General features: G+C 54.2%; 2 protein-coding genes across 7 annotated transcripts in view; both read right to left on the reverse strand.

Moving 5' to 3' along the window:
• Positions 1–715, reverse strand: part of LOC144942675 (bombesin receptor-activated protein C6orf89 homolog) — a 17,133-nt gene extending 16,418 nt beyond the window's left edge. For all 5 annotated transcript variants that reach the window (XM_078869478.1, XM_078869479.1, XM_078869476.1 and 2 more), the window contains exon 1: positions 254–715. In XM_078869478.1, the coding sequence (XP_078725604.1) occupies positions 254–571 (318 nt within the window). In that variant the 5' untranslated portion in view covers positions 572–715. The remainder of the gene's footprint in view (positions 1–253) is intronic.
• Positions 716–4,105: 3,390 nt separating this feature from the next.
• EFHD1 (EF-hand domain family member D1) lies at positions 4,106–60,549 on the reverse strand. 2 transcript variants are annotated; one of them, XM_078869839.1, is made up of 4 exons: positions 60,465–60,549; positions 56,651–56,798; positions 45,771–45,905; positions 4,106–4,433 (listed from the first exon to the last, which is right to left on the reverse strand). In XM_078869839.1, the coding sequence occupies exons 1-4, from the start codon at positions 60,482–60,484 to the stop codon at positions 4,299–4,301; spliced, it is 438 nt and encodes a 145-aa protein (XP_078725965.1). In that variant the 5' UTR covers positions 60,485–60,549; the 3' UTR covers positions 4,106–4,298. The 2 variants fall into 2 exon arrangements, with proteins under 2 accessions (XP_078725965.1, XP_078725966.1); XM_078869840.1 differs by lacking the exon at positions 60,465–60,549 and adding an exon at positions 60,303–60,387.
• Positions 60,550–68,049: the final 7,500 nt, after the last annotated feature.

Here is a 68,049-nt window from a genome sequence, read left to right on the forward strand (position 1 = left end):
CAGGGGGGAGGGGTGTTAACGAGCATCTCATATTGCACGGTCCGCTACTTACGGTGCGAAAGAAGTTTAACAAACAGTACCCTACATACATTAGGGCCGGTACGGAACTCCAACGGGTGGTGCGGCGGCCACCACGCCCGGCCGCCTTTGTCTCCCCAATGTTGATGGTTGATTACACATCACACTTAACCGCCATGACTGTAGCTGTTGTGCCAGGCTAGGTGCGCCCCGAGACACGCGCCTCCCTCCTCGCCTTGAGGGCTCTGCCCGCGCTTCCCGCCTCGAGGCCGCGCTTCGCGGGTCCCCGCGAAAGACGCCATTCCTCCTCCTCTCTCTCCTCCCCGTCCTCTCTCTCCTCCCCGTCCTCTCTCTCCTCCCCGTCCTCTCTCTCCTCCTCGTCCTCTCTCTCCTCCCCGTCCCCAGGGCCCCCCGCGTGGCGGCTCAGCGCTTCGCGGAGCCTGCGGCGCAGCACGCGGAGTGGGGGGCCCGGGCCCCACGAGTCGCGCAACTCCGCGGCGCGGCGAGGGACAAGGAGGAGGAGAGCGGAGCGAGACGGCACGGGGGGCCGCATGGGAGGGGTGGGGGTGGAGGAGAGTGGCGTGAGATGGGGTGAGTGTTGTGAGAGTGGAGAAGTGTGAGATTGATTGAGAGTGATTGTGGAGGAGAGACGTGAAGTGCTGGCGAGAGACCGACGGGGGGAGTGGATTGCACTGGGCGAGACTCACGCATCGACGATCCGATTCGTGCACGCGGAGCCCGGAATCGCGACGCGGATCGGATCGCGAGCGGCCGTCGCCAGGATGCGAGGATGTGGAGCTGAGTGTGTCGATGACCGGTACCAGCGGTGGCCACATCGACCTCTGTGGAGGAGGACGCTTGTGAAGGACGCTACTCGGCAGTGCCATGCTAGGTGCACGGTGAGGCTACTGGGCAGTCGCCCTCGAACAACAGTGGAGGACCGGCGCTCACAACGAGTGGAGCGCTGGGCGAATAAAACGCAAAGTCGGGGGGTGGGGCACAGGCGGTGCATCTCTGCCAGTCAACCCATGGCACCTAGGTCTGTCCCGTGATCTGTCAGCAGCGAGCTTTCCACACTTCACATGGCCTCAAGGTGCACGTGGCCTGGCACAAACTCGATGGGAACGTTACCGCCACCTGGTGGCGACCGGCGACTGTTGTATGCGACGAGTGGAGTCCGGTCGGGGCCGCGTGACGCTCAACTCTGGTGGCGATCGTCGTAGTCCGCCAGAGCCGTCCCGAGGGGTGCAGCCATTCGGGGCGACTGCCCGTGCCCTGCGCATTTGGAAGAGGGGGGCGCATCGCGCTTCAACGTGAAGATGTTAGATGGAATACTTCCTCTTTGAAGGGGGATCCCGCACTCCCCTCCGATGGACGGCCCTGTTCACCACCATCTCATCATTGTGCTTATGATTGATAATATTGATGAGAATGCCGATAAAAAATTTAGCGTGTATGTTGAACTTCGTTCGCACCATCCGTAGCCAACCATTGATAATCGGAGGCGCTGGGGTTGCGCAGCAGCTGTGACGAAGCGCTTCATAGCTAATCGGAATCATCTCTCCTAAATAATGATTCTGACCAGACATTGCAATAATGTAACGTGTGCAGTGTAGAGCAGATGTGTGGCTGTGAACACTGAGACGCGTGCATCAGAGGTGACCCCTGCGTGGGGAGGAAACGCGTCCACGACTGGAACCACCCATTCGAGCTCAGAACAGCATCAGCGTGCGCGGTGGAGTATTAGGATTGGCACTACTGATGTGAATGACCGTACATAGCCAAACGCTGCTAATCGGAGGTGCGGGGGAAGGATAACAAGCTAAACACAAGGCAGTTCTAAAGAAATCAGTTTTCAATGTATATTTAAGAGTACACAGCTCCCAGTGGCTTCCTAATATCGGAAGAGCGTTCCAGACGGCCGCAGAAGCGCATCTGAAAGCGCGCGGTGCGGTGACAATTTTCGTTCGCGTGATGGTTTATGACGAGAGAACGATGACGACGAATGCTGTCGCTTCGTGGTGGCACTGGGGGTTCGTGGTGGCACTGGGGGTTCGTGGTGGCACTGCTGATGAATCGTGGATGGAGTGCCCGTGGACTCACTGCGTGCTGTACAACCCTGCAGATCGGTATCTCTTAGCGACCCACCACCGTGCACCCAACACACTCCTCAGTAGCACTGCGTGCAGACGTAAATAGGGGAACAAATCATAAAAGGCGACGTTTTTGGGCAATAGCCCTGAGCACATCCTGAAACGCGATTGCCCGATTCGTCACCTGTTATATATTAGATTTAAGGCGACGCAGCGTCATTGGTACCATTAATATGCATTGACGCTGATATATTACGCTGTTACGTGTGATGTGACTTTTATTAAAACTTGCGTTGTACTGTACAGCGCTCTGGAATCTATTTGTGGTCTGTTGCACTTTGTAATTATTTGAAACATAAAAAATTGTGAAGTTGGTTGTGCTTGTGCAACACTGCAAACGCAGCAGCATCAGACGCTGGAGTTATCCCGCCGTGGCGCATTGCCACAGCGCCTTGCACTCAGACACTTTGAGAGTTCAATACCCGACCACGGCTGTTATCATTGGCGAATTGTATCTGAAACGAACGGACCTATCGGCGCTCATCCGGAAATTGAGCAATCTGCACTTACCATGGTGGGGGAGTATGGTCGAACTGCCCCATGATTGACAGGCAACATGGAGAGACCCTGATTTTCATTTGACATTTATTTAAAATGTAAAAACTTTGAACATGTTACAACAGTACAGATGCCACGGTGCTGGGAATAGTTTTCGGTTTTGAACGAGCAAATCAACCTGTTGTCGATCGCCCATCCACGTGGACTACGCGTGCTGCACATCATCCTGGCTATCACGACCCTAACTAACCCCCCGGATATGACTTACGGTCAAGGGAAAAAGCGTGAACCAATAAGCACATATGTCCCTGCACATAATATAACAAATGTAGTTGTGTTACACTTCCCATCAGCCGCACGGCCTTATGGAAGTGCATCACTGCAGCAGAATTGGTTCAACAAAAAAAACTGGACCGGCTTCGATATTCAGTGGACTCATCAGCAGTCAGGCTTGCTTGGGCCAATGCTGGAAACTGCCAGATGTTCGATATGGGTCCTAGTTTTGACACAAAACTGTATTTAACACACGAAACACAAATGAAAAACGATTGTATGTTGAACTTCTTTCGCACCGTAAGTAGACAACCGTGCTCATCGGAGGTGCAGGGGTTGCGTGTCATGTGTCAAAGAGCTTCATGGCTCATCGGATTCCTCCAGTCTAAATAAAGATGACGATTCTGATCACATACATTATATAAAATGTGCAGCTCAGAGTAGATGTGGGGCTGTCAACACTGAGACGGGACGCGTACATCAGAAGTGACCCGTGCATGAGGATGAAACGCGCCCACGACTGGAACCACTGATTCGGGCTCACCTGAGCCCAGCAGCATGGGTGGTGGAGCATGCCAGATGGGTCCTGCCCACGGCGGAGGTTAATCTCCCATTTCTGTTGTTCATGACCACGGTGCCAGCAGATGGCAGTGCAGCACTCATCACCAAACTCCATTGCTGCACTTTGCTATACAGTACCCCCAACTACTACTGCCCCCCCTCCTTCATCAACCCGCACTGACCAGCGTCGTGAAGTATGGTCAAACAACACACGCGAACCGCACGGTGTGGGGAGGCCCTCATCCAGCAATGGACTGACACGAGGGCAGTGCGTTGTTTAAAAATAGGTCAACCGTCATGGGGACTCGGTTTAAACGAGGTCACTGCTCAACTCCATCGGCAGCACGGATAACGATTAGTAAGTAGTAGTAATAGATCATGCAGCCACCACCACCGCACACAGTCAGAGTTCCCCACAGTAATGAGCACCGCTCACGCCAGGAGGGCCAACTCACTCCACGGTGGTGGCACTCAAAGCGAGGATTTCTCGGCAGCTTTGTGTGGTGCGATGCGTGAGCTGACCGCTGATGCGTCTGAAATAGAGCGAGCATTCGTATCAAGTGCAACAGCCGTGGCGAGCTGAGTAACAGTCCCTTTCACTGCCACTCTAGACGCATGTATTTAAAATATACATGAAGTATACGCTGCTCCCCAGTAATGTGTTTTTTTTGGAAGGGACTATACATTCGTATCCACCATCACCCAAACGTGTTGGCCATTCAAATAAGCAGTGCATTGGAAAGCCGACATGAGAGACAAATGCCGGTGGCAGCGATGCATCGATCCCCCGGGGCTTCAGTTCGCAAAGGCCGACTGGAGCTGGCGGAAGGCGGCGCGGCGCTGCTGCTGCTCCCCCGCCTGGCGCCGCTTCTCCTCCTGCTCCGCGCGGATCTCCGCCTCGAAGCGGCTCGTCTCCGTCATGGCCTGCACCTGTCGGCACGCACCACGCACGCACAGGCGGCGTCCACATCCAATGCCCTCCTCTACAATGACACGCATTACAATATTGTTGTTAATAAACTCCTTTAAAAACAAGGGTTTTATCAACAACTTCGTTTAACTCACGGTCGAGAAGTTCGTCAATGGCGCCTGAGACACGTGGTGCCGGCTTTTTGTGCGAGCCGATTCCACAGTTTAGGGACCGCGGCGTTTTTGACCTACACCAATATATCTAAATAATAGGGCGTCCATAGAAAATGTGAATTGCTTTAAAGTAGCGAATTAATTAATTAATTGATGTCGATTTTCATACAGGCATGCATTGTCACCGGATCTTAGAACGTGTGCAAAATGTGGAATTGATTGAACAACGGGAAGTGGACGACATTTTTATTACAAGATTTGACCACGACAAACAGAGGAATCAAGTTAAGTAAAATCGTTGAAAATAAGTAATATTTAAAATACTTTTTTTTAACTCGCTTTAATGAAATGTAGCGTACGAGTAATAGCAGAACTACACGACTCCAGGAAGTGGCCCCGAGGCTTGCCATAACGTAAGGGGCCGTGGTGATTTACAGCCAAGGTCAGTTGAGCGTGGACAATTAGATCCAAGCCGAAACATAACATAAAAAAGATGGTTAAATTTTTTTTTAATGATAGAATATAGTATTGCCACGAGTATGACATACGTATACCAAGTTTGCAGTCGATAGCACATTGGGAAGTGGGTTAAAATTGAGTTACAAGATTTAAGGATACAACAACAACAACAACCGAGTGAGTTAAATAAACGCGTGTAATAAAAAGGTATAAATTTCTCCCCCAACTTTATCTCGATTGTGCTGTCAGGGTCCGCCACGGGACAACCTATACAGAGATGCCCGTTTCAAATAACCTCCGGGTCACGCAGTAGAGGGCAGCACCTTCCCAGCCGCTCTGCACTGAGCGAATTTTTCGTCGTGTGACAGTAAAGCCGATATTTTTCATTTCCAGAGCTAGAATTTAACCAAATCAGTGGCAAAAAAAGAATTCAGTGAGATGGCTTTTTTGTAATCTTCTTCTTTCGTATGGCATTTTTGGGAATTGCAACTGATTACAAATTGATGTCGATATTTGATTTCCATTCCACTGCTTCAGGAGTAGCCGCGTGGATTTGTTTCAAATCGCCGGCAGTCCTCCACGAGATGTTGCACAGTCTGAGATGTCACACCACAGTCACAACAAAAATATTACCAATATTTTTGTAATGATTTGTGATCTGGCTGACACCACCCCACTCTTTACATTTGAGGACTGTTTAATCACAGGCAGTTGCCTGTATTCAAACCCAGGATTGTCAGAGGTGCCAGCTCAGCACAATAGCCTTTGAGCTACCTGAACACTCCTCACATAGAACATTTAAATATGAGAATATTAATATTTCAAACTCCACGGATAAGTTTGGAGCAGTTGGGGCCATGGCTGAAATGACGGTATATGTTCATCGAGTGAATTGATACTACGCTCCTCCTCCATCACCTTCAGTGAATTCTGGCTATCGCCAGATGAAGCTGGTTGTTGTAATCGCCAGATGAAGCTGGTTGTTGTAATCACCAGCGAAACGTACTCGAATTGTAAATGGTGTGGGTTTACACTCCAGAAGTAATAACTAATTGGCACGTTTTGTGTACGTGACAAACCTTACGACTGTAATTGGCTGTCGGGTGGTGGCAGGTTTATATTTACGCGCTCTAACCCAAAAAAACCTTTATTATGGATACTCAGTATGCCCGCTGGAGGTGGCGTCGTCAGCCATCACCTCCATGACTACGAGAAGGGCCACATCACGTCTACAGCAGACGCATATCCAGCCGACTCAGCATTGGTCACACGAAAAACCCCATGAACTTTAACCTTCTTTTTTGCACTTGACTTTACTAAATGCCAAATCCAAGAATTTAAAATATCAGATTGGCCGTCTTTCGCAAAGAAAATTACTCTGTCACAGGGTGGGTAAGAAGGTGCCGCTCCCTGATGTGGATAAGAGTTCATCCGAATGGATCTGTAATAATCCTTCCAGAGACGGCTTCGGAATCGGTCCTTTTATTTCCACTCCACAATACACTTTGCTCACTCACTCTCCGTTGCTGGCAGACAACGGAGAGAGGACAGACCACGCACTAAGTCCCCACCGCGCACGTGGCAACCCCAGCCCCCGTCCGCGCGTGACCCTGCTCTCGTTAGTTCCAGTCTGCTCCCGATCGTTCCCCTCCACTCGCTCTTAATCCCTTCATCACGTGGTTCCCCCAGCCAATCGTACATGGACAGCTTCGACCATTCTCGATGGTTCCCTGTCAATCCCGGGACCACGCCCCTCATCCGGCTCCCCATTGGCTGGGGCCCCGAATGGCTAGGCCAATCACTCCTGATGACCTGTCGTGATGACGCATGGGCCATGGTCCCTATCTCAACCCTTATTGGCTACAAGCAGGACCGGCAAGCCAATCCCCACGTGAACCCTCTATGGCTGTTATTACATCACCCCACCCCCCCGGTGAAAAAAATTTAGCCGTCTCGGCTGGGAAAAGGGTGAAGAACCAATTCCGCAACATCTTATTAGGGCACCAAGGTGCGTTTAACAATTTGAGGGTGAACCGGCGTTCCCGCGCCTAACAACATTCAAAACAGTCACCCATAATAAAAAAAAAAATCACAACATACATTAGGGCGCCCCTGCAGCGCGGTAACGACAGGGAATGAGCGAAACGATCAAACGTTCACGAAACGGAAGAGATTTCGACCGCGTACGCGACGCGGGACCCTCTCCGCTCCCAGCGCAAGGTCGCTTTGCTTCCGGATGGACAGGAGGTGGCAGGCTCGAAGAAGAAGTCGGTTGTTGGTGCTTGGTCACGTCCAGGGCGGGCCCCGTTGGAGGGGGGGCAGCGGGGGCTTCCCCAGCCCTCAGAACCTGTTCATCTGCAGGAGGCACAACACAATCCCCCCTGGGATCAACGGGCGTGTCCAGCGGCGTAGTCGACCCAGCAGAACCCGGCAGGTCAGCTATTGGGGATGAAGGACCGACACGCGCGTCAACATAGGGTTTAAGTCGCGAGGAATGAACATACCACCGACGTTTGCCGTATTGAACGCGGATACTTTGCGAGTTCCGAACGTCTACGAGCGTCACAGGCCCCCGCCATGGCCTGTGCAGTTTAGGGGATGTGCCCGCTGGTACCTGGGGGCAGTGGAGCCACGCCAGGTCTCCCACTGACCAAGGCATGCGAGTATGCGATCGACGTGCGTACCGCTCGTTCCTTGCCTGAGCACGGGCCGTCGCACACCGGGCAGCCTCTCGCGCTTCCGTTACTCGTTCAAGCGAGTCACGCACGTGGTCAGGCAGGGAGCGGGACGGTTGTTTACTCGGCGTACCCAGTTGCACATCGATGGGTGGAACATTTTCACGGCCATACATCAAAAAAAACGGTGAGTATCCCGTGGACGTGTGCGGAACCATGCGGTATGCCGCCAAAACGCCTGGTATGTGCAAGTCCCAATCGGTTTGCTTTTCACTGACCGTGTGACAAAGCATAGCGGAAAGGGTACGATTGAATCGTTCCACCATACCATCTGTTTGTGGATGATATGGGGAGGTGCGAACTTTCTTTGTACCTAGCGCGTCACAAACTTCCCTAAGCAATTTAGAGAAATTCCGGCCTTGATCTGTGAGCAGCCTTTCAGGTGCCCCCTTGTCCATGACATACCCGTTCAAGAAAGCGTCGGTGATGGACGCTGCCGTTTGGTCGGGCAGAGGCCAGGCCATCGGCCATCGAGAAAAATATTCCACCCCGACCAGAAGGTATTTATTGCCCCTAGCCGACGGGGGAAACGGCCCCAGAATGTCGAGAGCCACTAATTCGTTAATACGGGACACTTCAATGGAACGCAACGGTGGTACATAGCGGTTCCGAGGCGGCTTCCTTTTCGCACAGTCATGGCATGAGCGGACAAAATCATTGATGTCCGCCGTCATACCGGCCCAGAAAAAATCCTTTTGCATCGCGGCCACAGTCTTTTGGACGCCAAGGTGCATCAACTTATCAGCGTGCAGAGCACGGAGCAGGTCGTAGCGAAGCGAAGTAGGCACCACCAAGCGTGGTCGGTCAGACACCCCGTCAGTACACATTAGCAATCCCACCTTACCCCGGAACATCTGCCACTTCCAGCCCGCCAATTGCGATTTCTGTTTCCCAACCAATTTACGTAGTGGAGACAGCGAGGCATCGGCCTCCTGCTCGCGCAACCAGACCGCGTGCGGCAGCCGTAAGGTGTCATCGGTGTCCACCGACACTTGCTGGTCCTCCTCTTTCGCTTTCGCCCCTGCGTCGTCCTCATTGGCTATCGCCCCCATAACCGGGCAGGGCGACGTGGGCGGTGCGGCGCAGCGGTGCGTGCCCGTCAGGCAAGTGCACGGAGGAACGGGCGGCAGCCTTGAGAGCGCATCAGCGTTCGCATGACGGGCTCCCTTTCGGTACGTTATATCGAAGGAAAATTCCTGTAACGATTCCAACCACCGGGCCAATTGGCCTGACGGCTGATCCAACTTGAGGGAATATTGCAAAGCCGCATGATCAGTGCGGACCAGGAATTTCCGTCCATACAGGTACGGTCGGTACAATCGAACAAAATGGACAATTGCCAAAAGTTCCCGCCTTGTCATGCAATATCGCGTTTCCGCAGGGGACAGAACCCTGCTGCCATACGCCACCACTCTCTCAACCCCATCCTTACGTTGTGACAAAACGGCCCCAATGCCGATATCACTAGCATCCGTATCAAGGATGAACGGCTGTGAAAAATCTGGGTAATCTAACGTAGGCGCCGTGGCGAGGTGGTCCCGAAGTGCCATAAAGGAACTTTCTTCCTCCGCCCCCCATTTAAACCTTTGATTTTTGCCAGTCAGAACGTGTAATGGTTTTGCCAACGTCGCAAAGTTCTTAACGAAGCGGCGATAATAGGAAGCGAATCCAATAAACCGCCGAACATCACCCACTGAGGTGGGTGTGGGCCACTCACGTACACACTTCGTTTTCAGAGGGTCAGTGGATACGCCGTCCGAACTGAAAATATGACCCAGATAACGGACGGAGTGTTGCAGGAGGTGGCATTTCTTCGGTTTAAACTTAAGGTCAGCCGCCCGCATTCTTTGAAAAACTGTCTCAAGGCGTTGGAGGTGTTCCTCGAACGTGCGGCTAAAGACAATTATATCGTCTAGATATATGAGGCACGTTTCCCACTGCAGTCCCGCCAACACCAACTCCATGAGCCGCTGAAACGTGGCCGGAGCCGCGTTCAGGCCCATCGGCAACCGATTAAATTCAAAGAGGCCTTGCGGCGTGCGGAATGCCGTTTTGGGTTTTGACTCGTCATCGAGGGGAAGCTGCCAGAAGCCCGAGGACAGGTCAAGGGTGGAAAAGAATTTAGCACCCGATAAAGCATCCAATGAGTCATCCATCCTCGGTAAGGGGTACGCGTCCGCTACCGAGATTTTGTTCAACCGGCGGAAATCAACGCAAAACCTCGTACCACCATCTTTTTTCTTAACCAAAACGACGGGCGCGCCCCAAGGACTGTTGGATGGCGAGATAATATCCGCCGCCAGCAATTCATCTACCGCCCCACGCACGTGTTCCCTTTCCGCCGGGCTCATGCGGTGAGGGTGCATACAGACAGGTGGCGATGCACCGGTTTCAATATGGTGCGACAAAAGCGATGTGCGTCCGAGGTCCAAATCATTCCTGCTGAACACATCAGCGTACTGCAGCAACAGCGAACGCAAGGCGTTCCTATGTTCATTTGACAAGGAAGAATTCTCTCCGCATAAATCCGCGATCCAGCGTTCTTGTGAACGATCATGCGGAGACCCATCAGCAGGCATCCGAGCGCGCGGCGGTTTTTCACAAGAGGTGAAATTGGTAGTGGCGTGAGCCAGCACCGATCCCTCCGGAACAACAACGCGATCAGGTCCCCCATTCAAGACCTGTATGAAAGGTGCCTGATCTGGGCGCACAATCGTTTGTGCCGCCGCCAAAGAAAAGGATTTCGATACGGAATTGGATGGGGATAATAGCACGCCTTTCGCACCCCTTCCCATTTGAAGCGGTTTTCGGTAACGTAGCGGAATGAGCATTTGCGCTCCCGATGGAACTTCCACCGTAGCCGCAACTACAGCAGTAACTGCGTTACCTGTAGGCGCCTTGGCCAGCAGGGAAGGCAGGAACGCCATCCTACGACCCCCCGGCATTTCCAAACAGTCCTGGTCGACCCGTATTCGCAACGGCATCCGGCGCGAGAAATCCGTCCCCAACAAGCATGGAACAGCTAGCGAGCGAGAAATTAACACAGGTCCCGCGGCGGTAATATTTCCGATAGCGATGCGCACATCCACCTGTCCGCAGATACCCATGCTCCCCCCATTGGCGGCAACACACGCATCATTAACCTTGCGTATTCTCGATGCAGGAATGGACAACAAATGAAAAATTACATCCGAAATGATGGTAGCCGATGCGCCAGTGTCCACCAAGATACGGACGTCAACGCCGTCGATGGTACCACGTACCGTCGACGAGCCCGACACCTCAGCCACAATCCTGCGAGCCAATTTCTTCCACTGTGTAGCAGAGCGTGTCAATGGAGCAGGAGAAGTAAAATCGGCCTTAGGAGTGTAAGAATGAGTGCGAGTGGATGAGTGATGTGACATGACCTGCCGGGTGTCCGATTTGTGCCGACTCGCCCGAGGTTGTTGCAGTTCCACGGCAGGTAGAGGAGATGGATGTCCCCTTGGCGGAGGAGGCGACAGCAGAGGTCGGCAGCGGCAGTCACGGGCGAAGTGGCCCCGTCTGCCGCACTTAAAACATGCGGCCGACGTCGGCCGGTGGTCGGACGACCCGGCTCTCGCACGCGGTCGGGCCGTGTAGTCGTCCCGCTGGTCACGCAGCCGCCGGCCCGGAATCCTACGCGGGACAGCAGCAGCCAGCATGTCGTCGTCGCCCGAGTCGTCGGAGCAGTGGACAACCAGTCACGGAGACCACCCCAGAGGCGGCCTGTCGATCTCGGGTTTCCCCGTCCACGCCGGCATCTGGTCCCACCGCTTGAGATTAAACTTAGCGTCCAGGCAGCGCGCCACCCACCGCGATGAAAGCGGTTCGTGGCCGCACACTGGTAGAGAGATGTTGAGCTCCTGAGACAACTCCAGCATGCGGGAAAGGATGAGTGGATCCAAATGCTCGGCCGTTGCGTCGGGGTAGGCGGCCATGGCCATCGCCATCAACGCCCCCCGATAGGCCAACGGTGATTCCTCCGGTGCCCGGCGACGCGACATAAATTTTCTGGTGGCCGATGTCGGCGGGTCGTAAAATTCTGCCATCTCTGTGAACGCATCCTGCAGTGTCTTCTTCTTGGACGCCGAAATGGAGCGGAAGACTCCCAGAGACACATCATCGAGCAGCGTAGGTAGCGCTCCCAGCACTTCTTCCTCCGTCCAGTTGACAGATCTAAAAGCCGACTCGAAGCGCCACGTAAAAGCACTCCAATCGCCCCCGGCGATAAATTCTTTTATTTGTGGAAGGCGATGTCCGCGGTGGCAGGCGCGTGCCGCGGGCGTCTCCGGCCGCCGTTCCCGCTCTCCGCTCGGTACAGACAAAATGGCGTCCGGCGTCCGCGTGGTAGCAGGCGCGCCCAAAATGGCGGCCGACGACTCCGGCGCAGCCGCCCCACCCAAGACGACGGCGTCCTCCCGCGTGGCAGGAGCAATGGTGGGTCCCGCTTCTATAGCAGGACCCCTTCCTGCGGCGTCCAGCTGATCGGCGATCTGGCGACCCACGGCTGGTGAGGACGCCACCGCGGTCACCAGGCTTAGCAGAATTACGCTCAACGACTCAATCTGCTCCGCCATCAGCCGCCATTCGTCTCTCGGTCCTGCGGTGGTCGCATCTTCCCGCGGTCGACGCTGAGAGGCGTCGAGGCGAGCGTCGTCAGTCGGCGGCACCAGGGCTGTAGCTCCCAACAGCTCATCCTCCTCCGTCTCGGCCTCTTCCTCCGACAGAGGCACGGGCAGGTTCTTTTTTCTGAGGTGTTTAGACATCTTGACGATCGTTCAAACAGTCGCAGAATTACTTCTGACACCAGTGTAATAATCCTTCCAGAGACGGCTTCGGAATCGGTCCTTTTATTTCCACTCCACAATACACTTTGCTCACTCACTCTCCGTTGCTGGCAGACAACGGAGAGAGGACAGACCACGCACTAAGTCCCCACCGCGCACGTGGCAACCCCAGCCCCCGTCCGCGCGTGACCCTGCTCTCGTTAGTTCCAGTCTGCTCCCGATCGTTTCCCTCCACTCGCTCGTAATCCCTTCGTCACATGGTTCCCCCAGCCAATCGTACATGGACAGCTTCGACCATTCTCGATGGTTCCCTGTCAATCCCGGGACCACGCCCCTCATCCGGCTCCCCATTGGCTGGGGCCCCGAATGGCTAGGCCAATCACTTCTGATGACCTGTAGTGATGACGCATGGGCCATGGTCCCTATCTCAACCCTTATTGGCTACAAGCAGGACCGGCAAGCCAATCCCCACGTGAACCCTCTATGGCTGTTATTACAGATCTTAGAAGTGGTTCTGTGATATCCGCTGTAATACGTATACCATTTAAAAAAATGTTGAGGATAATAATGCATTAGTTCCTGTGCTTGCATAACGTTTTGTTTCTTCTATAAGTGTTTTAATTGAAAGGAACTTGGCACCACAGACAGGAGACAAACTTGACTTGAGAGCTATGTAACACTGAGAAGCCTGTAGGAAGGCCTTTAGGTTGGCTCATAATGCGCCGGAGTGATCCCCTACTACTCCGGGTGCCCGTTGTAGTGGTTGGCTGCGCCGCACCAGGCGTGGAACACGATGCCACATGCTCGTAAACTATGACCCCCGTCTCTCCGAAAAAGGAGCATGGATTTGATGGCCAGCCTGTTGGGGTGAAATCAAATTGGTAAAGTCTCCCAATACTTCACAAAGGAGAGAGAGTACTCCTCTTTCTCATGGAAAAGATCGGATAAGAAATGAAATAAATACTTTGCATACATTGGTCAATTCACAATGCTGGTAAATCCAGGCATGCCACCACTGAACTGTGGGAAGGCCAGCAGTGGCGAGGGCACCGCGTGGCTTGTGTGGGTCGAGCGCGGTTGCCCGTGGCTCTTAGACGGCCACCCCATCATCAGGAGACCCGGCTGTATGCCGTCAAGACAGAGAGACACCACTGGACGAGTAGTGGGAGGCAGTGGAGAGGAAGAAGAGGAGGAGCTGTCACACGGCCGTAATGAGTTAATAGCGGTAAGCTATTGAGGAGCTTCAGGAGCAGTGGAGCTGTGGAAAGAAGATCTGAAGAGTTGACGTTGCAGAAGCATGAACGTGCAAAGAGTTGTCGGTGACTCAGTGGAGGTAAGCGCGACTCGGGGAGAAGATCCACAGGATAGCTTTGCCGGGCGGCAGGGCTTTTGACGTCAGTTTTAGGATGAGCAACTTATTGCAGCGCTTCCTGACATGGTTTGAGGAAAAGGTAGGCGAGAGGACTCTGTCGCTGCTCAAACTGCAACTGTTGTCAGAACTGGACGCAAAAATGGTGACGGTTTTTCTGTATAACGAATCACTACTAGACCACGATGTGGAGGTGTGGTTGTGACAGCACTGCCTTTTGTTGTCGAGTGGCAAGCATGTCCAGGACTCGCTGGGCATTTGGACAGGGGCTAGGCAGTGGTGGGTGAGATTAAAAGCTGTGGACGGTGCCCTGCAGCAGATCCCGAGTGCCCTTAACATCAGGGGCAGCAGGGGCTACGTCATTACGAGGGCCAACCCAAACTTTGCAGGAGGTGTGGTAGACGAGGCTATCTGGCGGCGGTGTGTGAAGCACGAGTGTGCTATCGCTGAAAATCACTGGACCACATAGTAGATGAGTGCCGCATCTCAGCACAATGTATCCTTTGTGGGAGCAAGGATCATCTGTACCGGAATTGCCCCGAAATCATACGCAAATATGGTCCGGGCACATAAGGACCAGACTACCAATGGAGGGAGCAGGGAGACAACCAAGGCCAGGTCGGCGCACACGCTGCATAGCCGAGCAACAGATGATGTGGGTGGTGAAATTTCTGACCAGAGAATGCCCCTGTTGGACGAGAGGGAGGAACTGGAAACGCCATCCGTAGAAGGGGTAGAATCCACGAGCCGGCGGGAAGATGGGCCCAAAGCCATGAGATGGAGGAGGTGGCCTCTAAGCCAACAGTGGCTGATTGGGCGGAGGAGGTGGAGGCGACAGAGGGCAAAGGGGTGCAACAGAAGAAAGGTGACAAGAGGGGATCTTTCGAGAGGACAGCAAAGAGGAAGTGGAGGACACAGAGTGCTTCACCACGATCTGCCCCCTGGGAAGGCCCTCGGCCATCAGACTCTTCAACAGACTTGGTTACATCTGAAGAAGTAACAACCAAGACGAGCCAGGAGGGGGTTTTCCCCAAAACCCATGAGTGCTGAATGTCTCCTGGACTTGGTCGACAAGAATTGTTATTCATTGCTGGAGGACGTTTCTGAGCCTATCTAGACACCCCTGGTTATGGAGCTCTCCATAGCATCAGTCAATTTGAGGGGACTTTGGGGTGTGGCTAAGCGTAGAGCAACGGTGCATTATACTGGTAGGAACGAAGTGGACCAGCCACCAATTAGATTATATCGTCCGTCCGTTTGTCCGTCCGTCCGTCCGTGTAGCAACATCGCCCCCTACTGCAAACACTTGGCATGACCCTACAAAAACCGAGACCTAGGCCTGAAACTCTCCCTTCGTATCGTACCCCCGCGTGTGTAAAGGGGAGTTAATGTTTAACAATGTTACATTCGCTGATGTTTTTAAATAGAAACATTTACATTTAAAGCTTTTACATAAATAATTAAAACATTTATATTAACAATTAACTCACGGCGGCCTAAGGCCTACAGCTAGGCCTAAAGCCTAAACCTAGGCCTCAAACTCTCCCTTCGTATAGTTCCCCCGTGTGTGTGAAAGGGAGTTAATGTTTAACAATGTTACATTCCCTGATGTTTTTTTAATAGCAACATTTACATTTAAAGCTTTTACATAAATAATTAAAACATTTATATTAACAATTAACTCACGGCGGCCTAAGGCCTACAGCTAGGCCTAAAGCCTAGACCTAGGCCTCAAGCTCTCCCTTCGTATAGTTCCCCCGTGTGTGTGAAAGGGAGTTAATGTTTAACAATGTTACATTCCCTGATGTTTTTTTAATAGAAACATTTAAATTTAAAGCTTCTACATTAAAAACAACTCCCTACCCCCTCCCTCGTCGGCGGCTCTCCAGCCGAGCCAGGCCTGAGAATCTCTCCCCCGCTCGGGGTGTATTGGGCGGGGCAACGGCGGCAGGGGGCGTGGGCACGAGGTGGAGGGCGGGGCTACGCGGGGTTGGGGCGGGGTTATGGCGGTAAGGGGCGGGGCAACGAGCTGGGAGCGGGGACACCGAGATGGGGCGGGGCCACGGGTGGCCGGGGCGGGGTTACGCGGGTGGAGGGCGGGGCCACGGGGCATCCACTTATTGGTGGCCATTTTTTGCCATTTCATTTTATTATAGCCATTCAATTGTTCGGTCCTACCAGCCCACCCCACAGGGTCCTGTTCTGCGAACTTTAAAGAAAGACATATGTCCTGCAGGAATGCCACCTGCCATACTTTCTCGGCCGCGTGAAGCTGTTTGAGCCCTGGGATGGGCACTCTTTCTGGTCCTGGGGCAACGCTAATAAGTGTACTGGGGTAGCCATCCTCCTAGGACCGTAGAAGGGTCGAGGTACAGGAGGCACTGGCCATCTGCAATATGTCAACGCCACATACGACGGAGCTGCAGTACGCCTAATTAACGTATATGCCCCCACGCGGTATGCGGAGTGAGTGGAACTATGGGGTAATATAGCTGCCCTGCTGATTACGCAGAGGCATGTCATATTGGGGGGGGTGATTTCAACTGTCCGCTCGGCCTGTCAGATGTGCTGTCTACTTCTGGGGCAGGAGGATAGACCCCTCTTCAAGGAAACTCAGTGACTTGGTTATGGATTTTGATTTAACTAACGCCTTTCGGTTGCTGCACCCAGCATGTCCAGGTTTCACTTGGGCCAGTAGTTCGGGATCTCTGCTTTCAAGAATAGATTTTATTTTTGTCTCTGCTAAAATTATAGTGGAGTATTTGGAGACTGAACCGTTCTCATTTTCAGATCACAAACTGATTACGGCGAGGCTACGAATTCCAGGTGTATTACGGTTAGGGAAAGGGATCTGGAAGATGAACGTGAGTGTCTTAGTGGACAAGAAGGTGACGAGGGTTTTCATCAAACACTACGAAGAATGGAGAAGCCTACAGTGCTGCTTTAGCACTATGGCAGAATGGTGGGAAATGGTCAAAAGCCGGACCAAGGGATTTTTTCAGGCACACAGCAAATAAATAAGTGTCAGAAATGAGTTAAGGGGCCTGAATGATCAGCTAGAGAAGGTATATCGGCTGCTGGAACTGGGTTATCCAGTGATGGACGAAGTAAGACATCTAAAGAATAAAATCTCCTTGTCGCTTGAAGGGTGGCGCAGCTCGTTTTTAGGGCACGGGTTAGGGCAGTAGAGGAGGGGGAAAAGCATAATCCATGAGCTGGTCGGCCCTAGTCTGGGCAGATTGACGCAGACAGAAGGCATCGTTGAGGCGGCGCGAGAAGGTCAGGGCTCTTGATTTTGATTAATAAGCAAATTCAAATGCAGGAACTGGATGAGGCGGTGAGACGTCTACGTTTGCACAAGACACCAGGGAATGACGGAATACCGGCCAATTTTTATGGCAAATTCTGGGACACCATCAAGCATGACGTGTTACAACTGTACAGGGAAATTTTGGCGGAGGGTCCAGTACCAGAGTCCATGAGGGTAGGGGTAATATCCCTTATATATAAGGGGAAGGGGGCCCACAGCGACCTTGGGAGTTGGCACCCAATCACCCTGCTAAATTTCCATGCGACAGCGCCGCAGCTGGCTGCAGTCCCGGATCGCTCTCACAGTTTATCAACCGTAACCACACCTCGTACCTTACCCTCGTCCTTCTTCACTCACCACCGCTCTTCTTATTTTAATCTTCCATTATATTTTTCATAAAATTTATTTTGTTTTATTATTTTCATTATTACTTTGGCGTCGCCCTAGTTTTGGGTGGCGGCAGATCCCTGCACCCAACCCCGCCCGCCTCCGTGTTCACTGCACACGCCTCGCGGCGCTACAACAGCTGACAAATGCCGTTTACTGCAGTGTCACACAACTCGCCTTAACTGCCGCATCGCACAGCTGTTGGCCATTGCGAGTAAACGAGGCCTGCTGCGTCGACTCACGATGCTGGAGGACGCTGGCTGTATTGTTCATGCAGCGCGGCTTAACAGCCGCCCCGGGTACGGTTCCTGCCAGCAACGTCCTCACAAGGCACCTCTTCCTCCTCTATCAGCGAGTGTGAGCTTGGCGTGCCCCAGCATCGCCAGCAAGTGGAGCTCGACGTGCTCCGTCCAATGTTCACCACCATCAGCGAGTGGGAACGCGAAGCAGACTGTCATCTCCTCAACACGAGAGAGTTGGCTTGCCTGCTGCCCAGCACCACCAGTGAACGGGAGCTCTGCGAGGTTGTCCATCCTGCTGCATCACCTGCGAGCTGGAGCACAGCGCGTGGTCAGCTAATCCACTGGACCTCGTGTTCTTCTGGCTGCTCCATTGTACGCCCCGCCTGCGTGGTTCTGTACGCCCGTGTACGCGCTCAACGAGTGTTTACACGGACGTGTTTGCATCCGCTACGTACGGGGAAGTGCTTGCTGACAGCGTGGTGCTTGGACAACGCCACCTCGACTTGCTGCTCAGGGCAGCAGAGCCGCTGATTGGAGTCCACCCGAATCCGGGCCCCTTCATCAGCACCATCGGTGCAGCACGGGCTGATATAATAGGGCTACGACATGCACCATCTCTTCATCATCTGCACCTAGAACCCGCGCTCCTGAGGACGCTCTCTGTCCTTGGGCTTCTCCGAGGTCAACGTCGGAGACTGCATCGGCACCGTGGTTGCAGAGGTGGTAGGGGCCGCCGTTCACAGGTCGACCTCGAACCAGCCATCTCCTCTATTCCCTCGACGCCTCACCTGCAACGGATCTTCACATCTACCTTCACACATCCGCCTCGGCCTACTCAACGCACGCTCCATCACCAAAAAATCAGCCCTGATTCACAACACCATCTCGGACCACCACATCGACCTTTTGCTCATCACTGAGACCTGGTGCAGGCAAGACTCCCCGCCAGCCATCTCTCTGGAAGTTGCGCCCCCAGGATACAAGGTTCTTCATAAACCTCGCGCAACTAACTAGCGGGGTGGTGGCTTAGCGGTCGTTTACAATGCTCACTTGAAAATTAAAGAGCTCTATCTAACAATGGCTCCCGCCACCTTCGAGGTCCAGTCCGTATCCCTTACTACTGTAGGGGTGTCAGGGGAAGGATTCCCACCAATAGGTGGGTGAGTGGGAGGGGTGATCGAGGAGATATAAGGAGAGAACGGGCGGGAAGAGGGGGCCTTTGGCGGGAACGATATTGGGACGGCTGGGGACAGGTGTGGATGGAAGAAAAGGATTAAAGGACGAGACACCTGCAATCTTGTGTCGGCTCTCCTTTACATCTGGTGGCAGCGGTGGGATTACAATGGCTACAAAGAAGAATCCCCGCGGAAATGAGCCAAGGGAAGAGGAAGCAGGGGCCGGGGATCCTTCCCATGCCGGGCAACAAGGGGGCCTGCTATCAGAAGCAGCAGCAGGGGGCCTGGATCGCCTGGAGGACCCCATGGAGGACCGCATGGCCCGCGTGGAGAGGGCACTCCAGGAGCTACTGCAGAGGCTCCCTATGGGGGGCCCGCCAGCACCGGGACCCCCACCCCCACGCGTACTATGGGAGGAGAGGCCACGGGACCCGGAGGCCGACCAGCCGGCCGGGCAGGTGCCGCAACCAACCTCGTCACGCCAGCCGCCGCCGCTCCCGCCAAAACCCCCAGGGCTAAACACCCAACATGGAGAGCAGGTGGCCGGACGGCCGCGTCGGCTGGGGCCCGTCGACAAGTTCGTGGCTGAGGAAGAAGATTGGGAGGGGTTTGTCCGCCGATTCGAGGCTGCCTTCCACGCTCTCAAGTGGACAGACGAAGAGGCACTACGAGCGCTGCCATCCGTTCTGGGCGAAGAAGCACTCTCCTCTTACACCTCCCTTCCCTCGCACAGCAAGTCCACGCTACAGGCGGCCTACGAGGCTTTGGGGGAGATCTATTGCCCGGCGGAAGGAGCCTTTAAACGGTTCCAGGATCGCCAGCGAGGGGCTAAAGAATCCCCTTTAGCCTACAGGGGTGCGCTGCTCGTGTTGGCGAGGAGAGCTTTCCCTCGCCTGGCTGAAGAAGCGCTCGAGGACCTCGTGGTCGAGCACCTTGCCGCGCCGGCGTTGTAATGCCCGTGGTGACGCCGGGGGAACGCACCTCGCTGTGGGCTGCCCGGACCATCCAAGCCCACGAGCAGGTCATGGGCCGGGCGCCACCCGTCGGCCCGGTGGCTGGCGTGGCGGGGGGGAACAGCCGAGCCGTTGCCGCGGCGCTACGGGGTCCAGCGACACCAACCGCCGAACCTGCACCGTCGCCACAGGCTGCCTGTGGGGCAGCTGGGAACGGACTCCCGACGTCTGAGACGGAGCCATCGCTGCGGGAGGTGTACGCGGTGATCCGGGGACTGGCGGAGCAGAGGGACCAGGGGCGCGACCAGCCGCCACGTCGCTGGCAGCCGCCTCTACAACATCGCGCCGAGCCCCCCCGACGGAACGCCCCGTGGGTCTGCCACCATTGTGGTCGAGAGGAGCATGTGGCGAGGGGGTGCCGCACGGAGCCGGAGGGCGCCAACGTCACCTGGAACCCGCCGGGGCCGAACGCAGACAGGATCCAGGCGAGTGACGCCGTCCCGCCCGGCCTCTCGGTCGGGCCGAGCAATTACAATTCCGACGCCGCGAACTTACCGGGAGTCTCCTGGGGGTGGGCGCCGTCGGTGTCGTTCCCCGGTCCCCATTGTCCGGGTCGGGGGAAGGGGATCGCGCCGGGGATAGCGCCGGGGCCGGTGATCGCGTCGTGACCAGAAGTGGCGTCGCGACCCGGAATGGTGTCGCGAACGGACGTGACGTTGCATCCGGAAGTGACGTCGCGGCAGAAAGTGGTGTCGCGGATCGCGCCGGGAATTGCGCCGGGGCCGTGGACCGCACCGGGAATCGTGCAGAGGCCGGGGACCGCGCCGGGGATCGCGCCGAGGCCGGGAGGGACGTCGCGGGCGGAAGTGACGTCGCGGGCGGAAGTGACGTCGCGGGCGGAAGTGACGTGGCGGGCGGAGGTGACGTCGCGGGCGGAAGTGACGTCGCGGGCGGAGGTGATGTCGCGGCCGGGGGTGACGTCGCGGCCGGCGGTGACGTCGCGGCCGGCAGTGACGTCGCGGGCGGGCGTGGCGTCGCGGGCGGGCGTGACGTCGCGGGCGGGCGTGGTTTCGCGGGCGGGCGTGGGTTCGCGGGTGGGCGTGACGTCGCCGGCGGGCGTGACGTCACCAGTTACCTACGACGCCGGCGAGTTGCCAGGGGCAACGGCCCTGGGGCGGAGGCAGCCCACAAAATTGACATTGCGCCCTGGAGCAGTTCCACGGCCCGCCTCACCACCGCTTTGCGGCAGAGCGAGACGGAACCAGGGGGACCACGCCCCCGTGACAAAGGAAAGGGAGGGGAGAAGGGAGGGGCTCACGGGAAGGCCCACCCCCCAGTCCCCACCGCCCCCTACAATGGGCCCCCCCCCCACACCACAAGGGGGGCCCATCCTACGTCACCAAGGGGGGGCAATTTGCACCACATAGAGAGCCCAGCCCGCAACCCAGGGGTAAGCCCACACTATGTAACAAGGGCGCGTTCACCCTGCTGCGACGCACTCCAAAGGGAGGAACCCCATCTTCGATCCATTCACATCCATCCCCCATCATTTCACCATGCACCACAGGATAACGAGACGCCGCCTGGTCAGTGGCCGGACTCAGCCACACAATGGAGGAAGCTGGCAAGGCGGGTGGTAGCGGCCACGTCAGGAACCTCGGACCTGGTCGGTGAAATCGCGGGAGTGTTAGCACGTATCTTGGTGGATACGGGGGCATCAGCCACGATCATCTCGAGCACCATGCACGAGATGCTGCCGGATAAAATCCGACCTTTAGTCCCTGTCAAGACAACGTTCATTGCAGCAAATGGAGGCAGCATGGGCTTCCTGGGCCAGGTTGAAGCCCCGATACAGATTGGGCAGCTTTCGGTAGCAGGACCCATCCTTGTCTCCGCAACATTGCCTGTACCCTGCCTGTTGGGGACGGACTTTCTGAGGCGGATGCCAATGAAAACCGATCTGGCCAATGGGCGGGTGGAAGTCCAGGGAACGCATCTCCATTTCCTAAAGGCGGAGGGGGCCAGCCGGGGTGTACCCTACGTGCAGGCTTTGGTCAGTAAGTCTGTCTCCATTCCCCCGGCAGCCCAGATGCTAATTCTGCTGCAATATCGGTCCCCCCTCGTGACAGCCCGACCAGACTCACCCATCCTGGTGTCTCCGGCGTCAGCTGCCATGGATCGCCATGCGCTGGTGGGAGCCGAAACTATTGTACAGAGGAACCAGCATCTGTTCATTCAGGTGCTGAACACCTCCGATAGAACAGCGACGGTGCAGGAGGGAACAGTTCTGGCCCACGTTAGTCCCTTGTCACTAGGAGCCCCAGGGACAGAGCCCGAGCTTGTAGGCAGCATCAGCCAGTCCGAGGACAGAAGGGCCGAATCGTGGATGGACCAGCTGGCGGGGCCTGAGCCGGGATTGCTGCCCGACCAGAAACAGCAGCTGCACTCGTTATTGCAGGAGTTCTCGGACGTGTTCAGCCGGGGACCGTTCGACCTAGGGCGCACAAATCTGTCGCAGCACCACATCAACACGGGAGATGCCGCACCCCTGCGCCAAAACACATATAGAATGAGCCCAATGGAAAAAAGGGCACATTCAACAAGCGGTGCAGGAGATGCTGCGGGCCGACATAATTTATCCATCCTCGAGTCCCTGGGGGGCACCGGTGGTCCTAGTCAAGAAGTCAGATGGGTCACTGAGATTCTGTGTGGACTTCCGACGCCTCAATGCCGTCACGCTGGCCAACGCATATCCCCTACCACGTATCAACGACTCATTGGATGCACTGGCGGGAGCAAAATTTTTCAGTACGCTGGATTTATTGTCCGGGTTCTGGCAAGTCCCACTAGATGCAGACTCCCGGCCTAAAACAGCGTTCCGGACACCACAGGGCCTGTTCGAGTTCAACTGCCTGCCTATGGGCCTCCAGACTGCGCCGGCAACGTTCCAACGCATAATGGAGTTGGCCTTAGCAGGCCTCCAATGGGAAACGTGCCTCATCTACCTGGATGACGTCATTGTTTTCAGCCGATCATTCGAGGAACATATTGACCGATTACATCAGGTATTCCTGCGGTTCCGGAACGCGAACTTGAAGCTCAAGCCGTCGAAGTGCCACCTTATGCAGTCGTCGGTACGCTACTTGGGCCACGTCGTCAGTGAGTCTGGAGTGGCTACAGACCCGGAAAAGACGGCCTGCGTGAGGGCCTGGGCTGTTCCCACAACGGTTCCAGAGGTACGCCGGTTTGTGGGTTTCGTTTCTTACTACCGCCGGTTTGTACCCAACTTCGCAACCATTGCCAAGCCCTTGCACGTGTTGACAGCGAAGAACCATAGGTTTTATTGGGGCCCTCTGGAGGAAGAGGCATTCCAGAAGCTGCGCTCACGTCTGACAGATGCACCACCATTGGCCTTTCCGGATTTTGGCCTCCCCTTTATCCTGGACACGGACGCCAGCGATGTGGGCATCGGCAGTGTTTTGTCGCAAGTCCAGCAGAGTCGGGAGGTGGTTATCGCCTATGGTAGTCGCGTGCTTTCATCAGCGGAGCAGCGCTACTGCGTCACACGTAGGGAACTCCTGGCAGTCGTTCACTTTGTGCAGCAATTCCGACCCTACCTGTTTGGTCGCAAATTTACGGTCCGCACTGACCACGCGGCCTTGCAGTATTCGCTCCGCATCGACCAGCCTTCAGGCCAGCTGGCCAGATGGATAGAGCGCCTGCAGGAGTACAGGTACCAAGTAGTGCATCGCAAAGGGACCAGACATGCCAACGCAGACGCATTGTCCCGACTGGCACCCCAGGGCTCTTGTGCATGTGTAGTGACATAAGAAGGGAGCGGCTGCTGGGGGCTCTGGGATCCCAGGCGAGTCCAGGCGCTTAATCCCCTTGGCGCCAGGCGTGGGTTCTCAGGCGGGTCAGACGCTTAAGCCCCTTGGCATCAGGCGTTGAGTTCCCAGGCGCTTAATCCCCTTGGCGCCGCCAAAGGGGGGGGCTGTGTGTGCTCTGTGGGATATCTGGGGGCGCACACGGCCCCACCCCTCGTTGGGGACTGGGCATATAAGTGGAGCTCCCTGGACGATCGGGGCCAGTTGTAACTCAAGACCCAAGACCCACGACCAGCCATCTGAAGACCCTGGGATGATGTGAGAGCCAGTGGTGGGACTCTGGAACTCCCGACTCTACGACCTTGTGAGGGCGAGTTCCAGAGCGTAGCCAGAGTAGTGTATCTAGGCTGTGTACCTAGGCTGTGTACCTAGGCTGTAACAGAGTATCAGGACTGTTGGAGAGTTGGACTGTTGGAGTGTTGTGTTGTAATAAAGAAGTTACCTCTACAAGTGTCTCCGGAACCCGTTACATTTGGCGTCAGAAGTGGCTATGGAGACAAGAAGTAAGCCACGTACCTTCAGTCCTGACGGCGATGAAGAGGAGCAAGCAGCGATGGGGCGGCCAACGCCGGCCGACAGCGACGCTGCACCGCCGGCCGAAAACAACGCCGCACCGCCGGCTAAGCAGCTGTCTGCTCCGCCGACCGTCCCCTCTCCAGCGTCGGGAGCAGAGATGGAGGAGGCGCTGCTTCGCCTCGCAGAGCTGCTCTGCGCCACCACCTCCCTCCTGGGCGAGATGCGGTGCTCGCGGCTGATGGCGGGAGAGAGAGAGGAGGCGCGGCGCTCGCCCGAGCCAGCCGCCGCCTTTCCCTCCACGAATGTGAGCGATACTTCCGGGAATGACATCACTTCCATCGGAGGAGCAATGACTGCTGGGAGCGACGTCACTTCCGGGCCCAGCGTGGGCCAACCCGGAGACGCCGCGTCATCAGCGCTGCGTCCCTCACCGCCGGGTGACAGCTGTTTGCAACCTAGCAACGCCGCGTCATCAGCGCTGCGACCTTCACTGCTGGACGACAGCTGGCTTCAACCTAGCATACCGCGTCATCAGCGCTGCGACCGGACAGTGAGGGCGCCATTCTTACTGTAACCAGCGCCGGCACATGGACCGACACGCTGGTCGCCGCCTTTGCTGCTCTGGCCAAAGGTTGGAGGTCGGGAGACCAGGCCCCTGACATTTCGTACATTTACGCGCTCCGGATTAATGATTTTTTTGTTGACATTTTCTTCATTGTCGTCGGGGAATCGTGACTGTTGTTGGGTAAACTGTGTGGAGCTTCGCTCGTGAGTGTTGTCAATGTGTGTGCGAAACTTTGCTTGTGATTGTTAACAATGTATGGTTGGTATTGAGCTTTGTTCGTGATTGTTAATGTATAGCTTGTGCTGTCATTGTTAACGATGTATATACTGTATGGGGCATTTATCTTGAGATGGTGACATGCTGCCAAGGATTTGGAATTGTCATGCTGGCTCTCAAATATCTTGGGGTGCAGATCCTGACCAGGATGGCCCAGCGGGTGTTGCGTGTCTAACACGAGAGTTGTGGTCCCGTCATGCTATGGCTGACGGCTTGACCTGACAGCCCGGAGATAGAGACACTCCGTGGCATGTCTAGCCTAGTGGGCTGTGTGCTCACATGGCTCGGAGAGTGTGGTCCCGTCATGCTATGGCTGACGGCTTGACGTGACAGCCCGGAGATTGAAACACTCCGTGGCATGTCTAGCCTAGTGGGCTGTGCGCTCACAGGGCTCGGAGAGTGTGGTCCCGTCATGGAATAGCTGACGGCTTGACCTGACGGCCCGGAGGTTGAGACCCTCCGTGGTACGTCTGGAGCAGTAGGCTCGCCCTGACGGCCCGGAGATTGAAACACTCCGAGGCGCGTTGAAACAGTGGGCTGGAGATTCGTGGTGTTCAGGTGTAGTTGTCCCGTTACGTTGGGACTGTATCCCTCAGTTGTTAGGGTGCATGTTGTGCAGGGAGTGAACAATAGGTCGTCTCAGATCGGTCGGTACAGCTATATGCTGCGATGCGAGTCTTGGAGAGAGGTTGGGTCTCAGATTGGTTGGTACAGCTATATGCTGCGATGCGAGTCTTGGAGAGAGCTTGGGTCTCAGATCGGTCGGTACAGCTATATGCTGCGATGCGAGTCTTGGAGAGAGGTTGGGTCTCAGTTCGGTCGGTACAGCTATATGCTGCGATGCGAGTCTTGGAGAGAGGTTGGGTCTCAGATCGGCCGGTACAGCTATATGCTGCGATGCGAGTCTTGGAGAGAGGTTGGGTCTCAGATCGGTCGGTACAGCTATATGCTGCGATGCGAGTCTTGGAGAGAGACTGGGTTGAAGTCCCCCTCGATATGGCCGACGTGCGCGGTTTTAGGATGGAGACGCCACTTTGGAAAGGCGGGGGTGCAAACGGTTGACATGTAATGTCGGTGGTGGTCCTCATTGAGGGCTGCTGGGACGCAAGCACGGGATGCCTTGGAGATGCGGTTCGCGCGTGCGGCCACCATTTATGGACAGGAGCAGGCAGATTTATTTTGGTTGTGTCATGTAAATTTTATATATATATATTTAAAAATGTAGATACTGGAGCAGCCCTGAAGTGCGACTTCTTTGCCCAGTACATGGGTCGGCCCTGAAGTACGACTTCTCGACCCGGGACGTAGACAGACATCCGGATAAGTGTGTGTAGAGGGGTGATAGACATGTTGGTCTTCGCCTTCTCACCACCTGACGGATGGGAGGGTGGCAGGGTGGTGTGGATCCCTGCCATCCATGCGGTGATTGTGTGATTTCGGTTCGATTACCGGTGTTGGTTGTGCATCCAACGCGTCGGAATCTGTATATTTGTTGTTAATTCCCCGTTTTCTATGCAGATCCCGAGGAGGGCTAGGTGTGCCGCGGGTCGTTTGTTCACATGTCATTGCTTAACCTTTTTGTTGATTGATGCTTGTGTAATGTAGTAACTCGGCGGGAGACGACTTCACGGGTAACACACTCTTTATTTTATCAAACTCGTTCACTGGTGACTAACACCTACTTTGTATCTCGGGTGACAAACACCCACTTAGTATCTCGGGTGACAAACACCCACTTAGTATCTCGGGTGACAAACACCCACTTAGCTACTTGGCGACTAACGCCCACTGAGCTACTCGGATGACCAACATCCACTTAGTATCTCGGGTGACAAACACCCACTTAGCTACTTGGCGACTAACGCCCACTGAGCTACTCGGATGACCAACATCCACTTAGCTACTCGGCGACTAACGCCACTGAGCTACTCGGGACACTCCCTGCCCGGGGTATCCGTCTCGACTGTGGGTCCCCAGCCCGACCCACGGGGGCGTCGGACCCCGGGTCCCACAGCCTCGCCTCCGAGCCACACAGGGCCCCGGTCCCCACAAGGACGGCGGGACTAGGGGTCTCGGGGCACTAGGTCTTCAGCTCCGTCTTCGGGTCTTCAACTGGGTAACTCTCCTCGAGTGCTCTCGCGCGTCCCCCTTTATACCCCACCTGCGGACGTCGCTGCGAGCACCCACTTATTCGACCAATCGCTGGGCGCTGGCTACGATCCTCTTTTCCCACATCTCATCGTGCCTCACCACCCACGCCGCGCCGCCCCGTCATCTGTCACTCCCGGCGCGCGCGTCCACACCACGCCCACAACGCGTGCCCAACCCCGCACCCCGCGCCGCCCCGTGATCCATCACTGTCACAGTCGGCGCACGTCAACACCACCACTACATCACCCCCTACCACATAGCTCGCAGCCGACCCGGCTGCTATAAAAATATACAAACCGCCCTGTGTGCCCCGTAACACAACACAACAACAAGAACAACAACTAACGTAACAACACAACACGACGCGAACACTACCATCCGCAACCATCAACCAATGCCACCGCGACAATAGAACAATAGATACAAACCGGCGAGTGACAATAGCAATGTGTATGCAGAAAGGAAAATAAATGGAAAACTTTTTTTTTTTTCGACTCGTGCAGTGTCCCCTTCTTTCCGAGCGTCCCTACAACGGGACATTACCCCGGCAGAGGGGAACACCGGGCGAGCTCGGTGTAGAGAAAAAACGTCTTCATGAAAATTGTTGAGCCCTAGCCCGAGTCCGCCTTGCCGGTCCGTCGTACGGCACCAGACGCGGTTGAACGTCCGGTGGTGCCGGCGGTTCAGGAAGACATCGGCCAGGCATCGAGGACCCGTGCGTGCCCCGGGGTTCAGGCTCCCGACGGTCAGCAGCCGTCAAGCCCGAGGCACCGGGTTTTGTTGGGATGACTTGTGGCCCTGGTCGTCGTCCCGACGTGGTCCTGTGGCGCGCTGACGCGGGGCCCGGCACCCGGCTGCGACGTGACCCCGAAGGCCGCAGTTGTAGCAGACGACGGACGTCGTAGGTTTCGGTTGCTCCAGCTTGCGGGGTGAACGTGTGGGCGAACGACCTCCCGTTCTCCACTCCCCCGGACGCGATGCAGCGAAGGCCTGCTCCTGATCCGCAGCTGGCTGAGGTTCGGCGATCGTGGCGGCCAGTGCCGCGTTCCCCGCCCATTTGCAGACGACCCCCGGCTTGCGTTTGAGGACCTCGTACGCGTGAATGCTCGTGGCGATCGCCAGGGAGCAGATATCCATCTCGTCCCCCACATTGATGGGGACCCCCAACTCGTAGGCCAACGCCAGCAGCTGCTCCGTCACCATGGCGTCCTTCCCCTCCTTATCCATGCGGGGAAAAGCTGCGTCCGCCAAGGCGAGCAGTGCCGTGCGATAGGCGAGCGTCGTTTCTCCAGCCACCTTCCGCCGATCGTAGAACTGGTGGCGACACGTGGAGGGCGGTCCGAACACCTTCGCCATCAGGTGTAGTGCGGCCTGGAGCGTAGAGCGGGACGACCTTGCAGCAGATGTGAAGGCTGCAAGCGCGTCGTCGTCGAGCATCGCTGGCAACGCACGCAGGGCAGTGGTGTCGGACCACCCCGACATCTCCTGATGAGCGAGGAACCTTCGTTGGAAGGCTCCCCAGTCGCCCCCATCCGCCTTGAACGCCGACAGCGCGGGCAATCTTTGCTGGAGGACCCGATCGTCGTCGACGTCGGAGAGATTTTCCCGCGCTCCGCTGTAGTTGTGTAAAATGTCGGCTCGGTTGTCAGGCGCAAAATGGAGAGCTCCGGTGCGCGCTGATGATGTGGGCTGCGCTGAGCGGAGGTCTCCGGTCACGTGGTGTCCGTGTTTCCCGCCAATCAATGGCGGCCCCTCAAAAACGGCGGGAACTTCCAGACTTTTGGCGCGAAGCGCCTTTTGGCGGGATCCCGCCAGCCTCGCTCCTTCCTCCAACCCCGCAGCCGTTTTCTCGCCCGCTGGAACGGAGATCTCCGCCAAGATTGCAGCGGCGGCGAGCAGCAACTCCGCCAACCGGGAGTGTGCGTCTTGGAGGCTGGTGTCGGAGGCAAGCGGAGCGTCGGCCATCACCGCGAAGTGCTGCATCGGCGGCCACTCCTCGTCCTCTCCTCCCGAGGTTGGTGTCCCCGGTACGCCGTCGTCGTCCCGACCTCGCTCGTGGGTACGGGTAGTCTTCCTCGTGTCCATACTTCTTGAAGACAGGTTTACTTCTGACGCCAGTTGTAATGTAGTAACTCGGCGGGAGACGACTTCACGGGTAACACACTCTTTATTTTATCAAACTCGTTCACAGGTGACTAACACCTACTTTGTATCTCGGGTGACAAACACCCACTTAGTATCTCGGGTGACAAACACCCACTTAGTATCTCGGGTGACAAACACCCACTTAGCTACTTGGCGACTAACGCCCACTGAGCTACTCGGATGACCAACATCCACTTAGTATCTCGGGTGACAAACACCCACTTAGCTACTTGGCGACTAACGCCCACTGAGCTACTCGGATGACCAACATCCACTTAGCTACTCGGCGACTAACGCCACTGAGCTACTCGGGACACTCCCTGCCCGGGGTATCCGTCTCGACTGTGGGTCCCCAGCCCGACCCACGGGGGCGTCGGACCCCGGGTCCCACAGCCTCGCCTCCGAGCCACACAGGGCCCCGGTCCCCACAAGGACGGCGGGACTAGGGGTCTCGGGGCACTAGGTCTTCAGCTCCGTCTTCGGGTCTTCAACTGGGTAACTCTCCTCGAGTGCTCTCGCGCGTCCCCCTTTATACCCCACCTGCGGACGTCGCTGCGAGCACCCACTTATTCGACCAATCGCTGGGCGCTGGCTACGATCCTCTTTTCCCACATCTCATCGTGCCTCACCACCCACGCCGCGCCGCCCCGTCATCTGTCACTCCCGGCGCGCGCGTCCACACCACGCCCACAACGCGTGCCCAACCCCGCACCCCGCGCCGCCCCGTGATCCATCACTGTCACAGTCGGCGCACGTCAACACCACCACTACACTTGTATATAGTGTAGAGTTGTACAGGTTGGTTATGGTATTTATGGTTGCTTTCTTGTTCTCTTTTCTTTTCCTGTTGAGGCTCGCGTATTTTTTTTCTCTCTCTCCCTTTCGTTAATTTAAACTTTTTAATTATTGACAGCCGGGACGGCTGGAGGCTACGTAGAGGGGGGTAATGTAGTGACATAAGAAGGGAGGGGCTGCTGGGGGCTCTGGGATCCCAGGCGAGTCCAGGCGCTTAATCCCCTTGGCGCCAGGCGTGGGTTCTCAGGCGGGTCAGACGCTTAAGCCCCTTGGCGTCAGGCGTTGAGTTCCCAGGCGCTTAATCCCCTTGGCGCCGCCAAAGGGGGGGGCTGTGTGTGCTCTGTGGGATATCTGGGGGCGCACACGGCCCCACCCCTCGTTTGGGACTGGGCATATAAGCGGAGCTCCCTGGACGATCGGGGCCAGTTGTAACTCAAGACCCAAGACCCACGACCAGCCATCTGAAGACCCTGGGATGATGTGAGAGCCAGTGGTGGGACTCTGGAACTCCCGACTCTACGACCTTGTGAGGGCGAGTTCCAGAGCGTAGCCAGAGTAGTGTATCTAGGCTGTGTACCTAGGTTGTGTACCTAGGCTGTAACAGAGTATCAGGACTGTTGGAGAGTTGGACTGTTGGAGTGTTGTGTTGTAATAAAGAAGTTACCTCTACAAGTGTCTCCGGAACCCGTTACACATGCACCACAGGCGGGGCACGCTGCAAGGAGGCGATTGGAGATGGCTACAGCTGGAGGAAGCCCCACTGCGAACGCTACGCGCCTCAGCAGAGGCAGGGGGGAGGAGTACATCGTATGGGAGGACCGCCTCATGCGATGGGACCCAACAGGGCGCCGGCGATGCCTGGTAGTTCCGGAGTCGCTGCGTCAACAATTGGTTATGGACGTACACGGCCGCCAGCTGCTGCACCTGGCGGGGCGGAAGATACTGTACACATTACAGGGTCGGTACTTTTGGCCAGGTATGACCGTTGACGTGCATCGATGGGTCGCTACCTGCGTCGAATGTGCGCGGCGAAAGCCGCCACCCCGGGTAAGCCAGGCGCCCCTACAGCCCATCACGGTGACCAGGGTCAACGAATTGGTTGCGTTGGACATCCTGGGACCACTGCCGGTCACGCCACGGGGAAATAAATACCTGTTGGTCGGAGTCGAGTACTGCACGAGGTGGCCGATGGCGTGGGCCCTCCCGGACCAAACGGCACAGACCATCGCCGATGCCTTCATGGGAGGCTATGTCCTTGATAAGGGGGCACCGGAGCGGTTGCTCACGGATCAGGGCAGGATTTTCTCCTCACAGCTATTGAAGGACGTCTGCTCTATCCTGGGCACTAAAAAGGTCCGAACATCTCCGTATCATCCCCAGACCAATGGGATGGTAGAGCGGCTTAACCGCACCATAGCGGCCATGCTGTCCCAAGTGGTGGACGAAAACCATTCCGACTGGGACCTCCACATTCCATCGGTCTTAGCGGCGTACAGGGTGGCCCCACACACGGCGACGGGGTTCTCGCCGTATTTCCTGATGTACGGACGGGATCCCGTTCCGCCTATTGAGGTGCAGCTGACGGACATTCCCGCAAGAGCCGACGCATGGCCGAAGGCACTAAAGACCTCCCTCATTTATTTGAGAGAGGCCCACCAAGCAGCCGAGGCCGCATCGGCCACGAGCCAAGAGAGTAATGTACGGATACGGGAGAGGACAGTGACAGCCAAGCCCTTTAAAGTCGGGGACCAGGCATGGCTACACTGTCCTCAGGTGCCGGTTGGCCTCTCACCAAAGCTGCACCGACCCTGGAAAGGGCCGGTCGAGGTCATTAAAGCACTCTGACCGCAGTGCGTCCAGGTCCAACTGGGTAAGCGACGATGGTTTGTACACCCCACCCGCCTTAAGCCATACATCTCTCCACCGTCATCTTCACCAACATCACCACCAACATCACTGCCAACATCATCATCATCCCTACCCAGGCCAAGGTCGCCGACCACCACGCGCCGACCGGCAGGGGGTTCGGTGCCCTGTGTTCCCTTGTCACCTACAGCACCCCATGTGAGGCCTGACGGAGCGGCGGCACGAGCGGGGGCCGGAGAGACAGCGGCGCCAGGCAAGGCGACACCGGCACCACCGAACCAGGGACCCCGACGAGAGGGCCTTCGAAGGAGGGGGCCGCCACGGTCATCTGCTGCCTGTAGATGTCCGGGCTGTTACGGGATGCTGGCTGGAGACCTGGGCAGGCCGCGCAATTGATTTCGTTGTGTTATAGTGCATTGTATGGTTGTGGGGGGGGTAAGGGCTGTCGTCACTGTCAGTGGTGGGAGGCATGGGGAGACTTAAATGGTCCATGGGGGAGGCAGAACCGAGGACGGTTGTTTTTTCTCCGGGGGGGGGGGGGGGGGGGGTGATGTAGGGGTGTCAGGGGAAGGATTCCCACCAATAGGTGGGTGAGTGGGAGGGGTGATCGAGGAGATATAAGGAGAGAACGGGCGGGAAGAGGGGGCCTTTGGCGGGAACGATATTGGGACGGCTGGGGACAGGTGTGGATGGAAGAAAAGGATTAAAGGACGAGACCCCTGCAATCTTGTGTCGGCTCTCCTTTACATTACTAACAACGAGTGCTTTTCCATAATTTCCATCTATCGCCCTCCAGATGGCAGCATCAACACCTTCTTAAATGGGCTTTCGGAATTCCTATATCTGATTCCTAACCCATCTCACAGGCTCGTGCTTACAGGTGACTTTAATTGCCCCAGAAATACGCCAGTCTCCATCGATAGTCACCTTGAGTCAACTTTGGCCTGCCATAACCTGGTCATCACAAACTCAGGCCCCACCAGAGCTTCGTCAACAAACGTTGAGAGCATGCTCGACCTGGTTCTGGAACCTGACCAGCACCGACGCATCACTGCACTGGGAGTTTTCCAAACTGATTACTCCGACCACCGCCTCATACTTTCTTCCCTCCAATTTCCCAAGCCAATCACCATCAAATTCACCCGCAACTTGCGTAATTTTAAGGGTATTGAGTTTTCTGCTTTTCGTCACCTCCTTGCAAATTCGCTTTCAATGTTATCCCCATCATCGCTCTCCAACTAGAAGCTGACATGAGGGCGGCGCTGGACAAACTAGCTCCATTAAAATCACGAACCGCTAGGCAGTCTTCCCACGACACTCACTGGCTCTCAAGAGATGCCATCATTGCTAAGCGAACCAGGAGGCGCCTTGAAAGTATCGCATCCCGCAGTGGTCTACCTGCTGATCGACTTGCTTACAGAGTCGCCTGCAGGAAAACTAACAAACTGATCCTAGTCTCACGTTCCTCCTACATTGAGGAACGCATCAAAAAAGCCACCGGAAAACCGCGCATTCTATGGATAACCCTAAAAAATCTTCTACATCCTGGTAGCACCATGGTCCCTCACCTTAGCGATCCCCTTGCGTCACTGAAAATTGCCACCTCTTTTAATACTTACTTCACCAACAAGCTAATCACCGTCGCAAACTCGTGCACGTCTACCGACACATCGCACCATTGTACCCCGCTCATGGTACCTAAAATTGTAAGCACTAACCCAGACACTCTTCTAATTACGCTAAAGCCGGTGTCTACAAAATACGTTTTCTCTTTAATTGAATCACTTCATTTGAAGTCATCTCCACTCGACGTGCTCCCAGGTTCCTTGTTCAAGCAATGTGCTCCGGAACTCGCCATCATGATCAGGAACATCGCAAATGCCTCCTTCTCTTCGGGGTGTTTTCCGTCCAACCTCAAACCTGGCCTGGTTTCTCCCTTGTTAAAGAAACCAAGTCTAGACCCGGATGACCCATCTAGTTATCGTCCCATCACTAACCTCTCGAACCTCTCTAAACTCCTTGAACGACTAGCCCTTGCCCAGCTAAAACCACACATCACCTCCTCCGCAAACTACTGCTGCTTCCAGTCAGCTTACCGTCAAAACTATTCCACAGAAACAGCACTCACTAGAGTGCTCGATGACATTTTAACGATCATTGATGCCGGCTCAACTGTTGCACTTGTAAGTCTGGATATTTCGTCAGCCTTCGACACCATCAACCATTCGCTCCTTACTTCCCTCCTGAAATCCGACTTCGGTATATGCGGCTCAGCACTCAAGTGGATAGTTTCGTACCTTTCTGACCGGCAATCTTCAGTCAGGGTGGACATGTCCACATCGCCTGAAACAATAGCATTATGCGGGGTTCCCCAGGGCTCTGTACTAGGTCCCCTGCTCTTCACAGCCTACACTTCCCCGATCGGCCGGCTCATCGCAAGCTTCGGTGTTAAGCATCACTCATACGCGGATGACACGATTCTATTCACCGCCATCGATTCTAGCAATGCATCTGGATTCGAGAGGCTCTCGGAATGTACCACCGCCGTGCAACAATGGTTCACTGCACACAACCTAGCCCTTAATCCGAAAAAGTCAGTGGCCATCATGTTAGGTACCAAGCAACGTCTCAACTCATTAGCACTCCCAACACACATACACATCTTCGGTCACAGCATCAAGTTCACCGACCACTTCAGCTACCTCGGTGTCATCCTAGATTCAACTTTATCCTTCGACCGTCAAACCAACTATATCATCAGCTCATGTAACTTTCACCTGAAGGCTCTCAGACACATACGTCCACTCATCACTACTGAAATTGCCAACACATTGGCACGTTGCATAGTTGGGTCTCGCCTTGACTATTGCAATTCCGTCCTAGTCCGGACCTCCGCTGGCAACCTAAAGAAACTTCAAAGACTACAAAACAACCTCGCACGCGTCGTCATTGCCCACACTCATCCCCGTCTCGACTCACTAGCTTGTCTCCGTGCTCTCAACTGGCTACCCATCGCCAGTAGGGTCACATACAAGACCGCCTGCCTCTGCCACAATGCCTTCATATCCGCCTGCCCGCCGTACCTTTCTTCATTATTGACAACTTGCAGCTCAGCACACGGCAGATGCCTGCGTAGCGCAACTCACGACCTCCTCTTGATACCAAGATCCAGGATGGTCATGTCTATGCGCCGCTTCTCGGTGGCAGCCCCAACAGTCTGGAACGATATCCCTCTGCACATTCGCAGCATCACCTCAATCGCCTCCTTCAAGAGAGACTTAAAAACTCACCTCTACAATCATGCTTTCGAGCGACTCTGAGCTTGGCTTCGCGCCTCTGAGTTGCGGCCACTACGTCTGCAAATTTGCGCGCGTTACAAATTGAACTATTATTATTATTAAATACGGACTATAAGATCTTAGCCAAATCCATCGCAGCACGACTAGGGAAAGTGGTAGAGGAACTAATACATGCAGACCAGACATGTGCGGTCCCAGGTAGGCATATTTCAGACAATCTTATGTTACTAAGGGAGGTCCTAGAGACCATGGTAGATGGGGGAGGACCACTGGGGCTCATTAGTTTAGACCAGGAGAAGGCTTTTGACCGCATATCGCATGATTATTTGTTTTCGGTGTTCACACGCATGGGGATAGAGCGATTAGGTGGGTGGATGAAAAAGCTATTTAGTAATCTCTTTAGCAGGCTTTTGATAAACGGGATCCTTTTTGAAGCAGTCCTGGTTAGATCGGGGTGAGACGGGGGTGCCCTATGTCGCCAATCCTATTCGTCATGTGCATGGAACCGTTTGACCAGCCGGTCAGAGCCAATCAGAGAATTTGAGGGGTGCACTTCCCGAGGTGTAGGGAACAGGCAAAGATATCAATGTATATGGCTGGTGTTGTGGTGTTCTGCAGGGATGTCTCCTTGGTTTGGGAGGTACTGGAACTTGCAATACTTTTTCATTTGGCCTCAGGATCCAGGATTAATCTGGATAAGAGCGAGATGATGGTTTTTGGAGACCCTGGGCTTTTTGAAGGTCGGCCAACATAACTAAGAGTGAAAGAAGAACGGATTAAGATCCTAGGGGTCACCTATCGACAGGAATCTGCGAAAAAGAAATGGAAGGAAAAAATAAGGGCAGTGAAGGGCAGGCTGGCCAGGTGGGCGACCAGAAGCCTCACCATGGAAGGGAGGATATTGGTGTTGAAGGTAGAAATGCTTCCTATGCTCAATTACCTGGCGCACATCTTCCCGCCAGGCGTGAAAATGTTGCATTGTATGGAGACATTGTTTTTCGAATTCATTTGGGGAGGCGGGATGGACTGGGTGAAGAGGGAGACCATTACAAACACCCTACGAACGGTGGGAGGGGAGCCCCTAACGTTAAGCGTACCCTGACTATGATTTTTGTTTGGCTCCTTCGTAGATTAGGGATGGCTCCATTGCCTCGCGGAAAGCACCCTTGCCTGGGCGCAAGAGTGGCTATGTGCCACGCTAAACAAGTACATCGCAGAATACGCACCGACCCTGGTAAGGGAGTCGTGGCACCCGCGGCGTGTCCTTGTCGAGATTGGCAAAAGGAAACTTGTGCAGAGGTACCAGGCGCATGGAGTGCCCTCCACCATCAAATATGGGAGCACGTGGCGTCTGGGGCCTTGGTTGGCGGCCTGGCACAGGTTGCCATGCAGGGTGTTTATGCATTCCCGCCATATGGCCCGCACCCCTAAATGCCCAAGGGGCTGTAATTCGGACGAGTACACGAGTCATCGTTTTGTGCGATGCCCCTTTGCGCTGGAGGTGTGGGAGCATATGCCAGCCTTTGCTAGCCCGGTTTTATCCGGTCAAGTTCACAATGCCAAATGTTATTTGGAGTTTTTAGGCGGAAAGCAGGAAGGGCTTGGGCCCAGGCATGGGCCGTTGTGGGGGCTATAAAAGAAGCCTTGTGGAAGGCGAGAGGTCTGATGCTCCAAGGTACCTACATGACGCCTACCGAGGTTTACCACCTAACCTGTAGACTGATCGGCCGGGTGGTGGAGGGAGACAAGGCAAAAATGGGCTGCGACGTAGCAAGAAAGAAATGGCAGTGGATTGATGCAAGCAGCACTAGGAAAAGTCCTTTGCCACAGCACCGGTAATTGAGGAACAAGACTTGGTCCGGCAACTACGGACCCTTGTTTTGAAATATAATGGAAGGGTCATGCAAAGTTTTCACGATCGTTACATTCCATGGTTTAAGGTGTTGTAAAATACCCTGTATTCACGGCAATGTTCCTCGTGCGGGTTGTTGTTGGTACTGTTCGGCAATTCGATACAGTGGATTGTACATAGTTGTAATAAAGCTTTTAAATACATCGTCATTGCGATCTTCAGCCTCTTCCAGCTGTGGGTCTGGCAGCATGTTGGCTGTCCCGACCCAGTATGGGGTTATCCCCTAAGGCTGGGAAGGCCAGAATAAAAGAGAGTACCTCCTACTAGTTTCTGTGAATTTGCACACTACACCTTTTACTACTGTTTGATATTGGGTTGTTTTATGTTGATTGATTTTGCATTCAGAGCATTGCCTGATTGATTTGCTTTATGATGAATAACTTATAAAACTTAAAAGTTTCATAAGTTGTACCAAACACCGGTTGCATATCCATGACTGGTATTCTGGCTCTTAATAAGGAAAATACTTGCTTGCATTAAAGTCCTGTTCCCGTTTGTGTGGTTTACCAGTCCGTTCAATCATTCCATTGCATATGTAGTGGTGGTGTTGACGTGCGCCGACTGTGACAGTGATGGATCACGGGGCGGCACGGGGTGCGGGGTTGGGCACGCGTTGTGGGCGTGGTATGGACGCGCGCGCCGGGAGTGACAGATGACGGGGCGGCGCGGCGTGGGTGGTGAGGCACGCTGAGATGTGGGAAAACAGGATCGTAGCCAGCGCCCAGTGATTGGTCGAATAGGATGGGTGCTCGCAGCGACGTCCGCAGGTGGGGTATAAAGGGGGACGCGCGAGAGCACTCGAGGAGAGAGAGTTATCCAGTTGAAGATCGAAGACGGAGTTGAAGACCTAGTGCCCCGAGACCCCTAGTCCCGCCGTCCTTGTAGGGACCGGGGCCCTGTGTGGCTCGGAGGCGAGACTGTGGGACCCGGGGTCCGACGCCCACGTGGGTCGGGCTGGGGACCCACAGTCAAGACGGACACCCCGGGCAGGGAGTGTCCAGAGTAGCTCAGTGGGCGTTAGTCGCCAGAGTAGCTAAGTGGGTGTTGGTCACCCGAGTAGCTCAGTGGGCGTTAGTCGCCAGGGTAGCTAAGTGGGTGTTGGTCACCCGAGTAGCTCAGTGGGCGTTAGTCGCCGAGTAGCTAAGTGGGTGTTGGTCACCCGAGTAGCTCAGTGGGCGTTAGTCGCCAGGGTAGCTAAGTGGGTGTTGGTCACCCGAGTAGCTCAGTGGGCGTTAGTCGCCAGGGTAGCTAAGTGGGTGTTTGTCACCCGAGATACTAAGTGGGTGTTAGTCACCTGTGAACGAGTTTGGTGAAATAAAGAGTGTGCTACCCGTGAAGTCGTCTCCCGCCGAGTTACTACATTACAACTGGCGTCAGAAGTAAACCTGTCTTCAAGAAGAATGGACACGAGGAAGACTACCCGTACCCACGAGCGAGGTCGGGAAGACGACGGCGTACCGGGGACACCAACCTCGGGAGGAAAGGACGAGGAGTTGCCGCCGATGCAGCACTTCGCGGTGATGGCCGACGCTCCGCTCGCCTCCGACACCAGCCTCCAAGACGCACACTCCCGGTTGGCGGAGTTGCTACTCGCCGCCGCCGCTGTCTAGGCGGACATCTCCGTTCCGGCGAGCGAAAAAACGGCTGCGGGGTTGGTGGAGAAAGCGAGGTTGGAGGGATCCCGCCAAAAGGCGCTTCGCGCTAAAAGTCTTGAAGTTGCCGCCGTTTTTGAGGGGCCGCCATCGATTGGCGGGAAGCACGGACACCACGTGGCCGGAGACCTCCGCTCAGCGCAGCCCACGTCATCAGCGCGCGCCGGAGCTCTCCATTTTGCGCCTGACGACCGAGCCGACATTTTACACAACTGCAGCGGAGCGCGGGAAAATCTCTCCGACGTCGACGACGATCGGGTCCTCCAGCAAAGATTGCCCGCGCTGTCGGCGTTCAAGGCGGATGGGGGCGACTGGGGAGCCTTCCAACGAAGGTTCCTCGCTCATCAGGAAATGTCGGGGTGGTCCGACACCACTGCCCTGCGTGCGTTGCCAGCGATGCTCGACGACGACGCGCTTGCAGCCTTCACATCTGCTGCAAGGTCGTCCCGCTCTACGCTCCAGGCCGCACGACACCTGATGGCGAAGGTGTTCGGGCCGCCCTCCACCTGTCGCCACCAGTTCTACGATCGGCGAAAGGTGGCTGGAGAAACGACGCTCGCCTATCGCACGGCGCTGCTCGCCTTGGCGGACGCAGCTTTTCCCCGCATGGACAAGGAGGGGAAGGACGCCATGGTGACGGAGCAGCTGCTGGCGTTGGCCTACGAGTTGGGGGTCCCCATCAATGTGGCGGACGAAATGGATATCTGCTCCCTGGCGATCGCCACGAGCATTCACGCGTACGAGGTCCTCAAGCGCAAGCCGGCGGTCGTCTGCAAATTGGCGGGGAACGCGGCACTGGCCGCCACGATCGCCGAACCTCAGCCAGCTGCGGATCAGGAGCAGGCCTTCGCTGCATCGCGTCCGGGGGAGTGGAGAACGGGAGGTCGTTCGCCCACACGTTCATCCCGCAAGCTGGAGCAACCGAAACCTACGACGTCCCTCGTCGTCTGCTACAACTGCGGCCTTCGGGGTCACGTCGCAGCCGGGTGCCGGGCCCCGCGTCAGCACGCCACAGGACCACGTCGGGACGACGACCAGGCCCACAAGTCATCCCAACAAAACCCGGCAAGTCGCGGCACCTCACACGCTCGGTCCACATACACGGCACGTTCGGGTCGCCGCTTGGCGGTGGGGGGTTCGCGGCTGGGTGCCGGGGGTTCACTTCGGCGAGGGGGGTCCGTACACGGCCCGCAAGCAGTCGAATGGTCCGAATTGGCCCACAGGATAGTGGCTGCGTCGGCCGGGTCGTCCGTGGTAACGGGGTTTATTGACGGGGTTGAGGTCCGGGTGATTGTGGACACGGGTGCGTCGGCCACTATCATTTCGGACCTTATTTATAACATTCTTCCCGTCCAAAGTAGACCCCTTCTGCCAGTGGACGTGCCATTTTATGCGGCGAATGGGGGATCCCTGGGGATCATCGGCCAGATTCGGGCGACTATTTGCATTGGTGACATCAAATTGGCGGGCCCTATTTTTGTATCATCATCGCTGGCCATTCCCTGTTTGCTAGGTACGGACTTTTTGTCCAAAATGCCCATCAAAATTCTCATAGATCAGGCCTGCATTGAGCTTCCGTCGGGTCGGCGGGTTGCGTTCTTGACGAGCCCTACCAAAATACGCACGGTTTGTGCGACGGTGCAGGCGCTGGCAACTCAGACTGTACGGGTGCCCCCGGGATCGCAAATGTTGGTACCCCTTCGGTTGAGGAAACCACTCGAGGTGGGTGCGGAGGCACAGGGAGTGCTGTTGGGGCCGTCTAACAGGGCCAGAAGGGGCCTCGACTTAGCGGTTGCTCAAACCATGGTGAGAGGGGACAGTGAGCCGTTCGTAATGGTCCTGAATACGGGGTTGCGGCCGGCCGTAATTGCGCAGGGAACGGTGCTGGCTCACGCCGCGCCGCTACCCGTTGAGGAACGGCTCGTGGCTCAAGCAGATTTCACTGTCGAGTCGCATCCTCCAAGTGATGAGGGGACAGAGTGGTTGGACTCGTTGTGTGCCGGTTCTGCTAACTTGTCCAAAGTGCAATTGGGAGCATTGAGGGGTTTGCTACTCGAGTTTGCTGACGTGTTCAGCAAACATAAGTACGATATCGGCTGCACGGACCTGTTGCGCCACCACATAGCTACAGGGGACGCGGCCCCTATTCGACAGAATCCCTTCCGGCTCAGCCCAGCCGAGAAGGAGCATGTGCAATCGGCGGTTAATGATATGTTGGCGGCCGATATCATTTCGCCCTCTTCTAGTCCGTGGGGTGCTCCTATTGTCCTAGTTAAAAAACAGGACGGGTCCTTGCGGTTTTGTGTCAATTTCCGCCGCTTAAACAAAATCTCGATGGCGGATGCGTATCCGCTCCCCAGGATGGATGAGTCGCTGGATGCCTTGGCGGGAGCACAGTTTTTTTCCACACTCGATCTGCTTTCCGGATTTTGGCAATTGCCACTCGATAACGAGTCTAAACCTAAAACCGCTTTCCGGACACCTGGTGGCCTATTTGAATTCAACCGTTTGCCCATGGGCTTACATTCCGCTCCCGCCACGTTCCAGAGACTCATGGAATTGGTTTTGTCGGGCCTCCAATGGGACACCTGTTTGATTTATCTCGACGATATCATCGTTTTCAGTCGGACTTTTGAGGAGCACCTCCAGCGACTGAGAGCGGTGTTCCTCAGGATGCGTTCCGCTAAGCTTAAATTTAAACCGGCTAAATGTTTTCTGCTTCGGGAATCGGTCAGGTATTTGGGCCATATCGTGAGTCGTTCAGGGATCTCGACAGACCCTGCTAAGACGCACTGCGTCAGCTCATGGCCAACGCCAACCTCGGTCACGGAGGTTCGCAGTTTTATTGGGTTCGCCTCCTATTACCGTCGTTTTGTCAAGCAGTTTGCCACCATAGCCAGGCCCCTGCACGCTTTGACGGCTAAGGGTGTGCGGTTTCACTGGGGGGCGGAAGAGGAGGCTGCATTCTGCTCCCTTCGTGACGCCTTGGTGCAGGCTCCCCCCTTGTGTTACCCCGATTTCACACAACCGTTTTTGCTTGACACAGATGCCAGCAACACGGGTATCGGGGGGGTGCTCTCACAGGTGGTCGGGGGGGTTGAACGGGTGGTCGCCTACGGTAGTAGAGTTCTTTCCCCCGCCGAACAACGCTATTGCGTGACTCGCCGTGAATTGTTAGCGATTGTGGTTTTTACACAGCAATTCAGGCCGTATCTTTACGGCCGTCATTTTACGGTCCGTACGGACCATGCGGCTCTACAATACGCTATGCGCGTGGCACAGCCATCGGGCCAATTGTCCCGATGGTTGGAGGTCCTTCAGGACTACCAATTCACGACGATTTACCGCAAGGGATTGCGACACTCAAATGCGGACGCCTTGTCGCGGTTGCCACCGTGCACGGACTGCGCATGTTTGCTGGGATCGGCGCGGTGCAAACCCCCGGTCGCCGACACCCCGGGAGTTGCGCTCGCCGCCACTGACACCCCGGGAGTCGACGCTCCCACGGGGAGGGATTCGCTGTTGTCGTTGCCCCTCATTGAGTGGGGCCGTCTCCAAATGTCCGACAGCTCCCTACTTACGCTACGTCGGAAAGTTGGCGCTCCCGAGGTAGGGGATGCGCGGGTCGGTTCTTGGGTGTGCAGACAGGGCCTTTTGATGAAGTGGGACAACATGTCCCGGCGTCACGTGCTCGTTGTGCCTGTTGCTATGCGGGGTAGGGTCGTTCTGGCAGCTCATGAACGGCTCATGCATCTGGGTTTTCACAAAACGCTCGCCCTAATCCAGCGAGACTATTATTGGCCGGGGATGGGTAACGACGTGGCGAACATTCTTAAGGGATGCGTAGGGTGTGCCAAAAGAAAACCGCCACCATTGGCAGCTAATCCACCGCTGCAATCCATTCAAGTTTCGCGCACAAACGAATTGGTTGCGTTGGACATCTTGGGGCCCTTTCCTGCTACACCGAGGGGAAATAGGTTCCTGCTGGTTGGCGTAGAATACTTCACCCGATGGCCCATGGCATGGCCACTCGCCAACCAGTCGGCTGCAGCGGTGGCGGACGCCTTCGTCCAGGGTTATGTTTTGGACAAGGGCGCCCCCGAACGCTTGCTGACGGATCAAGGAAAGAATTTTTCGAGCGTTTTGTTGCGCGAGGTGTGCGACCTGTTGGGTACAAAGAAAGTGCGTACTTCCCCCTACCACCCGCAGACTGACGGGATGGTTGAGCGTCTGAACAGGACGATTACGTCTATGCTGTGCCAACAGGTCTGCGACGATCAGGTTGATTGGGACTTACAGGTGCCGGGGGTACTCGCGGCCTATCGAATGGCCCCTCATGCGGCGACGGGGTTTTCCCCATTTTTTCTTATGTATGGGCGGGAGGCCGATCCGGCCATGGACGTCCAACTGGGGATTTCCCAGCCACGTGCAAAATCAAAATTGGCAGACCACATCAAATTTAATATCGCCAAATTGACTGAAGCGCGGGAGGCGGCGAGGTTGAATTCGCGGTCTCGGCAAATCGCGAACGAGAGATTGCATGGGCGGAGGGAGCATACGCATGATTGGAAACCAGGCGATAAGGCCTGGCTGCATTGTCCACATGCACCGTTGGCTACGTCCCCCAAATTGTTGAGACCTTGGAGGGGACCGGTGGAAATTGTGCGGGTTGCACGACCCCAGAGTATACAGATTAAATGGGAAAAACGCCGTTGGTACGTGCACCCCTCCCGACTGAAGCCCTATGCGGCACCGTGTGACCCCGTTCTGTGCCGTAACGACCGGGCGTGTGATGTGACCGTCGACTTGGGGAGGGATGTGTCGCAGGTTGATCCTCACGTGTCTCCACCTGACCCACCCCCAGGTGCCTCGGGCTTGACGGCTGCTGACCGTCGGGAACCGGAACCCCGCGGCACGCACGGGTCCTCGATGCCTGGCCAATGTCTTCCTGAACTGCCGGCACCACCGGACGGTCAACCGCGTCTGGTGCCGTACGACGGACCGGCAAGGCGGACTCGGGCTAGGGCACAACAATTTTCATGAAGACATTTTTTTTTTCTCGACACCGAGCTCGCCCGGTGTTCCCCTCTGCCGGGGTAATGTCCCGTTCTAGGGACGCTCGGAAAGAATGGGACGCTGCACGAGTCGAGGAGAAAAAAAAAAAAAACATTTATTTTCCTTTCTGCATACACATTGGTATTGTCACTCGCCGGATTGTATATATTGTTCTGTTGTCGTGGTGGCATTGGTTGATGGTTGCGGATGGTAGTGTTCGCGTTGTGTTGTGTTGTTACGTTAGTTGTTGTTCTTGTTGTTGTTGTTATGTTACGGGGCACACAGGGGGGTTTGTATATTTTTATAGCAGCCGGGTCGGCTGCGAGCTATGTGGTAGGGGGTGATGTAGTGGTGGTGTTGACGTGCGCCGACTGTGACAGTGATGGATCACGGGGCGGCACGGGGTGCGGGGTTGGGCACGCGTTGTGGGCGTGGTATGGACGCGCGCGCCGGGAGTGACAGATGACGGGGCGGCGCGGCGTGGGTGGTGAGGCACGCTGAGATGTGGGAAAACAGGATCGTAGCCAGCGCCCAGTGATTGGTCGAATAGGATGGGTGCTCGCAGCGACGTCCGCAGGTGGGGTATAAAGGGGGACGCGCGAGAGCACTCGAGGAGAGAGAGTTATCCAGTTGAAGATCGAAGACGGAGTTGAAGACCTAGTGCCCCGAGACCCCTAGTCCCGCCGTCCTTGTAGGGACCGGGGCCCTGTGTGGCTCGGAGGCGAGACTGTGGGACCCGGGGTCCGACGCCCACGTGGGTCGGGCTGGGGACCCACAGTCAAGACGGACACCCCGGGCAGGGAGTGTCCAGAGTAGCTCAGTGGGCGTTAGTCGCCAGAGTAGCTAAGTGGGTGTTGGTCACCCGAGTAGCTCAGTGGGCGTTAGTCGCCAGGGTAGCTAAGTGGGTGTTGGTCACCCGAGTAGCTCAGTGGGCGTTAGTCGCCGAGTAGCTAAGTGGGTGTTGGTCACCCGAGTAGCTCAGTGGGCGTTAGTCGCCAGGGTAGCTAAGTGGGTGTTGGTCACCCGAGTAGCTCAGTGGGCGTTAGTCGCCAGGGTAGCTAAGTGGGTGTTTGTCACCCGAGATACTAAGTGGGTGTTAGTCACCTGTGAACGAGTTTGGTGAAATAAAGAGTGTGCTACCCGTGAAGTCGTCTCCCGCCGAGTTACTACATTACACATACAATGACATCAAACGAATCTGGTTTCCATGGGGTTGCTGTCATTACTCAACTATACCCTCGACAACCAAAAACACCCAAATCATTGACATATACCAAATTGGAACGACACCGTTTCCTATGGGGCTGTTCTCCAATGCAAAAATTTTACGTTGCTCTGCGAGCGTTCCGAACTGATTCTTCGTTGTGAGGAACAAAAAGGCGGAGAGAAAGTTGGTACCCCCATCAGAGCAGAGGAGCCGTGGAGGCGTGCACCGTGCACTGGCTTTCCCGGGACCCGGGGGGTCACGACCCCCCCGGCATAGCATGCCGGCAACCGACACGGCGGTTGGGAGCACGAGCCCAGACACAGCACGCCGACAACGCAGGCGGCGATGAGAAGCGCAAGCTCAGACACAGTGCGCCGACAACCCACGCAGCGGTCGGGAGCATGATTCCCTGACCCACACCTTGGCTTCGAAGAAGTTCTTGGCTCCCTTGACTCCCTCGGCGGAGACGTCGATCTCCGAGAGGCGAGCGAGCGCCAGCAGCCCGCTCTCCTCCTGCAGCTCCCCGGCCGCTGCTTTGTGGAAAATCAGCAGGAACTGTACAGGAGGGGATGAGAGGAAACACGACGGGGTGGTTGGGACCGTTTTTGATGTTCCCCTCGCACCTCCGATTGGCACGGTTGGCTACGTATGGTGTGACAGAAGTTCAACACAAGTACATACATACAGAATCAAAATATGTATACTGGTGGGATCCAATTAACTATAAAGCTCTTTTTTACAGATGTCCAGTAGGGGCGAGGTCAGAACATGACAACAATACAAAACACTTTAACACGTAGGCTTTCGCGACCAATATTATTCATAATCAACGTTTTTGGGTTTAGATCGCGTTATTTATAAATGTGTCGTAACCCTCCACCACCCGACACGGCCAATCAGTAAAAAAGTGTCACGTTGACAAAAGACAAATTGCTTTAGCCCACCGGTGTGTTGAAGCGCGAAACCACAACATTTACAATTTGAGTACGACGTTTCGCTGGTAATTGCATCCAGCATCATCGGGCAATTCGCCAGAATGGTGAGGCTCTGCTGTGATAATAAAATTAAAGATTTATTAGAGGAAAGTACCTACATTAAAATTAAACGAGATCCAACTAATACGTTGGAACGTAAGACTACTGCAATCATTGCAAATTCATTAATCCCAAAAAATGAGCAATTCCTAATTAAGCCAAGGGCTTCAAAACCACATAGACTGTATGGGCTACCAAAGATCCATAAAATCGGCATCCCTTTACGACCCATAGTCAGTACAATTGGCTCTGCCACATATAAATTAGCAAAATATGTAACTAAACAAATACAGCCTTACATCGGTAGGACATCATCATTCATAAGAAATTCAGAACATCTTGTGAATATTATCAAAGATATTAAACTTAACCCTAATGATATTTTGGTGAGTTTTGATGTGATTTCGCTATTCACTAAGGTTCCAGTGAGCGAGTCGCTTAAATTACTTGATACACTGGTAAAGAATACAGGTTTACCAAAAGATATTCCGAAACTCGCAGACCATTGTTTAAATAACACTTACTTCTTATGGAGAGGCGAATTCTTTAAACAAAGGGAGGGAGCAGCAATGGGCTCTCCTTTATCTCCTGCTATAGCAAATTTGTACATGGAAAACTTTGAAACCAGAGCACTTGCCTCGAGCACATTAAAACCATCCTTTTGGTTTAGATATGTGGATGACACTTTGGTTGTCTGGCCACATGGTAAAGATACACTTAACGATTTTCTAAATCATCTCAATGCACAAAACCCGGCCATTCAGTTCACCATGGAAATGGAGGTGAATAACACACTCCCGTTCCTGGATATTTTACTTGGGCATGGCCTAAATGGTAACATAACACACAGCGTTTACAGAAAGCAAACGCACACTGATGCCTATCTGAATGCAGATTCGCATCATCACCCAGCTCAGAAATCCTCTCTTATCAAGACGCTCATACATCGGGCTAAAACAGTGTCAGATGGTGAAAGTCTAGTGAGAGAGATTAAACATGTTAAAGAAGCACTAAGACAGAATGGCTACAATAATGCTCAAATTAACAGAGCACTGAATGCCAAATCACGATCGCAAAGCAACACTGCTGAAAGCGATCAGATTATTAAAACAATAAAAATACCATTTATCTCAGGAGTAACTGACAAATTAGCCCGTGTTTTGCAAAAGCAAAACATTACAGTAAGATTTAGTACAGTACACAAAATTCAACAACTAGTAACGTGCACTAAAGACGAATTACCTAAATTATCAACAGAAGGTGTATATCGGATTAATTGTGTATGTGGCAGATGCTATATTGGACAGACAGGGCGTAACGTTATTGTAAGACTAAAAGAACACCAGAGAAATATTAAATTATCACAAACACAACTGTCGGCAGTGGCAGAACATGCATGCCAACAGGGACACTCAATTGATTTTGACAACGTTGAAGTGCTGTGTAAAACTAGTTACTACTGGCAAAGACTAATTAGAGAATCGATTGAAATTGAGAGAAACAGAAATAACTTTAATCGCTCAGACAGCTACAGGCTTAGTGCGGCCTGGAAGCGTATTATTAAATAACATACATTAAAATTCCTTATAAGGGAAACAAACACTAACTGATTACTAATGTAGCATAATCACAATAAAACACATTCCAAATGATTACTAATTTACAACTCGCATCGTAACAATAGCCTGATTACTAATCTAGTATATAATTACAATAACTCCCCCCTCAAATCTTTGCACCTGATGAGTTAATGATGACGTCGCCCTGCTGCTGCTGCTCTATATAAGAACGGGAGACAGAGCAGAGCCTTACCATTCTGGCGAATTGCCCGATGATGCTGGATGCAATTACCAGCGAAACGTCGTACTCAAATTGTAAATGTTGTGGTTTCGCGCTTCAACACACCGGTGGGCTAAAGCAGTGAACTAATTTGTCTTTTGTCAACGTGACACTTTTTTACTGATTGGCCGTGTCGGGTGGTGGAGGGTTACGACACATTTATAAATAACGCGATCTAAACCCAAAAACGTTGATTATGAATACAAAACACGATACAAATGCAAAGTAGAGACACAGTAAACAAATTACTTAAATATGTAATCAAAGACTCTCTCTCAGATGTCGATCTCCGTTGTCCTTTATTGGGTTCGTAGAATCCCGATACCACGGTGTCTCGCTCAGGCCCGCGTCCCTCTCAACGACCTCTCCACAGCCCCTCGGCTGCTCCGATATGCAGTCTCCCTGCTGCTCCGTTAGGCAGTCTCCCTGCTGCTCCGCCTTGTAGCCACACCGCTGCTCTGCTCTCTAGCTTCACTGCTGCCCCATATACAGCTAGCCTCCCACAGCCGCTAGCTCTCTGCGTCTGACACCGATGGCTAACGATGTCGACGTCTCCCACCGCGTGGCGACCGCGCCACTCTCTCCGTCCTGCCCAGCGTGGCCTCCTCCTGTTTCACTCCGTCTCAACTCCCCCTTCCCCTTCCGGTTCTATCCCTAAATCCTCTCTCCCACGTGACCCTAACTCCACCCACTCCCCACGTGACCCAGACTCCGCCCCCCCTCAATCCTTGCTCGCATTACACGACCCCCCCCCTAATGAAAACCCAGCCATCCCCGGCTGCAATTAATATAATAAAATAATGCGAGCAATATTGGAACCATCTGGCATCACTGGACAACGGAGAATATAACAACGATAACAAGAACAACAAGAACAATATCAATCAACGAAAGGAAAGGGATTTGGAACGCGTGCGGGTCGCTGGCCCGTCATGAACGGGCGGCGGTCCCCCCACAGACCGAGAACGCGATGGGGTTTTAAGATTGACGGGAGTAAAACCGCCCGCCGCTGTTGGAGGCCCGTCAACGCCAAGGTCCCGTTCCCCAGGGAGACCCAAGTCTGGGGTCTCTGGCAACCGTGTCTGTGGTGGGGTTGGAGGGGCAGCGGGGTCAAGTGGCCCCATCGCCGTGGTAGGCCCACCCAGAGCAGGATTCGCCACATCCGCCTGCGTCACGGCTGGTTCGTCTGTAGAAGGCACGACAGGCGCGCTTGCAGAGTCAACAGGCAAGGGCAGAGGTGCGTCGGGTGCAACAGACACCGGCAAGGCAACATCAGGGGATGACGCATCCGTCCGCGGGGCCACGTAGGGCTTCAACCTAGACGTATGAACGTACCAGCACCGCGATCCGAACCGAACCCGTGCGGATTGCGGGTTAGGGACTTCAATAAGCTTAACCGGCCCCTGCCATGATTTGTGAAGCTTAGGGGAGGTCCCCGGCCGCACTTGCGGGCAGTGCTGCCATGCCATGTCCCCCACTCGCCAGGGGCATGTACCGGTCGAGCGCCGGGCGCAACGCTCGTTTCGCACCTGAGTCTTGGCAGTAGCCAATCGGGCCCCCTCCCGTGCCTCGGCGACGCGTCGAACAGTGTCCTGAATGTATGCGGGGAGAGGTTTAACAGGACCCTTCGCCCCCGTACCCAGCTGTACTTCCACCGGTGGCACATTCTCGCGGCCGTACATTAGAAAAAATGGAGAATACCCAGTGGACGCATGAGGCGTCATCCGATACGCGGAGAGTACCCCAGGTATATGCAAGTCCCAATCAGCTTGTTTCTCGTCAACCGTGTGACATAGCATGGCCAACAGCGTCCGATTAAGGCGTTCCACCATGCCATCCGTCTGCGGGTGGTAAGGAGACGTACGAACCTTCTTGGTTCCCAGAGCAGCGCACACTTCCGCCAACAATTTTGAAGAAAAATTTCGCCCTTGATCCGTGAGTAGCCTCTCCGGCGCCCCTTTGTCCATCACATATCTAAATAGGAAGGCGTCCGTGATAGACGCCGCTGACTGGTCGGGTAAGGGCCAAGCCATCGGCCAACGGGAAAGATATTCCACCCCGACCAGCAAATATTTATTACCCCTAGCGGATGGCAGGAAAGGTCCCAAAATATCCAGCGCCACCAACTCGTTGATTCGAGACACTTGTATAGACTGCACTGGCGGCACGTAAGGGTTTTTAGGCGGCTTCCGCCGGGCACACTCGGGACATGCCCGAATGTGTCCGACGACATCCGTCGTCATGCCGTGCCAGAAGTAGTCTCACTGCAATGTTAACAAAGTCTTCTGCACCCCGAGATGTAATAAAGTGTCGCCGTGCAGAGTCCGAATAAATTCGTACCGTTACGACGACGGTACTACCAGATGCCAGCGGTCATGCAATCCCTCCCTCCACATGAGCAAACCATCCCAGAGAGCGGCCCCCGGCGTCCCACTGGACAGCAATCTCCCCGCTCCCTTCGCAGCCCGACTCCATAAAGCCCCCAACGAGTCGTCAAGCAATTGTTCGCGAATCCATACCGAGCGCGGCAGGTTCAGAACCCCATCGGCCGGTCCTGGGCACACCGGAGCCCCAGGCACCTCGACAGCTGACACGACAAGCCGAGGGGGTAGCTGAACCGGCGTACACCTATTCGTACCCGACGCGCAAGCGCAAGGGGACCCCTGCGGTAATCTTGAGAGTGCGTCCGCATTCGCGTGACGCGACCCCCTCCGATATTGTATGTCGAAGGAAAATTCCTGCAGGGTCTCCAACCATCGTGCCAGTTGGCCAGATGGTTGCTCAACCCTCAGGGCATATTGCAGAGCCGCATGGTTCGTGCGCACAATAAACGACCGGCCGTAAAGATACGGCCGATATTGGCGGAGAAAATAGACAATAGCCAATAGTTCGCGGCGAGTAACGCAGTAACGGGTTTCTGCCGGGGACAGTACACGGCTACCGTAGGCTACCACGCGTTCTACGCCGCCCTTGGACTGTGACAGAACGGCCCCGATCCCAGTGTCACTAGCGTCCGTATCCAGAATAAAAGGTCGATCAAAATCCGGATAGTCCAATGTCGGCGCCGTCGCCAACCGATCGCGTAGGCCCTCAAACGCCGCTTCCTCCGGCGGACCCCAACTGAACCTTTGACCCTTACCCGTAAGGAGGTGCAAGGGCCTAGCGATCATAGCAAAGTTTGGAACGAACCTGCGATAGTATGAGGCGAACTCCAGGAAGCGACGTACGTCCCCAACCGAGGCCGGGGTTGGCCAGTTGCGGACGCACGCCGTCTTCTCCGGGTCCGTGGCCACCCCGTCCGCACTGACTATGTGTCCCAAATAACGCACGGATCGTTGCAGTAGGTGACACTTTTTCGGTTTGAATTTTAAATTGGCGGAGCGCATCCTAGCAAAAACCGTCTCCAATCTCTGCAAATGTTCGTCAAATGTGCGGCTAAAGACGATGACATCGTCTAAATAAATCAAACATGTCTCCCACTGCAGACCCGTTAACACCAGATCCATCAACCGCTGAAAAGTGGCGGGGGCCGCATTCAAGCCCATCAGAAGGCAATTAAACTGAAACAGTCCCTGCGGCGTACGGAAAGCCGTCTATTCCCTTGAGGACTCGTCGAGGGGAAGCTGCCAGAATCCCAAAGAAAGATCCAGCGTTGAAAAAAACTTCGCCCCAGACAACGCATTGAGGGAATCATCCATACGCGGCAGGGGGTACGCGTCTGCGACGGACACCTTGTTAAATTTTCGAAAATCGACGCAAAATGGCAGTTTCCCATCCTTCTTCTTCACAAGGACTACCGGCGCGCCCCATGGACTGTTAGACGGGGATATTATGTCAGCGGCTAGCATGTCCTCCACTGCACCGCGAACCTGATCCCGCTCCGTCGGGCTCAACCGATGCGAGTTCAACCGAATCGGAGCGGCATACCCCGTATCAATGTGGTGGGAAAGCAGGGAGGTGCGTCCCAAGTCAAAATCATCCGAGCTGAACACGTCGGAATAACTTAGCAACAGCGCGTGAAGCGCGGACCGTTGTTCTCCGGTCAGGGATGAATTCTCCCCGCATAACTCGGCAACCCAACGGTCATCCTGCCCCGTAGGCCCCGAAACCCCCCCTACCATGTCCCGGCGGACCTGGTTGTCATGGGTCGTGAACGCGGTCGTGGCGTGAGCCACAACCGTTCCGGCCCGGACACTGACATTCTCCGCACTCCCATTTAGCACCTGTAAGAACGGGGGCTAGCCCGGCCGGACAATCGTTTGTGCCCCAACCAGCACCGAGCCGCCCGTTATAGCCGTGGATGGCGATAACAGAACCCCCGCCGCTCCCTCAACGCCAGGTACTGGCTTCCGATATCTCAACGGGATAAGCATCTGCGAACCAGGTGGAATGTCAACAGATACTTCGGACAGCGCCTGCACCTGGCAAACAGGGGCAGGCCGGCCCCATGGTAACGGTAGGAACGAAATTTTGCGCCCCCCTGGTAAATCAATGCAGTTTTGATCAACCCGTATTTGAATGGGCATTTTTTCCAGGAAATCAGTCCCCAACAAACAGGGTACCGCGAGGGACCTAGAGATCAAAACGGTCCCTGAAGCCGACAACCCCCCAATGGATATGTTGGCGTCCACCTGGCCCACAATGCCCATACTTCCCCCATTCGCCGCTATGCATGAATCATAAACCACTCGCACTCTACCTGGCGGAATGCCCAAAAGATGGAAAATGACATCCGAAATAATGGTCGCGGACGCACCGGAGTCCACCAAAATACGCACCTCGACCCCCTGAATAGAACCCGGTACCGTGGACGACCCCGTAGCGGCCGCAACCACCCTCCGTGCCAATCGGCGCCATTGCGTCAGCGAGCGACACGGGTCAATCGGAGGCACCTCGTTGTTAACGACACACGGACCGCGCGGCGATGGTGATGCATGAGGTGACAGGCCTTGCCGGGTGTCTGATGCGCACCGACTTGCCTGTCCTGGCGGGTCTTTTCGCGCGACGTCCGTGGTCGAGGCCTCCTGCTGGGGCGGCCCCGGGATGCGAGCCCAACAGTCCCTGGTGAAGTGGCCCTTATGGCCGCAGCGGAAACACTCCACGTCGTTCCGGCGCGCGGCACCCCCTCTGTCCCGACGCTCTCGCGCCGGCGGGCCGGACTTCGGCCCCGTCCCCTCCCGAGCAGGCCACTGGGCGGAGGCGGCCGTCAACTCCTGCGGACCCTTGTCGTCAGGAACGTAGACCGCCTCCTTAGGATCCCACCCTGTAGCACCGCCTTCAACGATGGGGCCCCCCGTCCAGGCCGACACCTGCTTCCAGCGTCGGAAATTAAATTGAGCGTCCAAGCACTTAGCCGCAGCACGGGACGTCAATTTATCATGGCTGCACACCGGCATGGGGATCCCCAGGGCTCTAGACAATTCCAGCATCTTGCCCAACACAAGGGGCTCCAACAAATCCGGCTCCGTCTCGGGGTATGCCGCCATCGACAGTTCCAGAACTGCGCCTCTGAAAACCACCGGCGATTCATCAGGCGCTCGTTGGCGCTGAACAAATCTACGATGGGCATCGTCCGGAGGCTCGTACGCATCCGCCATTTCCTCGAAGACACCCTGTAGCGTCTTCTTCTTGTCGGCCTTGATGGAGCGGAAGAACCGGATGGACTCGTCGTCGAGAAGTGTTGGTAGGACTTCCAGGGCCTCCGCGTCCGTCCATTTGGCGGAGCGTACGGCCGCTTGAAACCGGCAGGCGAATGCGCTCCAATCGCCGCCGATGGAGAATTCTTTGACCGTTGTTAAATGACAGCTGCGGGTTCTTGCTCCGCCGTCCTCCTCCGATGGTGACACGCGCGGCAACGACAAGATGGCGTCACTCCGCAACGTGTGCAAGATGGCGGCTTCCCGCGGCGGAGGGCGCAAGATGGCGGCTTCCCGCCGTTCCTCCTCAGCCACGCCCAAGATGGCGTCTTCGTGCCGCGTGGTCGAGAGGGCTGATGGCGACGGCAAGGCCCCGGCCCGTTGTTCCCCGCCGGGCCTCCCCGAAGTCGTCGCCGGCATCACAAGGACGCACAATTGTGCCAACACCGTCTTCAGCGCCTCCAGTTGCGCCGCCACCTGTCGCCATCCGTCGTCAGCGTCCAGTCGCGCGGATGGGCCCACCAAGGCGGCCACGTCCTGCACGCCCGGAACCCCGCTCGTCCCCGCGCCGCTTTCCTCCTCCATCGTCGGTAGCGCCGCCGCTGGAGGGAGGTCGTCGTCAGAAGATGTTGCAGAAGATGGTGCAGGGACGGTCTTCCTCCTGAGCTGTTTTGACATGCCGTTTCACTTCTGACACCAATGTAATAAAGGACTCTCTCTCAGATGTCGATCTCCGTTGTCCTTTATTGGGTTCGTAGAATCCCGATACCACGGCGTCTCGCTCAGGCCCGCGTCCCTCTCAACGACTTCTCCACAGCCCCTCGGCTGCTCCGATATGCAGTCTCCCTGCTGTTCCGATAGGCAGTCTCCCTGCTGCTCCGCCTTGCAGCCACACCACTGCTCCGCTCTCTAGCTTCACTGCTGCCCCATATACAGCTAGCCTCCCACAGCCGCTAGCTCTCTGCGTCTGACACCGATGGCCAACGATGTCGACGTCTCCCACCGCGTGGCGACCGCGCCACTCTCTCCGTCCTGCCCACTCCGTCTCAACTCCCCCTTCCCCTTCCGGTTCTCTCCCTAAATCCTCTCTCCCACGTGACCCTAACTCCACCCACTCCCCACGTGACCCATACTCCGCCCCCCCTCAATCCTTGCTCGCATTACAAATATATAAACAAAATCAAACTTTGTGGCATGGCTTTTATTTGTGTGGTACGTTTAAGCAAACATTTGGGCTGACATAAACCACACTAAGAGCTGCCTCTCCACATGCTCCCACAGTGGCGAGATTTTAGCTACTTTGCCTGATATGCAGGGTCGTGGGTTCAATCCCCACCCTGACGCCTGCTGTATATTTGGAGTTTGCATGTTCTCCCCGTGGTCGTGTGGTTTTTCGCTCCACATTTAGAAACATGCTTTGAAAATATTTGGCTGCTATACATTTTCACATGATAAGCCACTTCATTGGGCTATAATTTGTGATAGCCAGATTGCTTCTGAAAAAGAGGTAAATAGCTCAGTGGGCCTTATCTGGTAAAATAAAAAGTTTCGTTTTAGTTTATACCCATTTAAGCACCAAACTCAATGGCCATTAAAACATCAAAAGTGAGCTCCTGTTGGAATGAGCGTTGACGTGCGCATGTCCATATTACACATTCTTATGGCAGGGGGGGGGGGAGAGTCTCTCCAAAGGACAACGGCTGTTGACTTCCCCACAAAGTGGTACTTATTTGATCGACCTCGGAAGGACTTTGGGCTGAGTCAGGCGCATCCAACAAGGATTTGAACTCGTAACCTTCCCGATCGTGAGCTGCTCGCTCTGCGACTGAGCCACCTGGCCAGCTAATGGTTGTTTAAGACTTACTCAGATATTGTGGAGGGTGTGAAGCAAAGCGCTATGAATAAACCTCTCCTTAACAGCTTCAACCACAGAGAGTATAGCTTGGAGGGTATGGGCAATAACTGCGAAGATTGACCTGCACCCAACAGCATAGCAATTACATAAGTAAGCATACAATGCACCTACTCCCCAAATATGTCTCAACATGTAAAGCAATTGAGAGTCTTGTTTTCCACATCCCATCAGCCACGGAGCCTTCTGGGAGTGATTTTTTTCAGGCAGCATTGGTTAAACACTAGCCAACCATGGGTCGTATACAATGGCGGAGCCAGGATTTTCAGGTAGGGGGGGGCAACCCCTCCATCAATGAAAAATTATAGGAGTTGTTAGTAAGTAAGGACTTATCCCTTGCTTTTAATTCGACGCGTGTGCAGCGATGGCGCAGCCATCGATCGAGGGTCAAATTCGAACTGTGTGTGATCGGCATCACGCTCGCTGAAGGTATGCCTTCAGGGAAGTCGTATACTGTATACACAAGTGTGCACAATTCTGAGTCACTTATAACTGCTTTGCCGTTACTTATTGCCAATTATGGACTCAGACTATTGTCCTATCATCTCATAGAGTCCCTGGCACGTAATAATATGCTACACAGTGGCCGTGGGGGTCGCAAAATTCCGATTTATTACTAATAAACCCCAATGATCCTACCCCCTCCCACTGGCTCTGCCAGTGATCGTATAAACCCAGATTAATCAGCACTGGTTTAACACTAACCTCCTCTGGACCGTATAAACCCACATTAATCAGCACTGGTTTGACACTCGCCTACTCTGGATCGTATAAACCCATATTAATCAGAAATGGCTTAAACTAGCCTACTATGGACTGTATGGACTCGTATCAAGCACAGTGAGTGGTACTTTAGTCCCCGCACTGCGGAGCACTCACCTCCCGGATGCTGAGCCGCCCATCAAAGTCCTCGTCCACCTCGGCGATCATCTCCTTGAGGCCCAGGTGTGTCTGTGGGGCACCCAGTTTCTCCATCATGCATTTGAGGTCCATGAGGTCCATGTAGCCGTCCTTCCTGGAGTTGTGCCTGCAAGCACAGCGGAGCATCACGCTCATCTATAAATACACGCATTTCATACAGATGTGGGGTCGTTGCAAAAAAGATCGGCGTATAAGATGTCATCATTCACCGCTCATCCCCGTATGCAAGCACGTGGTTAATGGTCGGCTGCCGGATTCGCCCAGCTTCTCTCTCACAAAAGGTTGCTGGGCACACACGGCGATAACAATTACCGGGGTCGCCATTCTGGCCGTTGCCAATACAGAACAAGCCCGGGCGTGTGCATAACTCACAAATAACATTGCCCACCTCTCTCGGCCTGACTATTTTTATTTTTACAGGTAAAGCCCACTGAGCCATACAGCTCTCTTTCAGAAGCGACCTGGCCACAAATGATAGCTCAACGAAGTGGCATATCACGTGGAAATTTATAGCGGCCAAATACTTTAAATACATGTTTCTAAATGTAGAGGAAAAACCGGTTGACCCAGGGAAAAAATCACACGTGGATAAAAATCCATGGAGAGAGCATGCAAACTCCAAATATACACAGCAGACGTCAACGTCGGATTCGAACCCACGACTGCCGATATACCAGGCGAGGTAGTTATCATCTCGCCACCGTGGCACTCCATTACATGAGCGATGAGGGGATGAGGTCAGTGGGAACACCGAAAACTCAACTGAGTGGGGGTTAGCAGGAGGAGGGGTGAAAGGTGATTAGCTGGGAAAGTTTAAAGGGACAAGCAGTGTGTATGTATTTATGTTGACCTTCTTTCGCACCCTACGTAGCCAGCCGCGCTAATCGGAGGTACGGGGGAAGGACAACGAACTAAACAGGAGAGTAAGCAGGAGGATACATTTATCAATCCACCCCTTCCCTGGGGATGGACAATTCAAACCCACAGTCTCAGGGAAAAGCAAATGTATCCACACACCCTTTCCCTGGGGATGACAATTAAAACGTACAGTCCCAGAGAAAAGCAGAGCAGAGCCAATAATTCCATCCCATTCAATGGCACCCTGCAAATAAAGCGCCACTAAAGAATGAATATCGCTCTTCAAAAACATCCAAAGAGCGCGAAGCCACCACCATATTGCTGCAGAGGCGTCTGATTAGCACCCAGCAGTGCATGTATCTACTGCACAACTACTAACTGCTGCTACTGCTGAATCATGTATGTGTCATGTGTGTATCACGTGCGTATTGATTGTCAGCGCATAAGAATGTGGTGACATGAACGTAATGAGTCAACCGAGAGTTGTCTCACCGTGACAAAAAGCACATTCTTCAAGAGACACAAACCCGGCTAATTTGATTGCTTACTTAGCTTGAACTGCACACGTTCGCGTTACGTTCACCTTACGTTACAAGTTGCAACATTCACGTCTCCGTTTTGTTTGCTTTACAGGGAAGTTCAGAATGTGTATATTTCCGAGTTCGCAGGAAATACGCTCGTCAGCCACGCCAGCAATTAGCATTGGCCAGGGAGCGGCGGCCACACGCCCTTGTATAATAAACGCAGGCACGCTCCATCTCCGCTGTGGACGTCCACGTGGTTCAGTTCCCTCAATTTGGCTGCCATGATCAGCCCACTGCTGGATGAAGGCCTCACCTACTGAACATCTGTGAAACTACTGGGCATCTGGGAAAAAAATGCTTCATAGCTCGTCGGATTCCTCCGGTATTAAATAAATATTCATATTATGTGTGCTACAGCTGGTGTTGTTGTTAGGTACCAGCAGTGCCCGATTTAGGCATAAGCTAAGTAGGCTGCAGCGTAGGGCCTCGCATTATGCCCTACCCAAGTCCCGCTTACTTTTCTTTCATCAATTGTGTACCTTCGCTAAACCACGTTTCTCCTCTTTGCGTCTTTCAGTGTAATTACTGATTACATGACAGTACATCATACGCACTGATTACACGAATGCCAGCGTCCTCTTTCCAGCTGCGCGTTCACGACCCGACATCGCCCCTCTGTGATGAAGGAACCACACAGGTTCGGATTCAGCCGGCAGAATATTCTTCGGCTGAAGGAAGTGGTGGGCAAGGTTAAGATAAAGCCGACCCCCCCTCCATAGCGACCCGATGGTGTCACCACCGGTGTGGCGCACGCACTTCGAATCAAAGTGGCTGCGGAGCAATTGCTGCCGCAGCTTGGGGCTGTGTCGCGTCACCTGGGCGGGCAGTCGGCGCAGCGGACGACGGCCGATCCGGGCAGCCACGTGGTATACGATACAACTCCGTCCTCTATTCGTTTCTCCACTCAAGCATACAAACGTCTGTCTTGTTTTACACATTGCATCAGCCACACGGCCTTCTGGGAATGCATCTTTTAAGCAGCAGCAGCATTGCTTTAACACGGGGATCGTCAACCAGAGACGCAATGCGACTCTGGTTGCGACTCTTTAAGGACTGCTTCGTGACGTTTTTTTATGTTTATTCTTGCATCCTTTCCCCGCACCTCCGAGTAGCACGGTTGGCTCCGTACGGTGCGAAAGAAGTTCAACATACATACATTAAGGACCGTCTCGTATTCACATGCATTGCGGCTCTTGAATTTTTTTTTTACTGAATTCGAAAAAATGGCTCTTTGTATTATGGTGGTTGCCGGCGCCTGGTTTAACACAAGCAAACTTTGGCTCGGTTTTGACACTCGGCGTCTTAGCAGGCTGAACGCAGCGCTGGTGAACTTGCCTGGTTTGCCGATAGCCGCTGCGGTCTGCGAAATCACTGCACGGCTCAGGCGCGCAAAGCCGCAGACCCAGCGACGGGACGCGGGTGCGCTTGGAGGCGAGCGCTGCTGCTGGTTTGGACCTATTTCGCCTCTGGCAGGGCGAGATTGCTCGCTCCTCCCTGACCAGCGCGATTTCTCTTCGCCCGTGGCATCGTTTTTTGTGACAAACACAGTAAGCGTAATTCGAGCAGACGATTTGTCGGGAATGTTTTTTTTTTGGGGGGGGGGGGGTGTTTGAGCAGTGGGCTCACCGCGCCGCGCTTCGCTGGATGCACTTTTCCAGGAATGTTAATGAGAGAGTTACGGTCGGGATTTCCTGCGCGGATGCGAGTGTTTTCATAACGGAGTCATTTGCGATAAACACCGCTCGCCGTTTGGGAGTGGCCGAGACCCTAGCCGAACACGGAGTTAAGCGTCGAGCCCGGGCGTCCATCACCAGACAGATAACTCGGCCTCGCAGCCCAACAGCTTTGAACACTTCCAGGAAATCTGCCCAGAGAGCCGTCGAGGTTTGCAAGGCTGCGTGAGTCAGGGCCTTAGTGCGCCCAGTGGGGCTGCAGGTTGCGCGGACCTCCAGTGTACGGGAAGGCGGCCGCATTGGCTCCGTGCTGAGCGTGCAAACACCTCGGCACAACGTTCCGATCGTATCGCCACCATCACCGCCGTTTTTTGCGGGTGAATGTCAAAATCTGCTGCTGTAAAAAGGACACTAAAACCATTGCCATTTTACAGAAACGCGACGGCATTGCAACGTCATTGTCAACAGCCCAGAGCGACATTCATTCAACATTACCGGCCCAATAGTGTTCCTGTTGCTCGCCGATGGTCTAATTTCCATTATTCACGAGCAGGCCCGGACTGGCCCATAGGGGCAGCAGTCCCGGTCGGCCGTTCTGTGTGGGGAAATTGCAAATGCAAAAAAAATGAAAACGTTATATATATATTTTTTTATTACCTCTCGTGTGTACGCTTCATTGCTTATTTGCGCTCTCAGCTGGCATCGAGTCCCAAGATATTCAGCAGACCCAAATTTTACTCTTCGCCGGCCCCATTTGTTTTTTTGACCTAGCCCCAAATGGGCCCAATGAGGATCGTGCGGCAAAATCCCGCTAATGCGTGATCACATCGCAACATCTTAACTACGAGTACTGCGACACAGTTTGTCATCGCACAAAAAACATTTCAATAATTTTTTTTTTAAACCAAAAAATGCTCATAGCCCAAATTTGGACTGGTGTGTTTACAAATGCCCCGGTTGATTTTAGTCCCAGTCCGTCACTGTTCATGAGCCATGATCAATCCACTGCTGGACGAAGGCCTCTCCTCAGGCCACCGTTTAGTTTTTACATTAAACAAAATGACACGAGGGGGGCTCTCCATACCAAAAACAACCCCAGCAGCAGCTCGGTTCTTGTGAGTTGCTGGACACCGGAATCCCAATTACCACGAGGCCCCTCCCTGGACTGATCGCGCAGAAGCTCCCCCCCAACTCCCCCTCCCCGTTTGCGTCCGGGCTGCTCATTGAGGCCCGGCTCATCTCCTGCTCACAGCCCTGAACCCAGGGCATAATTATGGGTGGGTGGGGGTATGTGGCAGCGCTAGGAGCCCAGTCGGCCACAGAAATCCCAACAATTAACCATAAATGCCAAAAAACAATTGTTACAAATGAAAAAAAAAGATTTTCCAAAAATACATCGTGTAAAATATAGTGACGATACTGATGGTGTTTGTTACTGAACACCACCAGGATGCTGACTTAAAGCGTTTGTGACTGCAGGAATTCATATTATTTGGGTCTTTCGGTAAAGTCACGTAGATAGGTTCGACGTGACTTTACCGATTCTTTGCTAACTGACATGCGCATGAAAGCAAGACGCACAATAACTTAATTGTAAGTTTTGTACCTTCAAATATTTGTATTAATATTTCCACTGTGAGACTGTCTTCCAATACACGGTGCAACTAAAATAATATATATAGTTATAGCCTAGCATATACCTACTATAATCACCCAGGAATGTCTGTCCTTAACGCTCGTGACGTCACTCCACATCGACTAGCCCCCCTAATTAATATTCATGAGCAGGTGACGTCCTCCAAATGGCCACCCCCCCCCCACCTGCTCATTAATAATCATGAGCGGGTGACGTCATTTAAAATGGAGAACTCCCCCCCCCTCACTAATAATCATGCGCAAGTGATGTCACTCAACATCGAACAGCCCACCTCATTAATAATCATGAGCAGGTGACGTCCTACAAATGGACACCCCCCCCCATTATTATTACCTACTATAATGAGCCAAGAATGTCTGTGTGCAACGCTCGTGACGTCACTCCACGTCAAAATGCCCCCCTCATTAATAATCATGAACAGATTACGTTTTCCACATGGACCCCCCTCATTAATAATCATGAGCAGGTGACGTCACTCCACATCGAACAGCCCCCCTCATTAATAATCATTGCCTGATGACGACCTCTTGTGTTGCGATCTAAACTTCGTGATATTTTTATTCACTTTATTTTTATTATATTTTTTTCTATCGACGTGACTTTACCGAAAGAACCAAAGAACATGAATTCCTGTAGTCACGAAAGTTTTAAGTCAAACTCATTATAAGGTGACGTCCTCCAAATGGACACCCCCCCCTTCCATTAATAATAATTAGCGGCTGACGTCACTCCACATGGGGGGCCGGGGCGCCTCCTCCCCCCTCCTCGGCGTCAACTTACAACCCTCACTACAAAGGCAGAACCCTCACATCACGCGATCTCTGTAACGCTGTTGAGAAATCAAAGTAAAAAGGACGTCATGATGAACAAGGGATTATAACCTTAGAAAGAAATAGGTCTGTGTCACCGCGCCCTTACAAATTGCACGCGCATTAATGCAATGAATATCACGTCATGGTCTGCTTTTCGCTTGCAAGTTTCCGATTTACTGCAATACACCCGTCCATGGACGGGCAAAAGGCTAGTTATTGTATACGGGTTAAAACCATCCGCAGCTATTTCAGTAAAAGTGAGTCGGGAGAAGGGATGGGGGCCCACAGTAGGATCTTGCACGGCAACCCCGTTCAAGTAGGTCCTTGCACCCCTGCCTAAGCCAGTGTTATAAATTCCACATTTACATGGTAGGGGCCGAGTCCATCCAGAGGATAACCGCCATTGACCTCCCCGTAAAGTGGAAATAATTGTATTGGCCACTAGAGACACGATGGTCCATGTAAACCTCCCACAACCCCACTCCCAAAGAGGATGTGAACTCGCAACCTTCCGATTACGAGCAGATCGCTCTACCGCCGAGCCGCGTAGTGGCCAGGTGTGGATTCATTTTCCGTGACACAGCGCCACGACTCCTCTCTCTCTGTGTGTCCACGGCACTCACCGTGTATGGAGTCTGTCGCGCGGTGCGAGCGAGCTCAGTGAGGGAGGTCTCTAAGATGCACAGTCTGTCCCATTGCACTACGGTGGTGTTGGTGTTGGTGCTGCGTTTAGTTTGGGTTCACAGCATCCTCTCTCATCTCAGCCATCCTTCCGATTAGCACGGTTGGCTATGTATGGTGGGAAAGAAGTTCAACATACCGTATATGTGTACACCAACACCGGCCAGAGTGGCACAGTGATGGAGCTAGCGACTCGTGATTGGTTGTGGAGGTGGGGGGTGTTCACTCCGTCCATCATTCCTATAGGAGCAACAAAACGAATACCACTTCATGAGGAAGTCACCAGTGGTTGTCCAATGGATGGACTCTCCCCCACCATAGTAATCAGGAATTTCCACCGTTTGCTCAGAGCTGCACAGGAAACCCCAACACCGTCTTTCTGCCACTGCATCCGCGCTTCCCAGCTCACCTCTGACTCGCATGGTTAGCGACGTACAGTGCAAAAGAAGTTCAACATACATACGAGTTCACTCCTCGTTCATCTTGACTCGTGTCAACTGTATGTATAGTAATAGGTATTTACCCTTTCAACTGGTACAAAACTGACACCTTTATACAAGGCATCATGTTTGCAATAACCACAACACAAGCAGTCAAAATGCAAACAAAAAGAAACAACTCTGATAATGATATGCACTGTCCTTGAAGTTGATTGGTCCACACCCGAGACAGCTTTTCTTAGAGCCTAGTCTCCATTGGTGTTGGACCAGATGACTTCAAGGACAGTGCATATCCTTATCATTATCAGAGTTGTTTCTTTTTGTTTGCATTTTGACTGCTTGTGTTGTGGTTATTGCAAACATGATGCCTTGTATAAAGGTGTCAGTTTTGTACCAGTTGAAAGGGTAAAAACCTATTACTATATTTTGCCACTGGTAAAATGAGGTCTCATAGTGGATGCATGTTGAACTTCTTTCACACCGTACGTAGCCAACCGTGCTAATCGGATGGTGCATGGGGAAGAACAAACTAAATACATATTCTTTGGGTCTTTCAGTAAAGTCACGTAGATAGGTACAAATTTATAAAAATAATAAATATAAAATAAACAAAAAACTACGACGTTTCGATTACAACACAAGCGATCGTTATCAGGAGGAAAAAGGGGGAAAGCTGCTGAATGCAGACTGTTTTAAAGGGTGTAGTCCTAGGGTGTAGTCCTATTGTAGTGACATCTTGGATGTCACTGTATGGTGCCGGCCCGGGAGGGCCATGGCGTGCGACATACTTACGTCGCGGACAGCACCATGTGCTGTGGTAGGCCGGGTCTAGCATAGCACAGCATGCGATGCACCGTCATCGCATACACCCCGTAAGTGGGAATAGTACCAGCCCTAGCGGGGCATGGTGAGTGCTGGGATAGCACGGGCACCACGCATGGCGTGTAATGCGGCCGCCCACAAGGGGGAGTGGGAGAGTGTCAGCCCAGGGACAGGATTGCCCCGGGCCATAGCACTCTGGTTGACCCCGTAGGCACGTGATCTGGAGTGTTACCGAGAGGGCCCCAGGTGGGGGGGCTAGGGGGTGATGATGTGTCTGGAGAGTGCTCTCGAGAGGGATCGAGAGGGAGCTAGAAAGCTCGCGAAGGTGGGCGGGGCCGAGGGCGGAGCCGGCCCTGACCCGGGAGGATATAAGGTGGGTCCCTGGGAGGGACCGGGGTCGCTTCGTTCTACAAGCTGGAAGCTCTACGTTCTACGTCCTATATCTGAGGAGGCACCAACACGTGGCCGGGGACCCAAGTGAGGGTCTGACCCTTCGTAGCTGTAACTGCTATGTACAGATAGTCCTCGAGTTACGATGGTCCAACTTACGATATTTCAATCTTACGATGGCGATAGAGATACGGCAAAATTGTAAAATATTGTAAATTTCGCGCGGTAGGCAAACGCAGCAGCGTACGAGGTACGAATGTTGGTGAGTACAGTACAATATGATACGTTACAATACGTTCAATGCATGTATGATACGTAGTTTTATCGATTTCATTTTAGGGTTACCACGATACGACATGTTCAATGCATGTTAAAAGTTTTTATAGCAGATAGGATTGTTTCCTGAAAAAACTTTCTATAAAATAGCAGTTCATATAGGTTGGCTAAGAATTTACCTTGTTTTTTACTTTACATTTTACTGTTCAATATAGTATTGTAATTAATAAATACTTTCAGTATATAGTTTATACAGTACGGTACTGTAAATTGCTCTGTTTTGCTACATTATCACCATTCTTTAAGACTCCTGGGTAGGCTAGGTTATATCTTCGACTTACAATATTTTTGACTAACGATGGGGTCGTCGTAACGCATCTCCATCGTAAGTAGAGGACTACCTGTATAGTGTAGTTAGCTTGGTGGTCACCACCCTAGGCTGTATCTGGTAAAAGGGCAGTTACCCCTTTGTAAATACGTGTTACAAATAAATGTGTTGCCTCTGAAGAATAACGTTTGCGACTAAGTTGGACTCACTACACTAGGACTACACCCTATAAAACAGTCTATCGCTACTACCACGAAAACTGAACCCCCCATTAGCATGGTTGTTAACTAACTTGCGAAAAAAGTTCAACATACATCAATATATACAACTCTTCCTGTGAACGTCACTCGTTGATTCCTCCACACGTCAGGGTTCTCGGTCTACCACAGACCCATTCATCTCATCGGCACTGCGTTCAACCGCAATGCTGCAGGTCAGAATGACACTCGCTCACCCACTTAACCACCCACCCTCTCACCACACCGCAGGTCACCTCACTCCTCTTTCTGCACTGCTCCACTCTCGGAATTCCCTCCTCCCCATTATCGTTGACGTCTCGTTTCCCCTGAGCTCTTACAACTTTACTGAACTCGAGAGACGCGTTAATTGCGACAGTGCTGTTTGTTGCCGGCCGCTTGACGTTTGGGGGGCTGTGGTGCCACGACCACGGGGGTTGCCTGGAACCATGGGTTTTCATCCAAAGGGCCCCTAGCGGAGATGTCCCACGATTTCCCGGTGCCAGGAGATTGGCCACCCCCCCCCCCCCAAGTCAAATTACATTGCGGCCCCCCTTAAATTGGCTAAACCTTGTATGGGCGCGCCAAAGCCCACCGGGCTAACCGCAATGAGACACTCACAGCACAGGGGAGGAGCCAGAGGGGGGAAATATTACGCGGGCAGAGCAGATGAGGAGGTGGAAGGGAAGTTCCTAGACACGCCGCGGATGTGTATTCTGTGGGACAGCCACCCCGACCAAACTGGTTGTGGCCGGGGTGGGGAGGACGGGTACATAGATAATGGGTCATGGCGCAACGGAAAGTAACGCTCCAGGTAAGGGCGGGGCATCGATTTAAAATCGAAAGGTAGGCGCCCGATTGGCCGCACAGGATAGCACCACGTGACCCTGGATCTTCGGATTCCCATGGCATAAAAGGAGGAAGCAGGGAAAACGTTAGGGGGTTCTCCTCCAGCCGTTCAGCTGCCTGGTCCGACTCCCAGCCGCTTGCAGCGTCCGAGAGACGCTAGCGAGTGCCGCTACGACTCGACCCCAGGCAGAGACCTCTGGGATCATCATCCCTCCGACTCCCACAGCATCCGTGCGACACCGTGAGTGCGTCTGCGAGGTGAGAAGTAGAGTGGGGATACATCCAGGGATTTGAATAGGGATAGGCTAGGCGCTGCTCGTAGAATATTTACTCTGGGCCGCACAGAGTTTAATAATAAACTTCAGTTCAGAATATCTGGAGAATGTCGGCGTTGTGTGTAATTCGAGCGTGTGAGGCGCCGCGGTAAAACTCATTAACTGCTTCCGCTTCCACGCAGTTGCGCCGCGCGATTAATAGGGTGAAGGGAGGGTGAGTCAAAACCCGTTCGCCGGCGTTACACGCGTGTTTACGCACGAAAACACTAGCATTTACGGCAAGGCGCGTATGTGGGAGAGACGAGCACCTGCCACTTATTGTGAGTAATTAGGGCAGGAGCGGGGTGCAGTAAACCCACTTGCTAACGCTTGCGTGCGTGTTTACGTAGCGTGGTTTACGCACGAGTGCAATAGCATGTGGCGCGTAATTTCACAGTTTGTTTTAACATTAGTCGTGGGATGCAAGCAAATTAGGGCTTAATCCCAGGAGGTGCGCGCGTATTATTGATACAGCAGCCGTTTTTATTTGTTTAGCGCTCGGCGCGTGCGGGATAACACCGGCGGTGGTGAGCCAGCCAGTGAGCGATGTCCCTCAGAGAGGGTGCTGGTGCGGGGGGGGATCACTCGATTGGAGGGGGCCCAGTGAGAGGTGGCCAACGAGGAGGAGGGGGGAGTGGAGGGGGTGGACGTGGCGCCCCGCCCGCTCACGGGGAGCGGGGAGGTGGGCGTCAGCCCCCACAGGGCCCCTCGTTCAATGTGTCACGTGAGTGTCACGTTAGGGCGTGTGTAGGATGGGCTGCCCGCTATATGGTAGATATTAACCTCATGTCGCCCATTGAGGAAGGCAACAGATGGGCCGTGCGTTGGATGGGTCATGGGAAGGGGTTAAGGAGTTGCAGGGACAACTGTTGCGTTAAAAATAGAGCCAGAGTTGCTATATATGTAGTGGATTAATACACGCGGGATTTGCAGCAGAGTGTACGCATGTGTGAGTTATGGACAGTGAGGTCGCATCGGGCGAACAGGTGCGGGGAGAGAGAGAGCAACGGAAAGGAGACGGCTAATTAAGTTGCATAGCAGAGATTGGCTGGCTGCAAATGCAGGCGCGGAACAGGCGCCAGGTTGACGGGAGATTGAGGCGATAGCGGTGGAAGCCACGGGCGTGAGGCAACGGGAGGTCGCCAGCTTAATTAATGAGGACGGCTGCTTGTGTTGTGGCCGAAACGTCGTGATAATTTTATTTTATTATGTTGTATTTTTATTATTTTATTATTTCCGTTCTACGTGACTTTACCGAAAGAACCAAGAAGATGAATCCCTGCAGTCACGAAAGCTTTAAATTGAAATTTAATGAGGAGTTAATAAGGAGGGGGATAAATATGGGAGCGTGGGAGAGAGGGAGTTGAGTTGGTCGGAGTGAAGACAAGACGACAGACAAGATAAGTCCAAGGCCCCGCTCTCCAGCGGTGATGGCTA

This window comes from Lampetra fluviatilis, chromosome 28, assembly GCF_964198595.1.
Source record: "Lampetra fluviatilis chromosome 28, kcLamFluv1.1, whole genome shotgun sequence".
Classification (NCBI taxonomy): Eukaryota; Metazoa; Chordata; class Hyperoartia; order Petromyzontiformes; family Petromyzontidae; genus Lampetra; species Lampetra fluviatilis.

What these genes read in the sequence shown, in the direction of transcription:
- EFHD1 (XM_078869839.1), bottom strand. Translation starts at nt 60,484, where the DNA reads ATGAAGCGTACACACGAGAG. An exon ending in ATGAAGCGTACACACGAGAG is followed by an intron (nt 56,799 to 60,464) that starts GTAATAAAAAAA and finishes CTGTGCTTGCAG; the next exon opens with GCACAACTCCAGGAAGGACG. An exon ending in GGCGGCTCAGCATCCGGGAG is followed by an intron (nt 45,906 to 56,650) that starts GTGAGTGCTCCG and finishes CCTCCTGTACAG; the next exon opens with TTCCTGCTGATTTTCCACAA.